The sequence below is a fragment of the Ascaphus truei genome, chromosome 19 (assembly GCF_040206685.1).
Source record: "Ascaphus truei isolate aAscTru1 chromosome 19, aAscTru1.hap1, whole genome shotgun sequence".
Lineage (NCBI taxonomy): Eukaryota > Metazoa > Chordata > Amphibia > Anura > Ascaphidae > Ascaphus > Ascaphus truei.
In genome coordinates, this window is record NC_134501.1 from 23018182 (window position 1) to 23089545 (window position 71364).

General features: G+C 51.3%; 2 protein-coding genes across 4 annotated transcripts; one reads left to right on the forward strand and one right to left on the reverse strand.

Moving 5' to 3' along the window:
* Positions 1 to 13395: 13395 nt before the first annotated feature.
* On the reverse strand, positions 13396 to 32958 carry PLA2G15 (phospholipase A2 group XV). 3 transcript variants are annotated; one of them, XM_075576935.1, is made up of 7 exons: positions 32287 to 32958; positions 26676 to 26832; positions 25199 to 25317; positions 24989 to 25045; positions 18775 to 18873; positions 16507 to 16731; positions 13396 to 15604 (listed from the first exon to the last, which is right to left on the reverse strand). In XM_075576935.1, the coding sequence occupies exons 1-7, from the start codon at positions 32432 to 32434 to the stop codon at positions 15093 to 15095; spliced, it is 1317 nt and encodes a 438-aa protein (XP_075433050.1). In that variant the 5' UTR covers positions 32435 to 32958; the 3' UTR covers positions 13396 to 15092. The 3 variants fall into 3 exon arrangements, with proteins under 3 accessions (XP_075433050.1, XP_075433051.1, XP_075433052.1); XM_075576936.1 differs by lacking the exon at positions 24989 to 25045 and having other exon boundaries at positions 32287 to 32953; XM_075576937.1 differs by lacking the exons at positions 18775 to 18873; positions 24989 to 25045 and having other exon boundaries at positions 32287 to 32957.
* Positions 32959 to 48266: 15308 nt separating this feature from the next.
* On the forward strand, positions 48267 to 67957 carry LOC142470052 (leukotriene B4 receptor 1-like). Its single transcript, XM_075576938.1, is given in 3 exon segments — positions 48267 to 49191; positions 65779 to 66188; positions 66190 to 67957. Coding segments are annotated over 2 exon segments (1044 nt in total). The 5' UTR covers positions 48267 to 49191; positions 65779 to 65823; the 3' UTR covers positions 66869 to 67957.
* Positions 67958 to 71364: the final 3407 nt, after the last annotated feature.

The following is a 71364-nucleotide window of genomic DNA, read 5'->3' on the forward strand; positions in this document are numbered from 1 at the left end:
CCTTGTGCCATATTGTCACCCCAGCGTCTGCCCTGTGCCATATTGTCTGCCCTGTGCCATATTGTCTGCCCTGTGCCATATTGTCACCCCAGCGTCTGCCCTGTGCCATATTGTCACCCCAGCGTCTGCCCTGTGCCATATTGTCATCCCAGGGTCTGCCCTGTGCCATATTGTCACCCCAGTAACTGCCCTGTGCCATATTGTCACCCCAGTAACTGCCCTGTGCCATATTGTCACCCCAGTAACTGCCCTGTGCCATATGGTATGTTTTAGGCTTCCCTCGTATGAGGTAAAACATAAAAAATAAAACAGAATATTTACATCAATGAAATAAGAAAAGATAGAGAGGTTACAAAAACACGGCTTTATTAAAGAAAAATAAATGGTTTATCTGTGTGTAATGAACAGTAAGTTATAATGCTGCACACCAAAATAAAGTAAAGCTTTAAGCAATACAGGTGTAAGGAAGCACACAAATAAACACCCTATCCCTTTGTAAGGGCGAACTCGCTCTCCCGGTCCCTATCTGCAGGGCTGGGAGCATAGGCCTCTTTCCAACATATGACCGCAAAGAGGTACCTGTAAGCAGGGGGCCCGTTATGTCAGTCTCGGTTGTGTCCGTTGGGAGCCACCCTTTGGCGGTTTCCAAGGTTCGCTGTGATATATTATTTTATATATAAATATATATATATATATATATATATATATATATATATATATATATAAAGTAGGATAGCAATATATATATTCAGCACTCAATAGGGTAAGATGTTTTAAGTTGCTTTTCTCATGGAGGATCTTAGGGGCGACTTGAAACTAAGTTAAAGGATGTATTTGTTAGCGATAAGACTTGCTTTACCCAGTTTCAAACTCTCTTTCCCACACATTGTATTCTGCTGATACTATGCTCTAACTCAGGGGAGCGCAATATTTTTTCCCTGCGCCCCCTGCCGTCTGTCCCCCTCTCCTCACGCCCCCCCCTGCTTACCTTGCTTCAGACGTCATCTGACGCCGCGTTGCCATGGCGATGCGTGACCAGGAGCGTCTGAAACAAGGTAAGTAGAAGTTTACAGAGGCCCTGCAGCCCCCTCCCCCCCCAGCATTAATTTAAATGTATTCGGGACGCGCACGGGGGCCTCTGTAAACCTCGCGCCCCCCGCAGCGAGTCTAGCGCATCCCCCATTTTGCACATCGCTGCTCTAACTCATATTCCTAACAGGCATGACCTGTTCTCAGGATATATCTCTCTCTCATTCTGTTTTACATCCTCTGATATGTCTTTCTTCCTAGCTCTTTTTCTTAGTTCCTTATCTTACTGAGGAATCAGTATGTTTAGTTAACAAAAAGCAAGTTAGCTAAAACAAGTGATTTATATCTCTTTCTCCTGAGAGTAGAAAGAATCACTTTGAACATAGCATAATCACTACCTTCAGATTCTTGAAACTGAATAGAAGTATCTAGTATGCTGTGTCTTTGCTGAAGCTGATTGAATAAATAATAAAAGACTGCTGATTTGAACTGGAAACCTGATTCCTGAGTATTACATCGCAAAGATTTTTCTAACACGCTGAGCCCTGGATGTAGAGGGTCTGGTTTCCGGGTGTCTTGCTGGTATCACAGGCCTTCTGTGCTCAAGAGATCCTCTGCAGTGTAAGCAGGAGGCTTTTCTACTTGTCTGATGAGCCGGGTGGAGACTGGCTAATTGTCTGTAGCTGCAATTAACCAGCTCCCTGCTGGATTCCTCAGACCAATACAGGCTTTCTATTGAAGCCATTTTAGGCTGGGGTTCTGCCCTGTCACAGTGTTTTAAACCGAGGGGTCTCTCAGAGCTCATCTCTACCCCTCCAACGTCTGAGCCTACCCCCTCCCCAGTTCCCAAGATATTTGTAGGGGTTTTCTGTTCCATTTTTGACACAAGAAAACTACTAACCAGGCCTACAAATATGGCCGCCAGACGTACAAACATGGCCGCCAGGCTTAGGAACATGTCCGCCAGACGTACAAACATGGCTGCTAGGTCTGCAAACATGGCCGCAGTGTCACCAACAGGAAACGGTCAACATCTCGCAATGATATCATGTTGGCGTGGCCATTTTGCGTGTACACTGTGCTGGAGACACGAACTACCTATCTGCATCCTGCGACAAATTAATATCTTCCTTTGCTGCAGGAACACAGAATCCAAACAAAGCTAATTCTAGTGTATCTGCTGGACGAATAACAGGCTCATAATTACTTTATAAAAAATGGACGAAAAAAGAACAATTCACCTTTAGTTTTGAGAACTGATAGTTTTATCACCAAAAGACATCAGATCAGATTTTTTTTTACCATGGAAAGGGTAAGGGTATTTAAAGTTATTTATCCGTCTCATTATTTATTCCAGTGCATCGCTGGCGTCGATCAATTGTCCACATTTAATCTGGTAAAAGTGCCACGAGCTCACTTTGGCCTTAAGAGGGACTGACCCTTTAAAACATTGACCCCAGATGGACACTCCAGGTTTATGAAAGAAGAATATGAGCTGATATGGCCCTTCCCAATCTGTCAGGAGGGACGCTGCATATATTGGGAGTTATTTAAAGCTGCAGCCCAAGCAATATCCTACATGTGTTTTTTTATTAAATAAATCAGTTCTGTACTATGAGAACATACTTGTAGCATTTTTTTAAACAACTCCAAATGACATTTTTAATGTATTATAATGTAACGTGCATTTTTTGTTTCTATAGCAGCCATTTACAAAGTCACATCCCCTTCCTCTTCTGAAACAGGCTCTGGCACACCCCTTTTTGAGCCCTGCCCTCTCTCTAGCAGTGCACCAATTGTATCTAGTGACTGCCTGGTCACATGATCTTCCCCACAGAACTTTGCATCTTTGGTCCTCTTCTGCTGCACTGACAGCCATTTAGTGAACCCCTGAGCCGCATCTTCGCCGATCGATCACAGGACAACAGATTGATCGGCAATTTAGCTAATTACTTATCATTGTGTAGATTGTATTGGTGCACATATATTAAAGGGAGAAAAAATACAATGTTAAAAATAAAACGCCAGCTTGGACTGCTGCTTTAACAGCTATAGTGACGCAGAAACCTGCAGGAATGAGGCCATGGCCAGTCCTGAAATGGTTAAGAATAGTGTCGCATGGGGAATGAACCTGAGCGTGATTTGTATGTCAGCATCAAAGTGCAAGAGACCGTGACGTTCCCGGATTACTGCGGTCAAAAGGGAGTCACACTGTTGTTCTATTGTTGCATGGAAATATTTTACTGACATGAGGCCCCCAGGCTGATGGGAAGAGCATTGATCATCTCACAGTGACGTGTTAATACCCACGCCATGTGTGTGTGTATATATATAACCTTCAGCCCGTGTCTGCCCACTGCTGGGTGAAGCCTCCCCAATGATCTCGCAGGTACTGCGACTACAGCTGTATCTGTATACTGTATATACTGTAGGGTTGAAGGACTATCTCAAAAGTAAGTGCACAGCCTTTGAGGTAGGTCCCACATAAGATAGTAGAATGTCACTGCCTTCGAATTTACAGATAGTTACATAGTTACATGGTTACATATAGATACATAGAGGCATAGTTACATAGTTACATATATGTAGCGCTGCTTCCCCCACGCTCTGGGAGATGAGACTGCTACTGAGTGTAATGTGGTGCAGTTCACCTGTAGGCTCACAGGAGGCCTGAACCTCCGCTGCTGGGAGTCTGGGGTGTACCTGGTTGGTTCCGGTGACAGCGCCTCCACCTGCGAAGGATCCGGTCAGTGCCAGATATCCCCTCACAGGACCCAATACAATAAATACACACGCAGTATATAGTGACAGGTTTACTGAACATGCAACTTATAACCAGGGCGAGTATTACAGCTACTCCATACATATGTGTACACAGATAGGTAGTAACTCCCCAATACTCTGGTGCAGGGGGCACCCGTGTCCCAGTGTCCAGCCCCAATTGTTTCTCCCACCCCAAGTGTGTGTGACAGCGCTGCCCCCAGTAAGAGAGTATAGTTGGTGCACTTGTTGACTGTACGATACCTGCCAGATGCTCCAGCTGCAAGGTCCGTGGCTATGTCCCTCCCACCGGACATGTCACATGCGCGTGCACAAGCGCCGTACAGGTAGGGAGATTCCGGCTCCCCTGCCATCAGGCGTCACCGCGACGAGCAACTTCGTCGGCGACGGGCCCGCCTTACGCCGTGCCGCTCGGACACGCGCACGCTGTGCACCTCATGCGAGCGCACGCCGAACAATGCTGGGATCAACCTCAGCTGTGCTACACCTGATCTGTATCCTGCCTCAGCCTATCGGCGCTCTACCTATGTCTGACATCACTGCCCCTGCTGCGTCTCCATTGGCTCTTGCTCCTTTTTATGCTCAGTCAGCCCTCTGCTGATTGCTGAGCATAATCCTTGGTTTATTCGCTGTGCTTGCTGCACTGATCATTGCCTGTTACTGTGCCTTCGTTGTTCTTGTTGTGCCCCCTTCCTGTACCTGGACTTCTCTCTTCTGTATCCCTGGACTTCGGCTCTCTCCTCGACCTCGGCTACGGACCACGGCCATTCTTCCCTCTCCTTGACCTCAGCTACGGACCACGACCACTCTTCGGTCTCCAATCCCGGACCTCGGCTACGGACCACGACCATTCTCCCCTCTCCTCGACCTCAGCTATGGACAATGACCACACTTCGCTCTCCAATCCCAAGTATCACAACCTAGCTACACTCTCCTATCCTGACCTGGCTACACGACCCTGACTCTGCACTCTGGACCTGTCCCCGCGGTTGTAGGACGGTGGTTTATATACGTCCCCACCTCAGCCTCGCGGTCTAGTCCAGTTTGTGGTGACCACACATGACACCAGCACCGGGTACCACCAACTGAGGAAATTGATCTGTCCGGTCCCACGCCATTGCCGTCAGCAATGGCGTCCACCTCTACGTGGGGTGGACTCCGGCCGGAAGGTCCCACCTTGATGAGAGTCTCTTTGGCTTGCGGTGGTGGTCTGGTCCCAGACCACAGGCCGCAAGTACTGCGCGGCGTCTTGCTGTGTCCCTGATATGATTCACACTACAGGGGCAATATCCCTATCTGATGGGCCTGTCCCAGTTGCAACAACAAGCTTATGGGAGAGTCGGAACCTAGCTGGGGCCTATTAGGGGTCCTCTGGCCTAGCTCAGGGGCCTGCGGAGTACATGCTGTAATGGCCACCGCTATCTGGTGCCCTGCGCATGCGTGAGGTGTACCAATATGGCCACCACAACTCTCGGGTGCCCCTGCGCATGCACGGGTTGCCTGTGCACCTGCGCGGCCTTCCATGATGGCATAGCTACAGATAGTAACAGTTACATATAGATCCATGGGGCATAGTTACATATAGATACATAGGTGAATAGTTACAGATAGTTACATATAGTCAGTTACATATAGATACATAGATGCATAGTTACATATAGATACATAGATGCATAATTACATAGTAGATGAGGTTGAAAAAAGACATACGTCCATCAATTTCAACCTGTGTTAAAATTTACCTGCCAGATACTTTATGTTTTATCCGTACTTACAGTATATTGATCCAGAACAGGTCCGTTAAACTCACAATAGCTTCTGGGACGATTGTTAAGTCCGACTGCAAGACTCGGGCTGCACCAGGATTTTGTTTTATAAACAGTCACTATAACCCGCGCGTACACTTTCTTCTTGCCTTTTCCTTATTAAAAATATGTAAATGTTGGTGGTATCTCCCATCCCCTCTCTCTCTTCTCCCCCATCCCCTCTCTCTCTCTCTTCCCCCCATCCCCTCTCTCCCCGACAGCCCCTCTCTCTCCCCCACCCCCCTATCTCATCTCTCCCCCATCCCCTCTCTCCTCTCCCTTTTCTCTCTCTCCCCATCCCTCATCTCTCCCCCGATCTCCTCTCTCCCTCCTATCTCCTCTCCCCCTTTTCCCTTTCTCCCTATCCCTTATCTCTCTCTCCCATCCTTTCTCTATCTCTCTCCCTTCCATCCTTCTCTCTCCCCCCATCTTATCTTTCTCCCTCTCCCATCCCCTCTCTACTCCCCATCTCTTCTCTGTCCCCCATCCCGTCTCTCTCTCCCCCATCCCTTCTCTCTCCCCCCCCATCCCTTCTTTCTCCCCAACCCTTCTCTCTCCCCCATTCCCTCTCTCTCCTTCCTGACTCCAAATATTGGCAATCAGAATTCTCACTGGATCAACATCCTTCCCATGTTTACTTATTTGGTATATCTGTGTATACCTTTCCTTTCTAAAGAGATGTCCAACCTTTTTTTTTTTGAAGATACAGTATCTGTTGTATCTGTCACTGGGGGGAGAGCCGGAACAAGTGTCCCAGGCCTTGTGGCTGTGGGGGGTCTGACTTGTGCTGGAAGTTCTTGTTTCCCAAATGCATAACCTTACATTTATCTGTATTAAACCTCATCTGCCATTTACCTGCCCACGTTTCCAGTCTCTCCAAGTTCTTCTGAAGAGAAATTACATCCTGCTCTGATTCTATTACCTTACACAGTTATAGTGTCATCAGCAAAGATGGAGACTTTGCTCTCGATCCCAACCTCAAGGTCATTAATGAACAAGTTAAAAAGCAGGGGTCCCAGTACCGATCCCTGAGGTACTCCACTCACGACTTTAGCCCAACCTGAAAAAGTTCCATTTATGACAACCCTCTGTTGTCTGTCCTTTAACCAGTTTTCAATCCAGGTGCATATATTATCAATGAGTCCAATTTTCTTTATTTTGTACACCAGCCTCTTGTGTGAAACCGTATCAAAAGCCTTTGCAAAATCTAAGTAAACCACATCAACTGCATTACCATCGGGTGAAACTGCCTTAACTTCCTGTGTCGGCTCCTTGTCACCTTGTAAACGTCACCTTATTTATCTGTGCTGGGGGTGGCAAAATTAGATTGTAAGTTCTTCAGGGCAGACTCATACCTGCTAACGTTTATGTACAGCGCTGCATTCACTGTGAGCGATATATAGGAAAACAATATTATTTAAATACAGAACATGGCATTTAGATGTTTTCTTTTCCACTTAAACACTCGATCTTTTCCCAGCAGAGATAACAGGACAGGGTTATCTCTATCGCTCTGCGCTGCTGGCCTGCCTGGCATTCTAGGGGGTTGGGGGATCAGTGTCTGGAGCGTCACAGACAAAGTCAGGCGGGGGTGGGAGTCATTCTATAAAAGGGGAATTTGCAGCAGGAAGTCGGGTTATATTAAGGAGCGAGAGGCGAAAGTGAGGCAGGCTGGCAGAATCACTCATTAACCCCGTCAGTGCCAGAGAGGCCAGCAATGCTTACAGCATCATTATACAGTGCAGTGTGTTTATTATCAGTGTATAGATACTCAGCATCATTATACAGTGCGGAGTGTTCATTTTCAGTGTATAGATACTCAGCATCATTATACAGCGCAGCGTGTTCATTATCAGTGTATAGACATATTCAGCATCATTATACAGCGTAGCGTGTTCATTATCAGTGTATAGATACTCGTCATCATTATACAGTGCGGCATGTTCATTATCAGTGTATAGATACTCAGTATTATTATACAGAGCAGCGTGTTCATTATCAGTGTATAGATACTCAGTATTATTATACAGAGCAGCGTGTTCATTATCAGTGTATAGACATACTCAGCATCATTATGCAATGTGTTCATTATCAGTGTATAGATAGTCAGTTTATTATACAGCGCAGCGTGTTCATTATCAGTGTATAGATACTCGTCATCATTATACAGCGCAGTGTGATCATTATCAGTGTATAGATACTCTGTATCTCCCTCCCCCCCAGTAATATGAATACCCTCCCCCTCTCTCTCCCCCCCCCCACTAATATGAACTCTCTCTCTCCCCACCACCCCACCAGTCATATGAACACCCTCTCTCTCTCCCTGTCCCTCCCTCCCTCCCTCCTAGTAATATGAACTCTCTCTCTCTCTCTCTCTATGAGCCCCCACCCCCCGTAACATGTTTTAAACAGTTTCCATTTTTAAAGACTCTGTCACATTTACTTTTTTGCATCTCGGGAGAAATTAGCGTTTTCCCTTTTCGCGGTCGCCACTCTGCTTGTGAGGGCTGACAAACAGTTTGATCACCAAAAGACAGCACATAAATATTGTACAAACTCTCCAGATATTTCGTTCACCAGGAAATGTGACGAGTTTTTTTTTTTTTAGAGGAAATGCGTTACATTTCCACAAGTCGGTGAAACCACCAGAAAGTCCATGTCCTGTTGATGACAAGTTTATTTTTAGACAGTTAAAAACGTCCCCTCCGAAACGAGAAGTTTTTTCTTTCTTTCTCCCGCGGTTCCTGTTTCTCTGCTCTCAGTCGCGGCCTCTCCCAGGGGGGTCAGCGCCTTGCGGCAGCTTCTGTTGAGAAACCCCCCTTTCCTACCGTATAAAATCATTGTTTTCCTAAACGTCCGTGCGCTGCTGATTTTCGGACAGCAAAAATTCCGAGCGACATTTTTCTTTGAAACCGATTATTAGTTAATTATTCCCGGGCTAAAAAATAATATATTTCGGATTAGCTTTCTTCATAGAAAAAAAGGGGGGGTTATTTTTGGGGTGCCTCAGACAGGGAGAGGCGTGGGTTCGGGGGTCAATGTTCAGGTGGCCATTCTGGACGAGGGGCGAGTTAGAGATAGGACAGATGTATAAATCAATGTGAGGAACTCACTACATTGTTTAAAGGGTTATCTTCCTCCAGGATCTTCTTGGGAATTTTGGACAAGGAGCCCTGTCTGTTATCCGGTCAGAGGATAGAAGGACGGACGACCCAGGTATTGGGGAAAGGCTGGACAGGTCAGAGGATGAGAGGAGCCAGGTATTGGTAGAGACTAGAATGCAACGCACCACCAGTCAAAGAATCGAGACAGGGTGACACGAAAATGGAAAAAAACGTATTTGATCATGTAAAACAAAGGCAGAACACGAACTAACATGTTTCGCGTTAGGCGCTTTATCAAGGTCCCTTTTAAGCAAACCTCAAACTTGGGTATTTAAATGTCCCGCGAACTTGATGTGACCTCACTTTATACAATTATTGACCATGCCCAGGGGGATGGCAGCTGTCCGCTATTTTTTGGAACGGTACAATCTTTCACTTTCACAGAGCACGTTGATTTTGGATTCAATTCCCTTTTTACTTACATACAAGTATTTTCTCTTTGATGGTGTTTTCTATCTCCAAACAAGTGGAACAGCGATGGGCACTAGCTTTGGCCCCTCTTTCGCCAACCTCTTCATGGGTTGGTGGGAGCTGTTCCACGTGTTTGGAGATGGGAACCCTTTCAGGCACAATATCATCTTTTATAGACGGTTCATTGATGATCTGATTTTGGTGTGGGACGGGGATATCACTTCCTTAATTGGGCTGGACGGGTCTAAGGATGGGAGGATGGAGGAGCCAGGTATTGGGGAGACTGGACGGGTCTGAGGATGGGAGGATGGCCCTCTCCTTGATAAAGGCAGTTCCTTGCCGAAACGTTGGACCTTTTGGGGGCACATTAAATATTCTTTGCATAAGACCGTGTGCCTGCTTCCATTCTCTACACTGTTCTCCATAGGGATGTCTGGACCTCCCTGGATCCTGTGCACCGGCAGATAAGTACCCCCCCCCAGCACCACATTGCAGCGTGCATGTACTTTCCTTTATGGGAGGATGGAGGAGCCAGGTATTTTGGGGACTGGACGGTTCTGAGGATGGAGGAGCCAGGTATTGGGGAGACTCGGTGGTTCTGAGGATGGAGGAGCCAGGTATTGGGGAGACTGGATGGGTCTGGAGGATGGGAGGACAGAGGAGCCAGGTATTGGGAGAGGCTGTTGAATGCACTCACAGTATTGTATAAGGAATTGGATACAATAAAACCTTTTAATAGGAATAGTTAACTATTCCTATTAAAAGGTTTTATTGTATCCAATTCCTTATACAATACTGTGCGTGCATCCAAAAGGGACTATTTTCTTCTTTTGTTATATGCCTACTATCCCTATTGCATCTCAGTTTACATTCATACTTGTTAGGCTGGCCTGAGAGTACCTTTCTTTCCTAACCCCCCCCCCCCCCTTTCCCATAGTACTAATTGGGAGAAGCTGGACAGGTCGGAGGATGGGAGGATGGAGGAGCCAGGTATTGGGGAGAGGCTGGACGGGTCTGAGGATGGGAGGAGGGAGGAGCCAGGTATTGGGGAGAGGCTGGACAGGTCCAAGGATCCCATGCTGGAGTTATGGGAAGTTGGGTACTGGGCGGTCGTCCTAATACCGGTTCTTTAATCGATATTGAGCTAGGCCCTCGTAGATCCCAATGCCCCACCAAAGGTATCTCTGGGGTTTGGGGTAACGTACTATGCATGTTGAAAATGTTCTGTATTTCTTAATAGGGACATGTAAAAGTGCAGTAAGGTAAAATAGTGTTATCTTATCTTAAGGGAATACATGGGGGCATGGATTCTCCGGGGCAGACTATAGAATGCTAAAGGAGCCCTCAGGGAGATCTAAATTAAAGCCGTTAGAGACAGGGAGGGATGGAGAAGAGTCGGGACAGGGCAGAGCAGGAAACAGTTACAAGGATTACATAAGTAGAATAAAAAATAAATGCTCTAATCAGTTAAGTAGGAAACGGTATAGTTAGAATAAGGACATAAAAAGCTGAGCGTGGAGTCATACAGAGATTCGCACCGCGAGAGAGAAAGGGGAGAAAGTGAGACACTATATACAGACAGACACCCAGTTATTGCATGTGCACACGCATTATCCATGTCACGCATGACAAGAGACAGACAAGTGATACAGATGGCAGGTCACAGAGTGGTACGGAACATAGACGGAAGCGACGGGGACAGCGACTGCGCTAAGCTGACTGGGCTCCCCGGACACCCCAAGGTTTAATCATCGCTTTGTCTCTTCAGCTCGAGAGCCGGGGAATAGCCACCAAGATTCATCAGACAGGGTCTCCTCAGCAGAACCGCCAACAGAAATCATGGGGCCCAGGACAAATGAAAGGAGCAGCCCCCCCGCACCCATAGCGCACCTAACACGGGAAAAAATTATTTAGCGCACAACTTTTACTTAACTGTTTTCTTTATTGTAATACAGAAAAAAAACATTACAATGCAACCTGTTTATTTTAATATTTTCAACAAAAGACAAAGATACCCAATGCTACATCCAATGTGCCAAAAGGCCTGGGGAGAGGAGAGGAGGTTAATTATTAGCCTGAGGGGGGGGGGGTTTATGGATGGGTGGGTGGGGGTGTGACCGACTGCCTGCCTGGGTGGGGGACTGACCTTGACCGGGTGGGTGCCGCTTCCTGCCCACCAGACGCTACATCCATTTTTTTGCTTCGCTTCCCCCCCTGCCTACGATTCCCGCAGCTGCTGCCTGGGGCGGCAGGTAGGCTGATAGAGGGGGGTGCGTGAGACAATTCCTGTGGGAGCATTCCCCCCCTCACCCCCATGGCCGGAGGCCGGGTTGGCGGGCTCACCACGGTGCATTCCCTCCATCCCACGTTGGGATTGGGGGGGAGTGGGCCTACAGGCAGCAGTCTAGACACGCTGCATTCCCTGCGCATGCGCACCAAGACCTCGGCTCTGCGCATTTGGATTGCCAGCACTTTTTTTCCTGACTTTTTTCTGAAATGGGCACGGATGGGCCCCTGTGACTCACCGGGCCCGGAACGCCAACCCCTGCAGACCCCCTGGTGGCAGGCCTGCTCCTCAGGTCAGCATCAATACTCAATTATTACCAACATACCCCCACCACCCTGTATACCAGCAGTGCAAGCCCACGGGTCACATTATGTAACCCTCCTTACCTAGCTCTAAATTAGGTCACATCAGACTAACTATATACGTACAATGACCAGTCTCTCTGGCCGGTGCAGTATGGGTGCAGGTGTAACTATGTACATACAATGGCAGGGCTCAGTATCTCAGGCCTGTTTAGGGTGCTGGAAGCAGGAACTTTTATAAACACACGAGCTTTGACGCCGTCATTAACATTACACGGACACACTGGTTACTGGACAGGACCTCGTAAAAATAATATTCTGGGCTTCATCCCCTGGTACCTCTCTCCCCCCCCCCCTACGTACTTAGACTTGTTATTGAACGTAAGTGATACATTGGCAGTCTCTTGCATGGATTTATTAATGCTCCGCCACTCGTCGGCTGGTTCCTTATGGCTTACATGTTGGGCTCCTGGGTTAGCAACCTGCTATTATGTACTGCATACTTCCTCCATACCCATGTGATCAGGAATGAGCGGGGAACCTTCTAGTTGGGCCGAACCCAACCTGCTGAATCCTTATCCATAAGGAGAACAATTGGGGCCTTTACTACTGGCGCTTACTTACTGGGCAGGTGACAGGACCCACCTTAATACACAAAGTGGCAGATTAAAGACCCTCTGGGGCCCCTGGACACCAAGATCTTGGTGGCCTTTCCTCGAGGTGGCCACTTTTCTCCTGCAGCGTGGCAACACCATGTGATGTCAGGTCACCATGACGATACTGCAAGAGGAGAGCCGCTCCGGGAAAAAGTAAGACACACCACCCATGTAAGTTAGAAGGCGCAAGGCAGACAGTGACCACCGGGCTGCTACAGCGCCCCCCAACCTACAGGGACCCTTAGGTACATGCTCAGTGGGTAATCCAGCCCTGCACAGAGCTACTTACAGGACTCACAGTGAGGACCCCAGTCAGAACTTCCCCAGTTATACATTACTACTCCCACCAGACCGTATTACACCATGTGCCATTTTTCTGAACGTGGACCTGCACTCCAGGACATAAGGTGGAGCTAAACACACCTTCTATACATGGGGTCCAGCATTTCTCTCCCCCTCTCCCCTGCCGCGTCATATTCACGTGCATTTTTCATGGGGCGATCACATAGCACAGAAGGATTCCTTCCATCAGTGACGGCGCAATCAGGTGACAGTGACACACAGGTGCGCAGTAAAGGGTTTAAAGATAAATTGAATGTAAGGGGGGGTTGGGGGTGTTAGAATAAAGTCCAACACCTCTCCCTCATCGCGGGGACTAAAGCACTGCAGGGGTTATTCATTCAACTGCGCAAACTACAGTATTGGTCAGTTAAATGAGTAACCACGTGCGTTGGTACTGGGGCGAGTAATTGTCCTAATTAACTTTTTTAGATTCACACTATTTATAGATCGCCTTTCTTTTCTAAAGAAATATTGGTTTGAGCAAATGTGCGTAGCATAAAAAAAACAAAAAAACTTTCAAAGAGCGTTTTGTGCGCCAATGATTCCAGCCATTTATTATTTTTTATGTCACAGTATCACTACTTTTTCTAACCGCCAAATCAGCACAGGAAGACATGAGAGCATCAAGAGGTTTATTACAATATTGGAGGCACAAATACGTGAAAAATAACCCAAAATATCCTTCAATTGTTACAAACATAACGAAAAGTTAGAGATTTCAGAAAAACAGAACCGCGTAGAAACAAACCCGATCCAAAAGGGCGCGATGTGGCAGTGTGATCGCTGGAGAAAACCTGAATTCCACACCAATAGGATTGGTTCCTTCCTCCCACAGATCAATAACTTGCTACTATGATCCCACCCCAGAGTTGGCTGCATCACGCTCACCATCAACACCCCTCCCCCCTCCCCCGCCTACAAAACGGGTGCATGAAAATCTGACCACAAGATAAGCGGTCCTTTGGAAATGGCACCAGAGGGGTGTTCAGATACATAACCCCCGCGCCCATTAATGTGAGGCGGCAGGGGAAATCACAGCTTTAACTAAACATACAGTACATCAAAAAGGCAACATTACAAATAATCAAAGAGGAAATGAAGACATAGGTGGGAATATCATCCAAAACGAAGGATTCTTCTCAGAAATAAACTACAATTAGACATGGAGTTAAAAAAAAAAAAAAATAGAAAATCTACAAAATAGTGTAAACATTAAACAAAACACACACAAACCCGGCTATTCCTAGAAACGAGATCCGGCGAGAAAAAAAAAAAAAAAAAAGACAATGAATCACAGTACTGGAAGAACTGGAGTTTGTGCTGTGGGGGTCTCCGTGGTGTGTGGGGGGGGGGGGAGGGTCTCTGTGCATTGAACTCACTAGACATCAACTATTTTATTTTAAAGTGAAATATGGAATTCTGCTACAGAACAGTTTCAGGATTGCCAAGTTTATTGGAAAAGGCGAGTTAGTGAAATGTTAAAGACCTCGTTTAAAAGCCCTCGCTGCCAGGGTCTCCGTTCCTCTGTAATGGAAAGCACAGACAGGGCAGCGGCACCCTGCCCCCATGCGAGTTTGGCGTGATCGGAGTACACAGAGGAGGGTGCCGGGTGTTTAACTAGAAGCCACAGACGAGAGATACACTTCTAATGGAGCTGCCCCAAGGTCTCTGCAGAACTTATCGAAAGGCGACCCAGGTCCTTTAAATACAGGGCAGCTGCCAGACATGGATCTCTGGGGAGGAGAGCGTGTCATAGACCCAAAGTAGAGTTAACAGCACCTCACAGGTTGGGTCATCTCAACCCTCATTTCCTCAGACTCCTAAATAGATCCAACTGTGGAAATATTTCATAATAAAATATGCAATCAGGGTCAAAAACATAGATATTTCTATATAATCTTGCACACACAGTATGTGCGGTGTATATAAAATATACGACAAACAGAAGACGCCCACCGCACTGATGGAGGACAGACACACATTTACTGTATTACGGCAGATATAGATGCACTGAAGGACAAACTTTTCGGGCCACAACAGCCCTTACTCAAGCCCCAATGTCAGCATCTGCAACAGCCGCCATCTCCCGTCGGTACCTCCGCAATAAAAATGGGAGTCTCTTGTATTAGGGTGAACGTTTTTCCGTGCGTGGGCGCAGATCGAGGCATGATGCAGTTTCATCGTAACAATAAATGAATACATACGTCTATGTGAGGAAATATTCCAGCAGTTGCCTACGTTGCCAGTGAAGGTTAACTGGCTCATCCATTGAGTAAGACAGAGGCAACCCCCTCCTATATCCCTGGGGTAAGAGGCTACACCCGGAGTAGCACCTGCTTGACGTAAGAGATGGTGGTGAGGTTTGACAGCATACCAATATGTTCGTTCCCCGGCAGCTCCACCATGGAGACCTCCTGCCTCTGCCGGCCGATCCACTTCCGGCACTGGAGGGAGCTCTCCAGGTTCACCGTCCCGTCCCCAGGCCCATACGTGATGCTGGGGTCCTTGTCCGGGAAGGAATCGTAGAAGAAGGAGTCGGGGGTGTCCACGCCGGTGCCGTAAAGGCAGTGCACGCGCACCCCGGGGGGAGACAGGGGGTACAAGAGCCCCTCCGTCTCGCTCCTCATCAGCCAGCCGTCCTGGAAGCCGATGTCCTGGTAGAACTTCTGGAAGTCCCGCAGGGTGTAGTTGGTTTTGGGGGTGCTCACGAAGACCTTGTCTGGGGGCCACGTGTAGTTAAACGGGAGCAGCCAGTTGGTGGAAACGGCAGAGCGCTGCTGGTCACGGATCCGCAGGGAGCTGATCACCGGAATGCGATTGTTATCACCTGAAACACAGGGTTGGTTAGGTCATAAACATATAACCCTGGTGGGACGTGGGACTTAGGGAATAAATACCCAATGATTTATACAAGGATACAGTATGTGGTGTTAATCAGGGGGGAAGTAATGAGGCGACACGCACACAATATTTAGCCACAACAATTTAATAATAACTAAGAAATAGGGAAGTAAAAAAATATTTTAAAAAAAGGGGAAGTTCGAATAACAAATACTGAGAAAATGTGGAAGAGTACAGAGAGAAAACGAAAACAAACAACGCCAGCGAATGATTATATAGTCACAATGTAGCTGGATCTGATATTGAGGTTATTACGCTGTGTGGAGGGAATTATTTGAGGTTCGGTTTCCAATTTATTCTCTTAAGTAGATTTGGAAAGAAAAGCCCCTTCTGCTGGCAGAGAGAACAGGAGGTTCCTGTTCTTTGCATCCTTCTGCATAGGAACGCGATGCAGAGCAAGGTGTTCCTATGCAGAAGGATGGAGAGTTAAGGAGGAGGCCAGCCCAACTAATCTCCACTATTAGTATTTATTTTACACAGGGGTGGAAGTTCGGGATGTCCTCCAGAAGCACACGGTTTCCCACTTGTATTCCCAAGATACTGAAAGTTACTTTCTGGTTTTTAAAGGGGATTTAAATGGACGCCCAATAGGAACCCACCGCAGATGGTGTTGCAGTCTGCGACTGGCCAGAGATTTGGCAGCCATATTATTTCCCCCCTGAGGGAGAATTAAACCTGGTAACTTCAGCGCTATGCATTTTAGGGATTGGGGGGTGGGGAGGTGGAAGGCTGTTGGAACGGTGGACCCTGAATGATTGGGCATGGTGGATTCCCCGGGTCCATGATCGTTGCATTCTTCCACTTGAAAAGGGCAGTTCTGCGACTCACCTGATGCCAGGACACGCAGGGTCTTGGCCACGCCGCCCCAGGGTGCTCCGAGAGCCACGTAGGATGCGATGTACTGGTCTTTCCAGCCCTGGGTCTGGTGGTTGAGGAAGTAGAGCGTGTACAGATTCCCCATGCTGTGTGCAACCAGCACCACGGGGCCCCCATACTCCTCATACATGGTCTCCACCAACTTCCGGAGAGCAACAAAGTACTCCCCGTTCTCATCTAGGAGAGAAACAGAGTGCGCTCAGACCCCCAGCCTACAGAGAGTGTGCACTCAGACCCCCAGCCTACACACACACACACACACACACACACACACACACAGAGAGACAGAGAGACAGAGAGACAGAGAGACAGAGAGACAGAGAGACAGAGAGACAGAGAGACAGAGAGACAGAGAGACAGACAGACAGACAGACAGACAGACAGACAGACAGAGAGACAGACAGACAGAGAGACAGAGAGACAGAGAGACAGACAGAGAGACAGAGAGACAGAGAGACAGAGAGACAGAGAGACAGAGAGACAGTGCTCAGATCCCCCCCATGGCCTACAGAGAGAGTGTGCGCTCAGACCCCTGCCTACAGAGAGTGAGCTCAGACCCCTGCCTACAGAGAGAGTGAGTGTGTGCTCAGACCCCCCCCCCCCCAGCATAGGCGTAACTACACAGGTTTCATTTCCGCTACGTCAGCGCGTTACCGAGCGTTCCACCTACACGGAAGGGGGACGCAGTAACGAAACCGACAAGTATCTCAGGAACCCGGAGCTAAAAACAGCACCCCATAACCAAGGCAGCGGGACTGCAGCTTTAATGCACCACAGCACCATGAAGAGGAGTATTTGGAATTAAAAAAATCGGTAAACTGCAAAATGTATATTTCATAACAGCACCAAAGATTGGCCGTATAACTGCGGGTGTTATCCCCCGTGTTCCCTTAAAAATCAGCAACCCTTCATTTCCTTCCAATCAGAACTGGGAGGCGAGGGCTCTGGGGCTCAACCCCACCAATCAGCTCTGGGGCTCATCCCCACCAATCAGCTCTGGGGCTCAACCCCACCAATCAGCTCTGGGGCTCAACCCCACCAATCAGCTCTGGGGCCCAACCCCACCAATCAGCTCTGGGGCCCAACCCCACCAATCAGCTCTGGGGCTCATCCCCACCAATCAACTCTGGGGCTCAACCCCACCAATCAGCTCTGCGGCTCAACCCCACCAATCAGCTCTGGGGCCCAACCCCACCAATCAGCTCTGGGGCCCAACCCCACCAATCAGCTCTGGGGCCCAACCCCACCAATCAGCTCTGGGGCCCAACCCCACCAATCAGCTCTGGGGCTCAACCCCACCAATCAGCTCTGGGGCTCAACCCCACCAATCAGCTCTGCGGCTCAACCCCACCAATCAGCTCTGGGGCTCAACCCCACCAATCAGCTCTGGGGCTCAACCCCACCAATCAGCTCTGGGGCTCAGCCCCACCAATCAGCTCTGGGCTCAACCCCACCAATCAGCTCTGGGGCTCAACCCCACCAATCAACTCTGGGGCTCAACCCCACCAATCAGCTCTGCGGCTCAACCCCACCAATCAGCTCTGGGGCTCAACCCCACCAATCAGCTCTGGGGCTCAACCCCACCAATCAGCTCTGGGGCTCATCCCCACCAATCAGCTCTGGGGCTCATCCCCACCAATCAGCTCTGGGGCCCAACCCCACCAATCAGCTCTGGGGCCCAACCCCACCAATCAGCTCTGGGGCTCATCCCCACCAATCAGCTCTAGGGCTCATCCCCACCAATCAGCTCTAGGGCTCATCCCCACCAATCAGCTCTGGGGCTCATCCCCACCAATCAGCTCTGGGCTTCTCCCAGCACCTGCTCATATACCCTTTTTGCCCCAGCTATATAGAAATTAAACGTGGCGGCGAGGTTAGCCTCGCTCACGCCGGTCGATAGGAAGCGGCAGCTTTCCAACGGGTCAGCCTGGTGACCATCACATCTGTGAATTTTCTGATACTGGGGGGTGGGGTCCCCGAAGTTGAGAAAAACGCGGTTTAGCGGCATTACAATATTAACTTGCCAAGCCAGTGTATTTTTTTTTTATGAACGTCAGAACGCGCCACACCAAGCAGAGATACTAAAATAAATACTAACTGCACAAATGAGATATTGGGGAGGGGGGGGGGGCTTTTTTCCCCCCCCCCCTGGTTTTAGGGCTGAAAACAGGAAAATGGATAAAGTACAAACAATATGAACAAGGAGTAACTGGGCCTTACTGGGAGCCTTGCGCCAGTCGTAGGGAGCCCCCCTCACGTCTTTGTCACGCGTGTACCCCCAATCCACCATGTTCTGCACCAAGGTGTAAAAATATATACCTGCGGGGGAACAGCGAGAACACGGGGCGTTAAACACGTCACTTTAAACACACGCAGAGATCGCAGCGGCGTGCGTCTCCGGGCATTCTCACAGGGTAACACCTTCCCTCCTGGAGGGTGCCACCAGCCTGATAAGAGGCGAGGTCAGGCCCGAAACTTCACCCAGAGATTTTATCTATTGTATCCAGATGGACTACAGACTTGGTGTTTTACCATCCCTGGAGGGGCAGCCAATAAAGCATCTACCTATAAGCCAAGTCATTTGTTCAAAACTACAATTTCCTGCGAGTGGATTGACAAGGGCTGAGAACATAGAATATTGTAATATTGGGGAGGAGGAGCGGCTCAGTGAGTAAAGACACTGACTGGCACGGAGTTTGAAGCAGGGGAAACTGGTTCAGTTCCCGGTGTCGGCTCTTTGTGACCTTGGGCAAGTCACTTTATCTCCCTCAGGCACCAAAAACATAGATTGTAAGCTCCACGGGGCAGGGACATGTGCCTGCAAAATGTCTCTGTAAAGCGCTACGTATAACTAGCAGCGCTATACAAGAACATTATTATTATTATTATTATATATATTACTAGCTGAGAGCCCCGGCGTTGCCCGGGATGTTTGTGGTGTGGGTGTGGCATTTGGGTGGGGAGTGGTCCACGCGGCCCATGGCAGTGTGCGGTGGTACTGCTGCTGTGGCTGTACTGATGGTGATTGTATCGGTGTGCTGATTTGGGAGGGTTTGGTGCTGATGTAGGGGTGCGGATGTGGGTGTGCCGATGGGGAGGTGCGAAGGTGCCAATGTGTGGGTGCTGATGGTGTTGATGGGGGCTGGGAATGGTGGGGAGCCGAGAATGCCAGTGTGCTGGGGGGGGCATGGGATACCGGTGTGCTGATGTGGTGGTGCTGGGGATAGTGTATGTGTGTGTATACGTGTGTGTGTGTGTGTGTGTATATATACACACATGTGTGTATACATGTTTGTGTGTGTGTGTATATATACATGTTTGTTTGTATACATTGTGTATGTGTACGTGTGTGTGTATACATGTGTGTGTGTATACATGTGTGTGTGTATACACGTGTGTGTGTACACGTGTGTGTGTGTGTGTGTACACGTGTGTGTGTGTGTGTGTGTGTACACGTGTGTGTGTGTGTGTGTACACGTGTGTGTGTGTGTACACGTGTGTGTGTACACGTGTGTGTGTGTGTGTGTGTGTGTACACGTGTGTGTGTGTGTGTACACGTGTGTGTGTGTGTACACGTGTGTGTGTGTGTACACGTGTGTGTGTGTGTGTGTGTGTGTGTACACGTGTGTGTGTGTACACGTGTGTGTGTGTGTGTGTACACGTGTGTGTGTGTGTGTGTACACGTGTGTGTGTGTGTGTGTACACGTGTGTGTGTGTGTGTGTGTGTGTGTGTACACGTGTGTGTGTGTGTGTGTGTGTACACGTGTGTGTGTGTGTGTGTGTACACGTGTGTGTGTGTGTGTGTACACGTGTGTGTGTGTGTGTGTACACGTGTGTGTGTGTGTGTGTACACGTGTGTGTGTGTGTGTGTACACGTGTGTGTGTGTGTGTGTACACGTGCGTGTGTGTCTACGTATACGTGTGCCTGCGTGCCTACGTGTGCCTGCGTGTCTACGTGTGCCTGCGTGTCTACGTGTGCCTGCGTGTCTACGTGTGCCTGCGTGTCTACGTGTGCCTGCGTGTCTACGTGTGCCTGCGTGTCTACGTGTGCCTGCGTGTCTGCGTGTGCCTGCGTGTCTGCGTGTGCCTGCGTGTCTGCGTGTGCCTGCGTGTCTACGTGTGCCTGCGTGTCTACGTGTGCCTGCGTGTGTATGTGTACGTGTGTGTGTCTACGCGTGTGTGTCTACATGTGCCTACGTGTGTGTGTATATACGTGTGTGTGTACGTGTGTATACGTGTGTGTACGTGTGTGTACGTGTGTAGGGCAGGGAGGGTGGGGGCGAAGGGCAGGGAGGGTGGGGGCGAAGGGCAGGGAGGGTGGGGGCGAAGGGCAGGGAGGGTGGGGGCGAAGGGCAGGGAGCGAAGGGCAGGGAGGGTGGGAGCGAAGGGCAGGGAGGGTGGGGGCGAAGGGCAGGGAGGGTGGGGGCGAAGGGCGGGAGCGAAGGGCAGGGACGGGGGGGGGGGTGAAGGGCAGGGCCGGGGGGGGGGGGGGCGAAGGGCAGGGCCGGGGGCGAAGGGCAGGGCCGGGGGCGAAGGGCAGGGCCGGGGGGGGGGGCAGGGCCGGGGGCGAAGGGCAGGGCCGGGGGGGGGGGGTGAAGGGCAGGGCCGGGGGGGGGGGGTGAAGGGCAGGGCCGGAGGGGGGGGGTGAAGGGCAGGGCCGGAGGGGGGGGGGTGGGTGAAGGGCAGGGCCGGAGGGGGGGGGGGTGAAGGGCAGGGCCGGAGGGGGGGGGGTGAAGGGCAGGGCCGGAGGGGGGGGGGGGTGAAGGGCAGGGCCGGAGGGGGGGGGTGAAGGGCAGGGGACGGGGGGGGGGGGTTGAAGGGCAGGGCCGGAGGGGGGGGGTTGAAGGGCAGGGCCGGAGGGGGGGGGGGGTGAAGGGCAGGGCCGGAGGGGGGGGGGGTGAAGGGCAGGGCCGGAGGGGGGGGGGGTGAAGGGCAGGGCCGGAGGGGGGGGGGGTGAAGGGCAGGGCCGGAGGGGGGGGGTGAAGGGCAGGCCGGAGGGGGGGGGGGTGAAGGGCAGGGCCGGAGGGGGGGGGGTGAAGGGCAGGGCCGGAGGGGGGGGGGTGAAGGGCAGGGCCGGAGGGGGGGGGGGTGAAGGGCAGGGCCGGGGGGGGGGGGTGAAGGGGCCGGGGGGGGGGGGGGGTGAAGGGCAGGGGGGGGGTGAAGGACAGGGCCGGGGGGGGGGAGGGGTGAAGGGCAGGGCCGGGGGGGGAGGGGGGTGAAGGGCCGGGGGGGGGGGGGGGTGAAGGGCAGGGGCCGGGGGGGGGGGGTGAAGGGCAGGGCCGGGGGGGGGGTGAAGGGCAGGGCCGTGGGGGGGGGAGGGTGAAGGGCAGGGCCGTGGGGGGGGAGGGTGAAGGGCAGGGCCGGGGGGGGGAGGGGGGTGAAAGGCAGGGCCGGGGGGGGGGGGTGAAGGGCAGGGCCGGGGGGGGTGTGAAGGGCAGGGCCGGGGGGGGGGGGGGGGTGAAGGGCCGGGGGGGGGGGGGGTGAAGGGCAGGGGGGGGGTGAAGGGCAGGGCCGGTGAAGGGCCAGGGCGGGTGAAGGGCCAGGGGGGGGGGGGGTGAAGGGCCAGGGCGGGGGGGGGTGAAGGGCCAGGGCGGGGGGGGGGGGGGTGAAGGGCCAGGGCGGGGGGGGGGGGTGAAGCGCCGGCCCGGGTGAAGCGCCGGGCCGGGTGGGGTGAAGCGCCGGGTGGGGTGAAGGGCCGGGCCGGGGGTGAAAGATCTCTTCCCGTGCGGTTACTTACCTCGCACCGGGCCGCGCTCCTCCTCGGGTTCCTCGGCGGTTCCCCCCGGCGATGCGGAGCTGAGACGCTCAGGTGAGGGGGTGTGTGGGCCGCGGCCCGTGCAGCTCCCGACAGAGACAGCTAGGCCTGAGAGCCGGAGCAGCGCGCGCGGGGATGGGGAGCTGGGGGCGCGGCCTCTAGGCCTGAAGGTGAGAGCGGCGACAGCGTGCTCTGGGGGGGGGGGGGAGCACCGGGAGAGCGGGTGAGCACCGGGAGAGAGGGTGCTCTGGGGGGGGGGGGAGGGGGGGAGCACCGGGGGAGCACCGGGAGAGAGGGTGCTCTGGGGGGGGGGGGAGGGGGGGGAGCACCGGGGAGAGGGTGCTCCGGGAGAGCGGGTGATGTTGAGGTCCCGCGGAGTGGTGATAGGGGGTAGTTCCGTTGTTGCGGGCCAGCGGCCAGGAAAGGGGGGGGGGGGCGGACAGAGGGTGAGGAGGGGGTGAGGGGCTCGGAGCAGCATCGTGCGGTGGATGTTCGGGTGAGTGGGGGGGGGGGGGGGGGTGAGGGGCTCCGGAGCAGCATCGTGCGGTGGATGGTGGGGGGGGGGGGGGGGGGTGAGGGGCTCCGGAGGAGCATCGTAGCGGTGGATGTATGGGTGAGGGGGGTGGGGTAGTTTTGGGTGTGCTCCGGGGATGTTCGGGTGAGGGGTGTGATGGAGCACTCGTGCGTTGTATGTTCAGCAGCGTGCGTTTGCTGTTGGTGTGAGGGGGGGGGGTGATGGAGCATCGTGCGTTGTATGTTTGGGTGAGGGGGGTGGTGATGGGCTGCAGTAGCGGGAGAGCTGTGGCGTGCCTTTGTAGTGTGCATGAGGTTGGGGGGGGGGGGTGATTGGTGGAGGGGGGGTGCATGAGGTTGAGGGGGGTGGTGGTGGAGGGGGGGTGCATGAGGTTGGGGGGGTGGTGGTGGAGGGGGGTGTTTGTAAGAGGCAGTGCGGTGAGTGTTAGGTGCTTAGAAGCACTCCCAAAGGTCACTGAGGGGTGGCAGTGGTGTTGGCCAAAGGCCAATGAGAGTCAGTGAGGGGTGGGACAGTGGGGTGAGGGGTGGGACAGTGTGGCAGTGGTGTTGGCCAAAGGCAATGAGAGTCAGTGAGGGGTGGGACAGTGGGGTGAGGGGTGGGACAGTGTGGCAGTGGTGTTGGCCAAAGGCCAATGAGAGTCAGTGAGGGGTGGGACAGTGTGGTGAGGGGTGGGACAGTTGTTGAGGTGGAGTGACAGGCCAAAGGTGCAATGCGATTGGGCCCCCCCCTACCCCTCCCCTCCCTCCTTATAGTAGATATACACACCACACATACATATATACACACCACACATACACACACATATATACATATATACACACACACACACACACACCACACATATATACACACACACACACACACACACACACACACACAGCCCGTTTTTCACACACACACACACACACACACACACACACACACACACACACACACACCTGCAGCCCGTTTTTCACACACACACAGACACACACACACACACACACACACACACACACACACACCCTGCAGCCCGTTTTTCACACACACCCTGCAGCCCGTTTTTCACACACACCCTGCAGCCCGTTTTACACACACACACACACACACACACACACACACACACACTGCAGCCCGTTTTTCACACACACACACACACACACACACACTGCAGCCCGTTTTTCACACACACACACACACACACACACACTGCAGCCCGTTTTTCACACACACACACACACACACCCTGCAGCCCGTTTTTCTCACACACACACACACACACACACCCTGCAGCCCGTTTTTCACACACACACACACACACACACCCTGCAGCCCGTTTTTCACACACACACACACACACACACACACACACACACACACACACACACACACACACACACACACACACACACACACACACACACACACACACACACACACACACACACACACACACACACCTTGGTGCTGTCTGGTGGCTCTGCAGTTGCAATGCCGGGCAGGCTGCAGCCCCATTGGATGGGAGCGGTCACATGACCGCTCCTCTGCTTCCCCTCAGAGGTTTTTTTTTTTTTTTTAAATGAGCTAGCAGCCCTTGTTTCCCGCTGCTGGCGGCCCTGATCGCGGCGCCCCTCTAGCCAAGCCGCGCACAGTTTGGTAAACACTGCTGTACCTAATTCGGCAGTCTGTGGTAGCAGACGTGAAGGTTTTGATAGCTGTGAAGCGTGGCCCCAGAGCAGGTTGAGGATTAGAGGATTAGGTGTTGCAAAAGCAAAGCGTGAGGGGTGGGACAGTGTGGAAGTATTAGGGCATTGGTGTTGGACGCAGGCCAATGAGAGGTGTGCGGGGGCGGGCATTGGACGCAGGCCAATGAGAGTCAGTGAGGGGTGGGACGCAGGCCAATGATAGGTGTGCGGGGGCGGGCATTGGACGCAGGCCAATGAGAGTCAGTGAGGGGTGGGACAGTGTGGCATTGGTGTTGGACGTAGGCCAATGAGAGGTGTGCGGGGGCGGGCATGGCCTGAGCAGGAGTGACAGGCCCAAGGTCCAATGCGATTGACCCTTGGGACGCAGACATACAGTGATTTCACAAATATATAGTAGATTCTAGATTATGTAATACACATTGGTAACCCCGGAGGGAGAGGGACTAGGGGGTATGATACCTTTTATTGGACCAACAAGTAGTTGATCTGTTACAAGCTTTCCAACCTCTCCGGGTCCTTCATCAGGTATGGCAGAAATACAGAGACAATATTATACACAGTGTGTGTGGGTAGGAGGGATATACAGGTTTTAGAAAATGCAAAACCCCCACAATTTCCCTTAAGATATATCTGTGCCCCGATAGGATAGAGATCTCCCGTGTTCCTCACCCACGCTCCGTTTGCTGGGGTCCAGGAACTCCAGGGGATACGTGAACCCGAAGCCGGGGACACGGACATCCACCCCATCCGGGGAAGCTGTGGTTCTGCTCGTCCGGTTGTAAACCAACCTGGGGGGCGGGACAGGGGAGCAAAGAGTATTACTACAGAGAGGAGCCGGGGGTCTCAGCAACACCCGCAGAGCCCTAAATAAACACACGTTCCTGTGTACCTCCATAAACAGACCCGGCTCCGAGCCTCATACTACATGTAGATTGCAAGCTCCTAGGGACAGTTATTTACTGCACTAGTTTAAAGGGTCAGTCCACCACAAAGAAAATAAATAAATAAAAAATAATGCTGATAAAAAAAAATATATAACTATATTTATTAACTGGTTTTGAGACTTTATTCCCACTGAGAAAACTCCCCCGGGCTTAAATAAAGTGCGATAATCCCAGGCCGGTTCTGCGCGTGGAGGTGATTGAAATCCACGCGAGTTTGCACGCGGGAACGGCCCAATCGCCATTATTAAATAAGCTCTTGGAATCTGCAGGTTCTTTTATATTCTCTTATCTTTGTATTACACATTTTGTCTGCAAATTACTATACAGAGTTCCCGCCAGCAATAGGAATACACACATTTTTCAGAGGATCAAATTCAACGTTTATGATGAAATGTCTGTAAGGAATCGGATAACATTGATGAGAAAGGAAAGAAATGACAGGTTTGCCTCCACGTGGGATTCCTCAGGAAGGAAAGTACCGAGGTTAAAGTCTCCAAAGAACAAGATATTTTATAGGAGAATATTTCCTGGTCCCACCAAGAGGGGATTCTCCGGCAGTGCAGGGTGCGCTGAGGAAATAGTCACACACACAATCCCACCTGGCGCCACACACACACACACACACACACACACAATCCCAACTGGCGCCACACACACAATCCCAACATCCACACACTATCCCAACATTGTCACTGGACACACACCCTATCCCAACATCGCCAGCACACACACACACACACACACACACACACACACACACACACACAATCCCAACATCACAACAGGCCACAAACACTATCGCAACATCGCCACCGGCCATACACACACACACAAACTTTCAATATCACCAGCCACCCAGAGACAGAGCCACCCAATACAATCCTGATATACGGAGGGAGGGGGGGTTGGGTTGCCGAATATTGGGGGGCAAAAAAAAAAAAAAAGGGGGCTCCTTTCTGCAGTTTTATTGGAAATGGAGGATTGTGCGCAGGATGGTACAGCGAAAATTACAAATAATAAAAAAGCTAATTAAATAGAATGCCGCTATACAGGACTGGAGCCTCACAGGAGTATAATAATAATAATAATAATAATAATAATAATAATAATATAGCACTCCGATAAGGTTTCTTTAGATGTCAGATCTGCTACACAGCTGCAGGTGGGCACACATACTCCATATTACTTTATATTGCCCTCACCTGATGTTATCGATCCAGCAGTCTATAACAAGTGGCAGCAGCAGCTCCAGGTTCAGCCAGAGCGTGAAGTAATAATCCGTCTTCTTGGAGCAAACGTAATGTACGACCGATTGCTTATCCAGCTTTGCCTCCAGCTGGTTACCCAGATCCCCGGGCACTGCGGGCACAGGAGAGAGGGGCATTAACAGCAAGCCGGGCACAGGAGAGAGGGGCATTAACAGCATGCCGGGCACAGGAGAGAGGGGCATTAACAGCAAGCCGGGCACAGGAGAGAGGGGCATTAACAGCAAGCCGGGCACAGGAGATAATGGGGTAAATACGACAGAGGACATATACAGTGGTGAGAAAAAAAGTTTGTGAACCGCAATGATAATGACAGAAATGCCATTGTTTTCCCATGATAACCTTCCGGAATCAAAACCAGTCTTTTCTTAAATATCCCATAGGGTTAATATTAACAAATTCAATGCCTTGAAACAAAAATGATGTATGAATTAGACAAACAATGAGTAATTAAGAGTCAGGGTATGTGAAAAAGTGAAACCATCGTTTTATCAGCTAAACTAAAAAAAGGGGATAATTACAGTAAAAGGTGCATCAAATAATTAGGAGATCTTCAGGTGAAGGTGCGGGATGCCCCATGCTATATAAAAAAGGTCTTCACCAAACAGGTGTCTGGAACACACATTATGACACAATCAAAAGATAGTCTGAGGACCTCAGAAAAGCAGTAATTGATGCTCAGTCTAGAAAGGGTCACAAACCCCATTTCTAAGGATTTGATGCTCCAACAATCCGCTGTCAGAAAAAGGGAGAGAGTTCAAGAATATAGTCCCTCTACCCAGGAGCGGTTGTCCTGGCAAAATGTCTCCAAGAACAAACCGACAAAATCATCCAGGAAGTCACAAAAACCCCAGAGTAACATCCAAAGATCTGCAGGCCACTCTCGCTTTGGCTAATGAGAGAGTGTTCATGACTCAACTATCAGAAAAATACTAAAACAAAACTGGTGTTCATGGAAGGATTATTTATTTATTTATAAAATATTTTTACCAGGAAGTAATACATTGAGAGTTACCTCTCGTTTTCAAGTATGTCCTGGGCACAGAGTAAAACAAATAATACATAGTTACAAGTACAGTTACATAAATGAACAGGGTATACATTATATACAAGACATTGCATGCACAGTTGAAGAAAATATATATTATGAGCGTATGAAACAGTTACAGACCAGGTTAAAATGTGAGACAGCCTTAGACTTGAAAGAACTGAAACTGGTGGTGGATGTGAGAGTCTCTGGAAGGTTGTTCCAGTTTTGGGGTGCACGGAAGGAGAAGGAGGAACGTCCGGATACTGTGTTGAGCCTTGGGACCATGAACAGTCTTTTGGAGTCTGATCTCAGGTGATAGGTGCTGCATGGGGTGGGGGTGAGGACAGAAAAGGTAAGACAGGATAGCCAGGAGGAAACCACTGCTCTCTAAAAAGAACATTGATTCCCGTCTGAAGTCCACCAAAGAGCACATAGATGATCCACAAGAGTTCTGGGACAATGTTCTCTGGACAGACGAGTAAAAGGTAGAACTTTTTGGCATCAACGTTATGTTTGGTGAAAACTAAAACTGCGTTAGAACAGAAGAACCTCATCCCAACCATCACACATGGTGGTGGGAGTGTGATGCTCTGGGGCCGTTTTACTGCCTCAGGACCTGGACGGCTTGCCATCATGGACAGAACCATGAATTCTGTATTGTGTATCAGAAGATTCTAGAGGAAAATGTCAGGTCATCTGTCTGTGAGCTGAGGCTGAAGTGAAAGTGGGCAATGCAGCAAAACCATGATCCTAAACATACAAGCAGATCTAGAAAAGAATGGCTGCAGAAGAAATTGCACATTTTGGAATGGCCTAGTCAAAGTCCGGACCTAAACTCCATCGAACTGTTGTGGCAGGACCTGACGCGACCTGCCCAAGCAAGGAAGCCCTCACATGTCAGAGTTGAAGCAGTTCGGTAAGGAGGAATGGACCAAAATGCCTCAAACCCGATGTGAGAGATCGACCGGCAGTTACAGGAAACGCGCAGTTGAAGTTATTGCTGCTGAAGGGGGCGCCACCTGGTACTGAATATAAAAGAACAAAAAATAAACTGCGCACAAAATGTTGTGTAAAGTGTAAAAATCAGGGCCACCGACAGGGGGATAACGACAGGTGTCCCGGGCCGGGCGGCAGGAGGCCCCCTGGCACAAGTTGGGCCCGACCAGTGGCCACGCCCGGCTGCTGGTCCACTTGCGGCAGGGCCCCAGCTCACCCAGAGATGCAGGCCTCTAATACTGTCCCACGTAGATGGGCCTCTGACGTCAGCGCGCTGGATGTAGGCTTGGCCCAGCTTCCGGTGCGCAACGGTATGGAGGGAGGCCCGGCGTGCGCCAGCTCAGCGTGGGACAGAGACCTGCAGCGAGGGGGTCCGGACACAAGAGGACCGGCAGCCGGGCCAGAGATCAGGCCCAATTTGCAGTGCCGGCCGGGCAGACCCTCCTCAAGGTAAGTCTGTCTTTGTAAACATATTGGGGGAGTGGGGGTCCGTGCAAAACGTATTGGGGGATGGAGGTCTTTTTAATATGTAGTGGGGGAGTCTCTTTAATACAGTATGTATTGGAGATGGGGTTATATGTATTTAGGGGGTGGGGTTTTCTGGTATGTATTTTGTGGAGGGGGAGAGATTGAGCAAGAGTAGGGTAATTGACGGAAGGTGGGGGCGAGTGAGGAGAGCTGGGGGAGGGAGTGAGGAAAAGAGGGAGTTAGGTCTGTATTATAATAAGCGTATGCGCGCTCGCATCAATGAGAAATACCGGTCTCTCTATGAGTGTGGGGTGTGACTGCGGTGCTCCCTCTAGAGATATCGGTCAAATTATTATAATAACAATTGGTTGAAATTGTTATAACCAAAAATTATATAGAGAATACCAGATAACAGTAATATACCGGCCCCTTGTGTGAACTGCTGCTCCACCTGCAGAGGTTCCTCGTAAGACAGTAGCAGTGAAGATGTGGTGAGCTCAAAGTTTATATAAAACAAAAACACTTGATTAGTGATGGTATTCAAAATGCAATTAAAAAAAAAAAAAACATTACGTCAGTGAAATTAAATTCTAATAGAGATGATGATAAACAGGTATGTATAATAACAGCTATACTCACACGACACTTTAAAACGAGAGCTAACGCAATGTATTACTTCCTGGTAAAACATTTTATAAATAAATAAAATGATCTCACATGGGGAAAAATAAATATTATTTCCGATTCCAAATGTTGGCAATCAGGCGACTCCCTGGATCAACATCCTTCCAATGTTTACTTATTAGGTATACAGGGATATACGTTTCTAAAAAAGAAGATGTCCAACTTTTTTTTGAACAAATTTATTGTATCTGCCATCACAGTCTCCATGGGTAATGAATTCCACACTGTAACTGCCCTTACTATAAAAAAAACCCTTTCCTATTGATACTGGTGAAATCTCCTTTCCGACAACCTTAAGGGATGCCCCAAGTCATTTGTACTGCCCTTGGGATGAATAGTTCTTTTGAAAGCTCCTTGTACTATCCCACAATATATTTGTATATCGTTGTCATATCCACTCTAATACTCCTTTTTTGTAATATACAAGAATCTAATTTAGCTGGCCTCACATAAATCAGATTATCCACCCCTTTATTAATTTAGATTAAGATCGAACAACATTTTAGGTTGGAAATGTGTATTCCACTGTATATCTTCTAGGACTTGCACCCTCGGGGCAGGAAACCGCCGTCTCCAAGACAAAGGTACATACATACATACATACATACATATACATATACACACACACACACGTTAAGACAATGTCGTGATGGTCGTCCCTCCCACATTGGACTGCACTACTGAATATGTTGGCACCATACAAATAAAATATACATACAGAAGGGGGGTTAGTGAATAAACTGATGGTTAGTGTGTGCCCTGATCGGCACTATCGCCGTTTAATAAAAGAAAATCCTATTGATTTCATGAATAAAAGTCCAACATCTTGGGTGGAAATGTGATCTTTGAATGGTGCGGGCCCCCAGATTTTCTCCGTATTTAACCATTCCTGCTTTTGAGACCTGAACCCAAAACCTTGACGCCACCCCCCCCCCCCCCACCACCACCACCACCACCACAAACCCCCTGGACTGAAGCAGAACATAAACTGCAGACACTGCTCAAACCAACCCACAGAAAAACAGGCACAAATCGCAAATTACCAACTCCTGTAAGATGTATATTAACGCAGGCGCATTTCAGTCCCAGGGAGGGACTGTACGTTTAACAGGTTAGATTATCTGGCAGCAAAAAGGTTATGGGAGCAGCAGCTGTTTTTTCCTACATGATAAAGGGCGCATGTAGAAACAGGCCAATCACATTGCAGGGGCTTTAATTACATGGCAGCAATTTCCCGGTCACGTCACATGACCCAGTCTTTCCAAATTCACAGAAAACAGGGTGGACCTTTAACCCCTGCATTGCTGCCCATGACTAAACCTGTAAGGTGTGAGGAAGTGCACAGTGGGTGGATACGTGGTTTAGACTGTAGCTCAGATAAAAGGATTATGCACCATGGAAACCAAACCATACAGTGATCACGCTGTGACCGGTCCCCGAATCTGTCTTGTGACTCAGAAAGTCACATGATATGATCACATTTCATTCATAGAAAGCCACAGGGATGTGTCCTTAATACTCTGCAATCAGGAGGTCACCCTGCATTACATTTAAACCCAGCACTTTGTGAAGGTTGCTCCGTGTCTAATCATATCCTGGCTGTGTGGTGTTGTGTATCTGAATGGGTATAACATGTTGTTACAGAATGAAGTGTCCTGTAGAGAAGATTAACAAGGACACTTTATTTCGCAACAGGTCACAAGACTGCAAAGTTAATGATTCCCCACGAGCCTTGAACTCTCCATCCCTTGTCCATACAAGAAAAAAATATATATATATATCACAAACAAATCTTAACACAGACCTCCAACTGCAGGGGAATTTATCAGCAGCTCACAACAAAGTCCATTAATCTCCCTGTAATGGTCACCTCAAAGGGTCCGTGCAAGTGTGTGCGTGTGATAGATATATAAATATATAATACAAATAAATCAAATTATAGAGGAAGGCAATGTGGCCGTATGACAGTGTGTTGCTGGCCTCTCTGGCAGCAGGGAAGGGGTTAATCCATCTGTTATCTCAACAGAACAGACTCATCCCCTGACAGATTTCTTATCAGTCAGGAGAGTAACCGGTTCGCTGCCAGAAGCTATGGATTGCAAGCTCTTCACCCCAGTAATCCACTGTACCTGCAGATTAGACTGCACAGGGACCATGTAATACTATATATCACTCATAACATACAGAGCTACAGAATCTGTTGCCACCCTGGAAACAATATTTAGAGTGTAAGCTCTTTAGACCAGGAATACATCCCACATGCATAGATTGCAAGCTACGTGGACCAGAGCTGCTCTCCCACTTGTAGAGTGGATACCTCTGTATTCCCTCCCCGCTAGTCCTGCAGACACACACACACAGAGGACTCACCTAGCACCACAGGGGGACCAGGGGAGCATCCTCGCACCCCACATGTGGGGCCTCTGGAGGGGAGCAGGGAGCAACCGCTTGGGCAGAGCAAGAGGAGGAGGAGGGAGAGGAGCTGGGGGCAACTCAGGGACCTGACTCCAGGGGACATGTTTGCGCAAGCATAACTCCAGAGAGGGGGCAGGGGCAAGAAGGAGCAGCAGTAAGGGGGGGGGGGGGGGGGTCGCGGACGGGTGGCAGCAAGGAGTGTAAGAAGTTCCCCAAAAGTTAGAGGGAGTGGCAAATGACTTGTGAGGGTGAACTAGAGAGGTAAGTGGGGAGTAAGCAAAGAGGCATTAAGCAGATAAATACAGGGGGTAATAGTGAGGGGGTCAGGAAGTATTAGGCAATGTGACAGGGTATTGGGGGGCAGACACAGGGTATTGGGCAATGTGACGGGGTATTAGGGGGCAGACAGTGGGCATTGGGCGATTTGACGGGGTACTAGGTTGAACGGTATCCGCTTTCCTTGTTGCCTCTCCCTGGAACCGTCTTCCCGCGCGCTCTTCTCACTCTTCTGTCCTTCGCTTCGCCCCGTAGCCGCTGCTGACATTTAACCGCCCGACCAATCAGCGGCCACAGAGGAAATTCCAGATCCCGGCAGCCGAGCGCCGAGCGCATCCAGCCGCAAACTACCTACTGTCCCGCGGTGGGCGTGCGACTAGTAATGCCTGGGCGTTGGAAATAGGGCGAAGCCAAAGGATAGAAAGTCCCCGCCCAAATCTGCTGTAGCCACGCCCGCTGTGGTAGGGCTGCTGAGATAGCTCTGCTACCATCCAAGTGCAGAGACTAGAGGGAGATGGGAGAGTGGTCACGTGATCACCTCTATATTTTATGTATGTCTTTATATAGTGCGATTTTTATACATAACGCCTCACAGTAGTAATACACAACAATCATATGCATCAGGGGAGCGCAAACTTTTGGAGCTGCGCTCCCCTGCTTGCTCCTCCTCGCCCTTGCGCCTCCCTCACCTCGCTCGGCGGCGACAAATGATGCCAGGGGGTCACGTGACTTTACGTGACCCTGTTACCATGGAGACCGCCGGGTGACGTCACTCCGCATGGCATCGCCTTGCCATGGCGACGCGTCACACCAACACGTCTAAACCCCGGTAAGTGAGTTGCAGCGGCCTCACGCGACCCCCCGGCATTTTATTTTAATGCCTCGGGGAAGAGTGCTGGGCCTCTTCAACCGCCTGTGCCCCCCCAAAAAAAATCCCCCACTTTGCACACCGCTGAATACATTACAAATAACAGATCGTGGGATTAAGTGCTTCAGACGTAAAAATTTACATTTAGCAAGAGAAGTCCCTGCTCCGAAGAGCTTACAATCGAATTGGTAGAGTCAGATAGCGTGCCCCCGCTTCAGCTTAATGTAGGTTGGGGCGGTGGTCTTGGATAGGTAGTGGATCATGAGACGAGGTAGAGAAAAGAAACCCAATGAGGAGCACTCAAGCCCCTAGTCTGAATGATTTATGTGGAAGTTAAAATGTATTTTAATAGATCACAATAAACTAAAATATAGGGTATTAAATTGACATATAAGACGCACAGAGGAACCTATGTCAAGTGTAGTAATAAAGCACTCTATGAATATAGGGAAATTAAGAATGTAATATTCTACAAATCTAATTGGTACAGAGACAGTAGGAGGGCATTCTGGTAAGTGTGTCTGCAGGGGGCCAAGCTTTATGTATCATGTGTATAGTATTAGCCACGGTGCTACTCATATGCTTCTTTAAGCAAGTGTGTTTTAAGGTGGGCCTAAAAGGTGGATAGAGGGTGCTAGTTGGGTATTGAGGGGAAGGGCATTCCAGAGGTGTGGGGCAGTCAGTGAAAGGTTTAAGGCGGGAGAGGGCTTTAGATACAAAGGGGGTAGAGAGAAGACATTCTTGAGCGGAACACAAGAGTCGGGATGGTGCATAGCGAGAAATTAGGGCTGAGATGTAAGGAGGGGCAGAAGAGTGTAAAGCTTTAAAAGTGAGGAGGAGAATTGAGTGTGAGATGCGGGATTTGATCGGAAGCCAGGAGAGTGATTACAGCAGGGGAGACGCTGAGACAGATCTAGGAAAGTGTAGAGTGATTCTGGCAGCAGCGTTTAGGATAGATTGTAGGGGAGACAGATGAGAGGCAGGAAGGCCGGACAGCAGGAGGTTACAGTAATCGACACGGGAGAGAATGAGCTCCTGACGAAGCTTTACCAGCGAAACGCGAAGAGTCTATGGTTTGCTGAGGCGCATTAGAGGACTCCAATTCAGCCCCCAGTGAAGGAAGCCTACCGCTGTGATCCTCCTTCAATCGGGATTCCCCGCGATCCGGTTGGTGACGCACCTTGGAAGTGACGTATCGGGTCTGAGAGGTCTGACACTGAGGAAAAGGAGGCAGCAGCGAACGGAGTGGAGCGCACACCAAACCATTTTATGTGCCTGAATTTTTAGGACACAATGTAAGTGTTCATTTTTAATGTCTATAAAGATTGTTCTATCATTACAATATTACAATATTGTTGGCTTTCTCTGCTTACATCTTGCCACGAATGACACCATCTGAGTGAAGTGACTGCACCCAAAGCAGTTTTTGAAATGCATCTTTATTACTAGAACCCCGTGAGTCTCCATTCGCGAGAAACCTCTGCATTTATTGTTGAACAATTGGTTTAAAGACTTTATTTGCACTATATTATGTTTTATTTTTTTTCACATATATTATTCTGAGATCTGTGCTCCCGTACTTCCGTTAACGAATTCTGCTGAGTGGACCATCCATCAAAGGGTTGATTGAGCTGCATTTTTCTATATATTTCTTTCTGCACATCGTATAATTCACAAGATATAGCATATTTTATAGTACTATATCATTTAATTGCACGTGTGTTTTGGATTGTCACTATTATTTTATGGTCACATATTCAATGACACTGGTTAGCACTAATTAGTGCACCTTATATTTCGGGCGCCCACCCCATTTGTTTTTTTCACTGATCTTTGTGGGAGAGAATGAGGGCCTGTGTCGGAGTTTTAGCAGTTGAGCAACAGAGGAAAGGGCGTATATTTGTAATATTGCGGAGGAAAAAGCGACAGGTTTTACATACGTTTTTAATGTGAGGAGTCGAGTGTGACCCCTAAGCAGCGTGCTTGCGCTACTGGGTGTATGACAGAACTTCCAACAGTAATGTGGAAGGAGGAAGTGGGTCCCGGTTTGGGATGAAATATGCTAATAAGCTCTGTTTTTACCATGTTGAGTTTAAGTTGGCGGAGGGGCATCCAGGATGATATCGCAGAGAGACATTCAGAAACTTTGATCTGTACAGCAGGTGTAAGGTCAGGGGTAGAAAAGTTAATTTGTGTGTCGTCAGCATAGAGGTGATATTTTAACCCAAAAGCTGTGATTAGGTCACAGTAACAGGGGAGTAATCCCTGTTCAAGTAATGTGCCTTTAATCTAGCAGTGTGGTGGTTAACTGCTGGTAGTCAATTAATAAACACCACCTGCCTGATTGCTTACAAAAGCCTGTCTGTTGAGACAGGAAGTGACTCCTTAGCTCTGAATGAGAGCTGACCTTTGGAGACAGAGGAGTGTTCTTGAGCCTCCCAGGAGAGACTGACCAAGAGAACACACATCTCTGGAGCTGACCGGTCTTGAGCTCTGCCCAGCATAGCTGATTGCAAGACACCAAATAAGACTTCTAAACCTGGATGCTGATATTTTCTGTGCACGCACGGGTGCGGTTCCAGGAGAGCAGAGAAGCTTACCCTACAGCAAGAAACAGATAAGACTTTCATTATTAAGAGACTGCTTATATCTGCTTATTTCATGCTATATGTTTTGGGGCTGCGAGACATGCTTTACTAAGGGAGATGTGAATTAATTGCATAGGATTTCACTAGAACTACTCCCAAGTGAATAGAAGCTTTGTTCCCCCCCCTGTGTTTGGATGGTTTTTTGATGAAAATGAAAAGGCACAATAAAGCCTATTATAATTTCACCTTATAAAGTCTCCAATTGTGTACCTCTGTGAACGTCCGTCTACAGTCACCTAGAGAGAGTGTGTACAGAGAAAAGAGGAGAGGTCCCAGGACAGGGCCCTGGGGTACCCCCACAGAGAGATCGATAGAGGAGAAGGAGGTGTTAGCAGAAGAGACACTGAAAGTACGATGGGAGAGGTAAGAGGAGATCCAGGATAGAGCTTTGTTACGAATGCCAAGAGTATGGAGAATGTGAAGGAGAAGAGTCATAATCTAAACGATCCCATTCAAACTTCTGTTGTTTTTTTGTCATAATCGTTTTCTCCATAATATCAATATTTTTAAGTAGTATACGGTCAGTCAGCAAAATGTTCAATTTTGTCACGTTCCTTAAATTTAATTTGTACGGTCTTAATCTCTTTTTCCAAAAGTAGTTTCTTTTTAATCTTACATTGTATAATCAGTTCGATAAGCTTAATTGAACAGTCGCCCAAAACTGTACTCCACTTAAGCCCATCATTATCACTTTAGTATAATGTCACATGCAAGGTCTTTACCTTGCTCAATTTATGACACCTTTTGTAAACCACCATGTGTATTTACTTATTCTCATTAATCTCCATTTTTAATGATATTTGGGCGTAACAAGGATTTATCACTGTTAACAAACTTCCCTCTAATCCAGCAGTGTGCTGGTTAATTGCATACCAGCAAATCACCAACTCCACCTGGCTGATTAGAGCTCTCTCAGAAATAGCCTGTTCTGAGACAGGGAAGAAGGAAAACTACACTGCACTGAAGAAAGCCACAATGCCACAGTTGGACTGGGGGGACTGCGACAGACGGTGACTCACAAAAGGGACTGATGCTGTGACCAGATTCTACCCCACCACTGGTGGAAAAAAAAAAAAACCTGGGAATTTAAAATGGCCGCCCAGCTGAAGTCAAATACAGACTCTGCAAGAATGGGGAAGACAATGTGTTCCTGGAGTAAAGAGCCCAGCCACACGGTGCAGTGTCCCTTCAGGCCTTATTCAGACGGTGAGGATGGCCCCTACGTGGCCCCAGAAAAAGGGCAGCAGCCAGAGGACTATTTTTTTCATTGAGCCAAGGAACTGCAGCAGCAAGCAGTGCGCTGGGGTCACAAGGAACTGCAGCAGCAAGCAGTGTGCTGGGGTCACAAGGAAGGTACAGAAGTTTTACTTAGCAAGTGCACATCCAGTATTACTGATGAGAAAGAATGCGTGCCCAGTACTGCTGATGTTGTAAAACATACCAAAGTAAAGAAGAAGAAAAAGTCTACAGAGACACCTGTGAGAGCTACGAACTCTACAAGCAAAGTCTGCCCACCTGTAGGCCTACCACAATTTGGGGTTCTAGCAAATACAGAGAAAACAGCTGCAATTGCACCGCCAAAGGTCAGGAAGGAAAATACACCTGATACCACCAAAATGGAGGACAAGATGTGGCGTTCCTGTAATGAACCCCCTACCCCATGGAAGAGTGGCCCTTCCGGTCCGATAAGGAGGAAGACATCTCTTATGGGGAACCCGAACTGAGTCACACCCACAAAACACCCCAAGAATGGTGGGGTGCCTGTACTCGGTACGAACCGAAAAGACCGCTCTCTATGAATGAATGAATGTCTTTATTTATGTAGCGCCATTAATGTACATAGCGCTTCACAGCAGCAGTCTATGATGACGAATGTGATCAGCAGGAGCAACAGCGGGAGCAGCAAATCACTGAATATTTACGCCACCTAACGCAACTGCAAGGAAAACATGGCGGATACAGTGAAGCTGCTGAAGTTTCAAATGAAGACGGAGACCCCAGTATCCCTGATGGGACGGAGTCGTCCAAAACAAAAAGGCAGAAAAAGAAAAAAGGGTCTTCACTTACCGTGGAAGGAACAGACATGTCTGCAGATCCCGCAGAGAAAAAGGGAGTCCAACATGCCCTGCAGCCTAGAGAAAATGGAGAATTCGTCCCGCGGTTGACCGAATATCCAGAGGGCCCAAGGCAGAAGTCATGTACCCCAAAGAAGTGTCTGTCTGGTGATATTAGTGAGAAACCCTGACCAACCCAGGGAAGCGGAGCCGGAACCAATGAGTGACAATCCCTTGACCAGCCCTGAAGATGCCTTGAAAATTGCCAGGCGTGACTGTGATCTGCTCCGGGAACAATTGAAACTGGAGAGGGAAGATAATGCTGAGCTACAGAAAACTGTTCTCGCAATGTACTCTGAATCCGGAACCGAATTGGAGGATCTAAGGACAGATCTAGATACAGCAAATGCTACTATTACCGCCATGGATGGAAAGCAGAGTCAATCTGATAGAATGATTGCTATTCTGAAGCAGAAGTATGAAGAGGCACTGAAGGTGATTACAGTCTTCCAGCAAGAGGTTCGCAAGTGCCAAAGAGAGGTGGAAGTCCCTCAGAATGAGGTTCACACTCCCCGCATAGAACTGAATGCCTCACACCAGGAGGTCAACAGTGTCCGGACAGAGGTGGACATATCCCAGAAGGAGGTTCATACTCTCCGCATAGCACTGGATGCCTCACACCAAGTGATTAGCAGTTGTCGCACAGAACTAGAAGTCTCTAAAAATGAACTTCACAGTCTCGCTGAGGAGCTGGACATCTCTCAAAAAACTATCCTCAGTCTTAATATGGATCTCAGAGTCTCTCAGAAGGAGCTTCAGAACCTCAACCTAGAGATGGAAGTCTCACGCCAGGAGATACGGAGTCTCAAAGCAGAAGTGCGTAAATGGAAGGAGGACTACAAGGAGGCCCTCAATATTAGAGAGACTAAAATTAAAGAAAGAAAATTTAAGACTGAAAGAAGAAAATTCTGATTTGGCAGACCTCGTCAATGAAAAGAAATTCACAGTGCTTCACAATATAATGAAGGAGACGTGGAAGCAAGCTCAGAGAAAGCACAATGTGGAGATAAATACCCTGAGAGGAGAATTGCAGGATGCACTCAAGAAACAGGGATCTCTCGCGGATGACATTACAGTACTACAAGAAAAGGTATTGACCCATCCCAAGCGTCAGTATCCCACAGCAACTAAAACCCATGAAGACAAGGGTACAGTGAGAGCTGGGAACACCGCTCATCTGAAAAACAAGGTTGCAAAGTTTGAACCACCTAAACAAGCACTAGCTAAACCTTCAGCCACCCAACAGGCAACAAAAAAAGGTATACGTGCAGAATCAAACCAGAAGAATCCTTAGCTGATGAAGCTGAAAAGATGGAACATTCTCTGGAAGTGGATGTGGAATTGCAACTCAATCCCAAAGAAGCTGAACTGGCAACTCCATTGAGTGGAAAAAGTGCAGAAAGACAGCTTCAAGAGCGGAAAACTCAAAGGGCTATTCTTAAACGCTCTGCAACTGTTGCTATACAGTCTGCCTACAAAAAGAGGAGCGCCCGACGCAAGGGAAATCTCATGACCACGCACTCAGTAAAAAGACTATTCTTGGAAAAAGTCCTCCTTGAGCGACTGAGGAGTGCTGATCTCAAGCACATTCGGGAGGAGACACGAATAAACTGGAGAAAGGGCTCCAATCCCAGCGTGACTGCGGGTTCTCTTCCTCCATCCACTCTCATTCGAGTCACAGAGATATCTCGAATAAGACTGGAAGGATGGGCTTCGGCCATGGTAAACCCAAGCTTCCCACAAACAGGGGAGGTATGTAACAGGGACTTATCCCTGTTAACAAACTTTCCTCTAATCCAGCAGTGTGCTGGTTAATTGCATACCAGCAATTAACCAACTCCACCTGGCTGATTAGAGCTCTCTCAGAAATAGCCTATTCTGAGACAGGAAAGTAGGATTCCTTAGTCTCACAATTGGGGGCTGAAACAAGGAAGGACAGACAGATTTTTCCTTAGTCCACACTGGACTGACCAGAGGAACAGATGTCTTGAGCTGCAGAAGAACTGGACTGTATGCTGATAGCAAGACAGGGGACCAGACCTGTATACCTGGACAGACATTGCCGTAGCACACAAGGGTGCTGACCCAGGAGGGCAGAGAGGCATCCCCTACAGCTACAAGAAACAGATAAGACTTTCTTATGGGACTATTGTATATCTGTATAAATGTATACAGTATATATTTTGGGCTGGTAATTAGTTTAGCTAACCACCCAGTTAGCGAGAGCTGGACTACATGTGTAGCTATTCTCTAAAGTGGAGTAGGTTTTCTTTTGCTGTGTTAACGGGACAGGCGCAATAAAGCCTAATTTTAGTTTTACTTTAAACGGTCTCCATTGCGTACCTCTGAACACGTCTCTTACATTGGGGTTAAATGTTTCATGTATGTACAGTTAGGTCCGGAAATAATTGGACACTGATACAAGTTTTGTTATATCGGCTGTGTACCAAAATACATTCAAGTTACAATGTTTTAAGGATATGATCCCAGTAATCAGGGCTCAGCCGCAAAATGGAACATGTGTATAGTCCATGAAGCAATAAAATTAGGCAAAGATGACAGAGCTGTAATAATAAGCGCTATGTGAGACTCAATAAACCTGTATAGATGTGGTATAAAAGTTAATACTATAGAGGTGATAGCAGATCTAAATATATACCATAAAGATCATGCTAAAACTCCCAGTAAAACAAACTGTACATACCATAATAAGTCTTGAAGTAAACAGGTGAGAACTCACTTGTGTAGCAGCTCAATCCATGCCTGCTGCGTGCATCACGCCGAGGTGTATGAAGATAAGGTAGTCCCGTGGGGTCCGATGGCGGAGCACAGCTACGGAAGAATGGGGGCTACAAACCAGTAAAAACTATTTAAAAAACTTTATTGAGTGGTCCATGAGGAGTACAGGGTTACTCTGACGTGTTTCGGGAACAAGTCCCTTTGTCAAAGAGTAAATTTGCGTCTGTATAGCCTCCCCTTTACATACACAAGCCCCCGCCCCCAACGATGACGTCAGGGAAATCAAATCTCGCGCGAGTATCTCAGACGGCAGAACCCATTGGTGGAAGAAGATCACCAATGGAGTGCCTAGCTGAGGACTCGCCTCCCCTGTGGGTTTCGGCTGCGGGGCAATTAATGTCGGGGATACAGAAGAATACAAAACACAACGTGAAACAATTACAAACATAGCAAAATACTAATGGTATTAAAAACACGAATATTAAACCATTTTGATGTAATGGAGAAACCATTGATGAATGATGAATTATATAATGTATATCTAAGAGCTTAATTCTTTAGATAGATCTAAACATATCAAACAGACAAGCAGACAAGCAGACAGGGCAATATGACACAGATCAAGGAGTATATATATATTAAATCTAGAAATAAAATTTTTCTTTGATGAAACAAATCATGCATGTTTTTTTAAAAGATATAATGGAACGTATAAAACAAATCATTCAATTTGATTCAGCAATAGAGCAATGTCATTTGAACAAGAGATAACTGTGGAATTCAATCAATAGAGGATTCAATTTTTTACCCATGTACAAGAATGACAAATCTAATAGATTATCTTCAATTCTAATGGATAATCTCATGTGGACTACACAAAAAAATCAATTAGTATATAAAGCGTAAGATATCAAATGTAATCATAGATGGGGAGAAACATAATTAAAGAAAATGTTTTAACTCCCATTCTAGATTCATGCCCCTGGGTGCTAATGTCCCAAGGGCATAAATCCAGTACATCTCTCACCGATTTAAGAAAGACTCTCTATCTCCTCCTCTGACATGCAATTGTATATTTTCAATTGCACTAAATGTGAAATTCTGTAAGGAACCGGATTGACATTTCAAAAAAATGACGTGCTACTGGGAATCGTTCGTCTTTATTTTGAATACTTCTAATATGTTCATTAACTCTCTCTCTAAGGCCCGGGCCATAGAGGTGTGGGGAGAGCGGAGGCGCGCTGACGCTGAGGCTCGCCTGCTTCAGTCAGCGCGGTTGCACGGACTTGCAGGCGAGCCAGCGTGCGCGGGGGGAGCCGGGGGGAGGTGGTTGGAGGCGGGGCAGTGACGTCGCTGGGCCAATCGCCCGCGACGCACTGACGTCAATGTCACGGCGCCGTGACGTTGACGCTGCTGTGCAGTGATTGGAGGTTTTCAGCCAACAGCGCGCTGAAAAACAGCTTGGCGCTCGGCTGAAACCTCCAACGCCTCAGCACGCCTGCGGACGCTCGCGTGAGCCCCCTCTCAAGGCCTCCTCATTGAAGATGCAGGGGCTCAGCGCGGAGCGTCCGCACGCCTCAGCACGGCTGGTCCATCTATGGACGCAGCCTAAGTGTGCGAATAGTCCTACCCACGTAAGAACTACCGCATGAACATCTGAGCACATAAACGACATGTTTAGTATTACATGTCATGAAAGAACATAACCTGTAGTTCTGTTTAGTGTGTATATTTTTAACATATTTTATGAGGGACGCATATCTGCATATTCTGCAATTGCCGCAACTAAAGAAACCTTTGATTCTCAGATTTTTTGCATTTTTATTCGGATCAAACAAACTGGGAGAGATTTTATTACCAATTGTTTTTGCTCTCCTAAAAACCATTCTTGGTTGATCTTTTATATATTTGTCCAAATCCTTATCTAGTTTCAATATACCCCAATGTTTCATCAAGATAGTTCTGATTTGTTTTGTTTGCCTAGAGAAGGTGGTAATAAATAACGGTAAGTCATCCGTCGGTTTTGCGTGATGTAATTTGGTCTTATGAAATGGCTCTCTTTTAGACTTACTTTTATTCAAGAGTACAGACCTATCTGTATGTAATGCACACTCAAATGCACTTTTGATGTCTTCATCCCTATAACCCCTGTGTTTGAACCTGATAGATAAGTGTTCTGCTTGGGTTAGAAATGCTTGATCTGTTGAACAGATTCTCCGTAGTCTCAGAAATTGTCCTTTCGGAATACCTCTGATTAAAGGTCGGGGATGCGCACTGTTGACTCTGAGCAAGGAATTTCTGGAGTTCTCTTTCCTAAACATGTTAGTTTGAATTCTGAGATCCGCATCTATATGTAGATGCAAATCCAAAAAATCCATTTCAGTTTCATGTACTTTGTGAGTAAATTTGAGACGACACAACAGGTGAAGGATCGGATCAGACAGCACAAGGCTGCCATCCGAAGGGGTGATCCAGAAGCGCCTGTCGCCCACCATTTAACACAGGCTGGGCATAATGCCAGCCAGTTGAGATACCAGGTCATCGATGGTGTGGGGAGGAAACGACGCGGGGGAGATTTACAGAGGGCCCTATCGCAAAATGAGACACAGTGGATCAGACGTCTTGATACGGTAAGTCCAAGAGGCATTAACAAGGAAATGGACTTTGTTTTTTTTAAAATGTAATCTGTCAGATAATGTCTCTGCAGAATCCTTTGGGGTTTCTCCTCCTAGTATATACATGGCTGCTAGATACCTCCTCACCAGACCTGGTTCACTGGCTCATCTGTGGCATGAGGTGCCCTGTGACCTTGAACCGTGTGGCTGGCCCAGACGTAGGTCATCAGTGGTGTCTTTGTGTCCGTGATCCATCCTTCGGATGGGGTCGTCCTCCCCCACCTCTATCCCATGACTCTACTCTGATTAGGTCTGTATTTAATCCGGTTTTATTTGGGTCTTATTTTGGTTTTTAATGTGGTCTGCATTTAATTTATTTGATTTTATTCTTTATGTTTCACTGATGGGATGGATGTCATGCATAATGATATAGATTACTAGCTGATATACCTGGCGTTGCCCGGGATTTAATTTTCCTGCTCCCCCTCGCTTTCCGCTCGCCCCCCTTCACTGCTCCGGTTCCCCCCCCCTTCACAGCTGCGTCCTCCCCCCCCCCACGTTCACATGTCCGATTTCCCCCCCTTTCACATCTCTAATTCCCCCGCCTTCATAGCTCGGCGGCGGCGGGTCACTGAGGGGGCGGCCGGGAGGGCTGGGATTCCCCCCCCCTTGACAGCTAGCCGGCGGCTCCCTGGGTGAGTAGGAGGGTTGTAATTCTTCCCCCCTTCCCCCCCCATTCCGAGCTTAGCGGCAGTGGCTCACCTTTGGTTAGGAATTTCCTCCCCCCCTCCACTTCAGAGCTCGGCAGCAGCAGCTCACTGGGGGGTGGGCGGGAGGGTTGTGTGATTCCCCCCCCCACCCTTCAGAGCTGTACAGTGGCGGATCACTGGGGGGGGGCAGGCGGGAGGGTTGTGTGGCGGCGGACCACTGCGGGTATCTCTGCGGCGGCTGACTTTGGGTGCGGTGTGTGACGGGGGGGGGGGGGAGTGCAGCTGTCTTACTGTGGGGCGGGGTTTTCGCTGCGGTGGCGGGCGGGAGCAAGGTCATCAACAGAAAGCATGGGGCCCAGGACAAATGAAAGGAGCAGGGCGGCCGCCCCCCCCCCCCCCAACCCATAGCGCACCCACCAGGGTAAAATATGTTTAGCGCACAACTTTAACGTAACTGTTTTCTTATTGTCATACAGAAAAAAAGATTACAATGCAACATGTTTATTTTTATATTTACCACAAAAGACAGGTGACTGAGTGGGTGGGTGACAGTGAGTGAGTGGGTGGGTGACAGTGAGTGAGTGAGTGGGTGGGTGACAGTGAGTGAGTGGGTGGGTGACAGTGAGTGGGTGGGTGAGCTGAAAGGCAGGAGGGGGGTGTGAAAGGCAGGAGGGGGGGGTGTGAAAGGCAGGAGGGGGGGGTGTGAAAGGCAGGAGGGGGGGGGTGTGAAAGGCAGGAGGGGGGGTAAAAGGCAGGAGGGGGGGTGAAAGGCAGGAGGGGGGTGAAAGGCAGGAGGGGGGGGTGAAAGGCAGGAGGGGGGGGTGAAAGGCAGGAGGGGGGGGGGTGAAAGGCAGGAGGGGGGGGGGTGAAAGGCAGGAGGGGGGGGGTGAAAGGCAGGAGGGGGGGGGTGAAAGGCAGGAGGGGGGGGGGTGAAAGGCAGGAGGGGGGGGGGTGAAAGGCAGGAGGGGGGGGGGTGAAAGGCAGGAGGGGGGGGGGTGAAAGGCAGGAGGGGGTGAAAGGCAGGAGGGGGGGTGAAAGGCAGGAGGGGGGGTGAAAGGCAGGAGGGGGGGTGAAAGGCAGGAGGGGGGGTGAAAGGCAGGAGGGGGGGTGAAAGGCAGGAGGGGGGGGTGAAAGGCAGGAGGGGGGTGAAAGGCAGGAGGGGGGGTGAAAGGCAGGAGGGGGGGTGAAAGGCAGGAGGGGGGGTGAAAGGCAGGAGAGGGGGGTGAAAGGCAGGAGGGGGGGAAGGGGGTGAAAGGCAGGAGGGGGGGAAGGGGGTGAAAGGCAGGAGGGGGGGAAGGGGGTGAAAGGCAGGAAGGGGGGAAGGGGGTGAAAGGCAGGAGGGGGGGGAAGGGGGTGAAAGGCAGGAGGGGGGGGAAGGGGGTGAAAGGCAGGAGGGGGGGAAGGGGGTGAAAGGCAGGAGGGGGGGAAGGGGGTGAAAGGCAGGAGAAGGGGGTGAAAGGCAGGAGAAGGGGGTGAAAGGCAGGAGGGGGCGGGGTGAAAGGCAGGAGGGGGGGGAGGGGGTGAAGGGTAGGGCCCGGGGAGGGGGTGAAGGGTACGGCCCGGGGGGGGAGATCCCTCCCCCTGCGGTTCCTCACCTCGCACACGGCCGCGCTTCTCCTCGGGCTGCCCCTGGGGCTCTCCTCCCTCCTGGCCTCTCCCGGCTACCGGTCTGACGCAAAGGAGCTAGGCCGCGACCCCACCGCCTCCCGGGCAGGCCTCTTCCTCCTCCTCCGGGTTGTAAGAGGCAGGGACGAAGCTGCCCCGGCAGCCCCACGAGCACTCGTGGGCCACGTTGAAAGCAAAGTCCTCGGGCAGCTTGGGCGGCCGGTGCTCGCGGCGGAAGTGCACGCATGTCACTCCTCGGCCACGCATCACCCTCCCCTCTGTCTGCAGGAGGGAGCCGGTGAAGGGAGAGACGGAGAGAGCCGGAGGAGCGCTCTCGGGGATGGGGAGCCGGAGGAGCGCTCTCGGGGATGGGGAGCCGGAGGAGCGCTCTCGGGGATGGGGAGCCGGAGGAGCGCTCTCGGGGATGGGGAGCCGGAGGAGCGCTCTCGGGGATGGGGAGCCGGAGGAGCGCTCTCGGGGATGGGGAGCGGCCTGGGTGGGGGGGAGAGAGTGGGGAAGCGCGGGGGGAGAGAGTGGGGAAGCGCGGGGGGAGAGAGTGGGAAAGCGCGGGGGGAGAGAGTGGGAAAGCGCGGGGGGAGAGAGTGGGGAAGCGCCGGGGAAGGGAGAGCGTGACGGAGAGAGCCGGAGGAGCGCTCTCGGGGATGGGGAGCGGCCCGGGGGGGGGGGTTGGTTAGGGGGGGGGGGGGAGCCGGAGAGAGCTTGCTCTGGGGGTGGAGGGGGAATTGGGAGAGCGGGCTTAAAGGCGAGCAGTGTGTGTGAGGCTGCGGGGAGATGAGCATTGTGTGATGGTATCCAGCGGGCCAGGCCGCGGGGTGAGTGGCCTGGTGGTTGTGCGTGTGTCTTCCCCCCCTCCAGGTGTGGGCGGATGAGTGTGGCAGTTGAGCCAATGAGAGGCATGCGGGGGCGGGTCCGGGCCACGGACCAATCTGATTGGCCAGATGGTGAGTGGCAGACCAACTGACCAATCAGATTGGCCTTTGGGACAGGACATACAACGGTTTAAAAAATATATAGATAGATTTTCATAAACTAATGATGTTGTCTCTGTTCTCATTTTATATATCTTCTGTGTACCCCTGTGGAGATGCTGCTTATGAAGAGTCTTCTTGGGCTGGCTTTACATCTCTATACCGGGGCGTATCCATGGCAATGGCTATCATGAGACTTCTAGCTACTGCACCGGAGAGCCTCTACTATCAGCAACTGAGGAAAGGCACTAGACAGCAGGGCGCATGCGCCAGAATGATCTTCGCGAGTAGTTACTGTTGAATGGACAGGGCAGACCGGGACGCATGCACAGAGACTAAGCTATCTTGGAACTGTGCCACGTCCACAGCCACATGCACGCGCGTCGGAGAGAGACGCGCTGATTGGACGTAATCTCACTAGACACTCTCTCAGCTGTTCTCAGTACGGAGGCGCGCAGTATGCTTTAAAAACCCTGGCAGTAGTTGCAGTCCCCACTGGCGCTTTTCACAACAGGAGTACAGAAGAGGCTGGATGCAGATAAGGACGGTTTGCCTTTTGCTTTGCTCTTTATTGCTTTCGTTTTGGAACTCCTGCAGCTTTAGGATTACAGTTAGCTTCGGCTTTAATTTTTGTTGATGTAAACACAGCTGATTGTATTGTAGGACAGGGCTGGACTTTGTGTTGGGGAAACAGGAATTAGGGAAGTACCTCTTGGTCCCTTTGGTCCAGAGGGAACGGGCCTGAAGAAGAGGTTCCCATCTCGAAACGTTGCCCCCCTAACATACCCTCCTCCCCTTATTGTGTTTTTTCCCTCTTTGTGTACTGTAACTTCATTTCCCTGTGTCCTTTCCCCCCACTCCCCATCCCAGAGACTTTCCTTCCATTGTGGTACATAACTCCAAGTTATTTTTCTCATGTGTTTACATTAAATTAATTCTCAATTTGGATATTATCCTCTAGTTGAGCACTATTTTTTTCGATTCAGACAGTGAGTGCTGGGACATTTGTGTGTGACGGTTATTCATTACACACAAAAAGTCCTGTTAGTGGGTGTTTCTGTCCGATGAAACCTCAAAGTTTAACGAATCTCCCCCAAATGTCTGTCACCCTGACGTTTAATAGCAGACGATTCCTCAAGGGAAAAACAGAGCACAGCAGTGAAGGAAGGGGGCTAGACACCGATGAATAAAAGTCCTTTAATCCATGGTAGACATCATGGCATGGGATAAGTAAAAACTCTTACGCGTTTCGGGCCGTCGCCCTTTTTCATTCTCTTTGAAAAAGGGCGACGGCCCGAAACGCGTAAGAGTTTTTACTTATCCCATGCCATGATGTCTACCATGGATTAAAGGACTTTTATTCATCGGTGTCTAGCCCCCTTCCTTCACTGCTATGCTCCGTTTTTCCCTTGAGGAATCGTCTGCTGCATTACTATTTACGTGACGCACGCGTCAGGAATCGCCTTACAGAACTCTCAATCGTGAGTACCCCAGTCCGTCCACTACGGGCTGGGTGTCATACATTATTAGCGTCTTTCTCCAGGGGGACGTGTCATACTGTGTTACTGGGAGGTCAGAGATGTATTACTGACCTTCACCTAGCTACACAGGTTCCCCACATGTTAGGAGACAAGTACTGAGACACGGATTATATATGTTAAGAGAGTGGTGTTTACTTTTTTCTGTGGTTATATATCAGACTACAATATACTCATATAGAGACACCCCACAGCTGAGCACGGAATTTAGAAACCCTGTTTCCTAGTACTTGCTGACGTTTAATAGGGTCATCCCGTGCAAGCTGCAGTGTCTGTGACAGGGGTAAGGTATAGGCTATCATTAACCCCTTCCATGCTGGCGTTGGGAGCAGCCGTGGGTTGACTGTGGCTGGACTGTGGTTTGAAGTTACTAAGTAATCCTCAGTTTCCTCTTTTCCTTTCCTCTGGCCGGCGTCCTCCTCTCTCACATCTCCTCCCTTGGTCAGAGATGTCCTGGCTGCAGACGGCATGCACATTCTCTCGGGATGGGGGACAGTTATTTTATTGTCTAATATAGCACCGACAGTTTAGCATCGCTGTATATAGATTTTTTGCTAGCGCAATGAGTCACTGCCCCGCAGAGCTGACAATCTAATTCTAGTCCACGGTCGCCAGGATTTGAACCAGACTTCTTGGCCTCAAAGTTGGAGTCCTTTGAAACATTGGAGTCAGCGCCTTTTCTCACGCTACCACGCCAACACGCTGCACTGCATAGTGATAAAGAGTATTTCTAGGCACTTCCAACCCTTCATGAGAAAGTAAGTTGAAGCATCTTTTATGCACAGAATGGAGACCTTGCCTCCCAACTGCTCTGTCATTCTCTCTCCCCCTCCTCTTTAACTCTCCCCTCCTCCCTATCTCTCTCGCCTCTCATTCTCCCCCCTCCTCTCTAACTCTCTCACTTTTTCCACTTCTAACTCTCTCCCCTTCCTCTCTAACTCTCTCTCTCCCCTCCTCTCTAACCCTTTCCTCGTGTACTCAATTACCCCTTCCACTCACACTCAACCCCCTTCTCTTTCACTCAATCCCTCCCCCTTACCCTCCCCTTTGGGCAATCTAGGATGGGGTGAGGCCTCGGGTCCCGCGTCGGTGGGAAGCTGGGGCCATGTTGGTGGGTGCAGAAGTTGGGCCCAATTTCTAGGCGGGCCCATCTTCTGGTGCCCCTTTATACCTGCGTCCAGCACCCCTTTGTACCCGCGCCCATCACCCCTTTGTACCCATGTCCAGCACCTCTTGTACCCATGCCCAGCGCTCCTTTGTACCCATGCCCAGCGCTCCTTTGTACCCATGCCCAGCGCTCCTTTGTTCCCACATCCAGTGCCACTTTATAACCACGCCCAGCGCTCCTTTGCACCCGCACCCAGTGCCCCTTTATACCTGCACTCAGCGCTTCTTTCTACCCATACCCAGCGCACCTTTGTACCCACATCCAGTGCCACTTTGTACCCATGCCCAGTGCTCCTTTGTACCCATTCCCAGTGCCCCTTTGTACCCATTCCCAGTGCCCCTTTGTACCCACGCCCAGTGCCCCTTTGTACCCATTCCCAGTGTCCCTTTGTACCCATTCCCAGTGCCCCTTTGTACCCACGCCCAGTGCCCCTTTGTACCCACGCCCAGTGCCCCTTTGTACCCATTCCCAGTGCCCCTTTGTACCCATTCCCAGTGCCCCTTTGTACCCACGCCCAGTGCTCCTTTGTACCCATTCCCAGTGCCCCTTTGTACCCACGCCCAGTGCTCCTTTGTACCCATTCCCAGTGCCCCTTTGTACCCATTCCCAGTGCCCCTTTGTACCCATTCCCAGTGCCCCTTTGTACCCATTCCCAGTGCCCCTTTGTACCCACGCCCAGTGCTCCTTTGTACCCATTCCCAGTGCCCCTTTGTACCCATTCCCAGTGCCCCTTTGTACCCATTCCCAGTGCCCCTTTGTACCCACGCCCAGTGCCCCTTTGTACCCATTCCCAGTGCCCCTTTGTACCCATTCCCAGTGCCCCTTTGTACCCACGCCCAGTGCCCCTTTGTACCCATTCCCAGTGCCCCTTTGTACCCACGCCCAGTGCCCCTTTGTACCCATTCCCAGTGCCCCTTTGTACCCATTCCCAGTGCCCCTTTGTACCCATTCCCAGTGTCCCTTTGTACCCATTCCCAGTGCCCCTTTGTACCCATTCCCAGTGCCCCTTTGTACCCATTCCCAGTGCCCCTTTGTACCCATTCCCAGTGCTCCTTTGTACCCATTCCCAGTGCCCCTTTGTACCCATTCCCAGTGCCCCTTTGTACCCATTCCCAGTGCCCCTTTGTACCCATTCCCAGTGTCCCTTTGTACCCACGCCCAGTGCCCCTTTGTACCCATTCCCAGTGCCCCTTTGTACCCATTCCCAGTGCCCCTTTGTACCCATTCCCAGTGCCCCTTTGTACCCATTCCCAGTGCCCCTTTGTACCCATTCCCAGTGCCCCTTTGTACCCATTCCCAGTGCCCCTTTGTACCCATTCCCAGTGCCCCTTTGTACCCATTCCCAGTGTCCCTTTGTACCCATTCCCAGTGCCCCTTTGTACCCATTCCCAGTGCCCCTTTGTACCCATTCCCAGTGCCCCTTTGTACCCATTCCCAGTGTCCCTTTGTACCCATTCCCAGTGCCCCTTTGTACCCACGCCCAGTGCCCCTTTGTACCCATTCCCAGTGCCCCTTTGTACCCATTCCCAGTGCCCCTTTGTACCCATTCCCAGTGCTCCTTTGTACCCATTCCCAGTGCCCCTTTGTACCCATTCCCAGTGCCCCTTTGTACCCATTCCCAGTGTCCCTTTGTACCCATTCCCAGTGCCCCTTTGTACCCACGCCCAGTGCCCCTTTGTACCCATTCCCAGTGCCCCTTTGTACCCATTCCCAGTGCCCCTTTGTACCCATTCCCAGTGCCCCTTTGTACCCATTCCCAGTGCCCCTTTGTACCCATTCCCAGTGCCCCTTTGTACCCATTCCCAGTGCCCCTTTGTACCCATTCCCAGTGCCCCTTTGTACCCATTCCCAGTGCCCCTTTGTACCCACGCCCAGTGTCCCTTTGTACCCATTCCCAGTGCCCCTTTGTACCCATTCCCAGTGCCCCTTTGTACCCATTCCCAGTGCCCCTTTGTACCCATTCCCAGTGCCCCTTTGTACCCATTCCCAGTGCCCCTTTGTACCCATTCCCAGTGTCCCTTTGTACCCATTCCCAGTGCTCCTTTGTACCCATTCCCAGTGCTCCTTTGTACCCATTCCCAGTGCCCCTTTGTACCCACGCCCAGTGCCCCTTTGTACCCATTCCCAGTGCCCCTTTGTACCCATTCCCAGTGTCCCTTTGTACCCATTCCCAGTGCCCCTTTGTACCCACGCCCAGTGTCCCTTTGTACCCATTCCCAGTGCCCCTTTGTACCCATTCCCAGTGCCCCTTTGTACCCATTCCCAGTGCCCCTTTGTACCCATTCCCAGTGCCCCTTTGTACCCATTCCCAGTGCCCCTTTGTACCCATTCCCAGTGCCCCTTTGTACCCATTCCCAGTGCCCCTTTGTACCCATTCCCAGTGCCCCTTTGTACCCATTCCCAGTGTCCCTTTGTACCCATTCCCAGTGTCCCTTTGTACCCATTCCCAGTGCCCCTTTGTACCCATTCCCAGTGCCCCTTTGTACCCATTCCCAGTGCCCCTTTGTACCCATTCCCAGTGCCCCTTTGTACCCATTCCCAGTGCCCCTTTGTACCCATTCCCAGTGTCCCTTTGTACCCATTCCCAGTGCCCCTTTGTACCCATTCCCAGTGCCCCTTTGTACCCATTCCCAGTGTCCCTTTGTACCCACGCCCAGTGCTCCTTTGTACCCATTCCCAGTGCCCCTTTGTACCCATTCCCAGTGCCCCTTTGTACCCATTCCCAGTGCCCCTTTGTACCCATTCCCAGTGCTCCTTTGTACCCATTCCCAGTGCCCCTTTGTACCCACGCCCAGTGCCCCTTTGTACCCATTCCCAGTGCCCCTTTGTACCCATTCCCAGTGCCCCTTTGTACCCACGCCCAGTGCCCCTTTGTACCCATTCCCAGTGCCCCTTTGTACCCACGCCCAGTGCCCCTTTGTACCCATTCCCAGTGCCCCTTTGTACCCATTCCCAGTGCCCCTTTGTACCCATTCCCAGTGTCCCTTTGTACCCATTCCCAGTGCCCCTTTGTACCCATTCCCAGTGCCCCTTTGTACCCATTCCCAGTGCCCCTTTGTACCCATTCCCAGTGCTCCTTTGTACCCATTCCCAGTGCCCCTTTGTACCCATTCCCAGTGCCCCTTTGTACCCATTCCCAGTGCCCCTTTGTACCCATTCCCAGTGTCCCTTTGTACCCACGCCCAGTGCCCCTTTGTACCCATTCCCAGTGCCCCTTTGTACCCATTCCCAGTGCCCCTTTGTACCCATTCCCAGTGCCCCTTTGTACCCATTCCCAGTGCCCCTTTGTACCCATTCCCAGTGCCCCTTTGTACCCATTCCCAGTGCCCCTTTGTACCCATTCCCAGTGCCCCTTTGTACCCATTCCCAGTGTCCCTTTGTACCCATTCCCAGTGCCCCTTTGTACCCATTCCCAGTGCCCCTTTGTACCCATTCCCAGTGCCCCTTTGTACCCATTCCCAGTGTCCCTTTGTACCCATTCCCAGTGCCCCTTTGTACCCACGCCCAGTGCCCCTTTGTACCCATTCCCAGTGCCCCTTTGTACCCATTCCCAGTGCCCCTTTGTACCCATTCCCAGTGCTCCTTTGTACCCATTCCCAGTGCCCCTTTGTACCCATTCCCAGTGCCCCTTTGTACCCATTCCCAGTGTCCCTTTGTACCCATTCCCAGTGCCCCTTTGTACCCACGCCCAGTGCCCCTTTGTACCCATTCCCAGTGCCCCTTTGTACCCATTCCCAGTGCCCCTTTGTACCCATTCCCAGTGCCCCTTTGTACCCATTCCCAGTGCCCCTTTGTACCCATTCCCAGTGCCCCTTTGTACCCATTCCCAGTGCCCCTTTGTACCCATTCCCAGTGCCCCTTTGTACCCATTCCCAGTGCCCCTTTGTACCCATTCCCAGTGCCCCTTTGTACCCACGCCCAGTGTCCCTTTGTACCCATTCCCAGTGCCCCTTTGTACCCATTCCCAGTGCCCCTTTGTACCCATTCCCAGTGCCCCTTTGTACCCATTCCCAGTGCCCCTTTGTACCCATTCCCAGTGCCCCTTTGTACCCATTCCCAGTGTCCCTTTGTACCCATTCCCAGTGCTCCTTTGTACCCATTCCCAGTGCTCCTTTGTACCCATTCCCAGTGCCCCTTTGTACCCACGCCCAGTGCCCCTTTGTACCCATTCCCAGTGCCCCTTTGTACCCATTCCCAGTGTCCCTTTGTACCCATTCCCAGTGCCCCTTTGTACCCACGCCCAGTGCCCCTTTGTACCCATTCCCAGTGCCCCTTTGTACCCATTCCCAGTGCCCCTTTGTACCCATTCCCAGTGTCCCTTTGTACCCATTCCCAGTGCCCCTTTGTACCCATTCCCAGTGCCCCTTTGTACCCATTCCCAGTGTCCCTTTGTACCCATTCCCAGTGCCCCTTTGTACCCATTCCCAGTGCCCCTTTGTACCCATTCCCAGTGCCCCTTTGTACCCATTCCCAGTGCCCCTTTGTACCCATTCCCAGTGCCCCTTTGTACCCATTCCCAGTGTCCCTTTGTACCCATTCCCAGTGTCCCTTTGTACCCATTCCCAGTGCCCCTTTGTACCCATTCCCAGTGCCCCTTTGTACCCATTCCCAGTGCCCCTTTGTACCCATTCCCAGTGCCCCTTTGTACCCATTCCCAGTGCCCCTTTGTACCCATTCCCAGTGTCCCTTTGTACCCATTCCCAGTGCCCCTTTGTACCCATTCCCAGTGCCCCTTTGTACCCATTCCCAGTGTCCCTTTGTACCCACGCCCAGTGCTCCTTTGTACCCATTCCCAGTGCCCCTTTGTACCCATTCCCAGTGCCCCTTTGTACCCATTCCCAGTGCCCCTTTGTACCCATTCCCAGTGCTCCTTTGTACCCATTCCCAGTGCCCCTTTGTACCCACGCCCAGTGCCCCTTTGTACCCATTCCCAGTGCCCCTTTGTACCCATTCCCAGTGCCCCTTTGTACCCATTCCCAGTGCCCCTTTGTACCCATTCCCAGTGCCCCTTTGTACCCATTCCCAGTGTCCCTTTGTACCCATTCCCAGTGCCCCTTTGTACCCATTCCCAGTGCCCCTTTGTACCCATTCCCAGTGCCCCTTTGTACCCATTCCCAGTGTCCCTTTGTACCCATTCCCAGTGCCCCTTTGTACCCATTCCCAGTGCCCCTTTGTACCCATTCCCAGTGTCCCTTTGTACCCATTCCCAGTGCCCCTTTGTACCCATTCCCAGTGCCCCTTTGTACCCATTCCCAGTGTCCCTTTGTACCCATTCCCAGTGCCCCTTTGTACCCATTCCCAGTGTCCCTTTGTACCCATTCCCAGTGCCCCTTTGTACCCATTCCCAGTGTCCCTTTGTACCCACGCCCAGTGTCCCTTTGTACCCATTCCCAGTGCCCCTTTGTACCCATTCCCAGTGTCCCTTTGTACCCATTCCCAGTGCCCCTTTGTACCCATTCCCAGTGCCCCTTTGTACCCATTCCCAGTGCCCCTTTGTACCCATTCCCAGTGCCCCTTTGTACCCATTCCCAGTGCCCCTTTGTACCCATTCCCAGTGTCCCTTTGTACCCATTCCCAGTGCCCCTTTGTACCCATTCCCAGTGCCCCTTTGTACCCATTCCCAGTGTCCCTTTGTACCCACGCCCAGTGCTCCTTTGTACCCATTCCCAGTGCCCCTTTGTACCCATTCCCAGTGCCCCTTTGTACCCATTCCCAGTGCCCCTTTGTACCCATTCCCAGTGCCCCTTTGTACCCATTCCCAGTGTCCCTTTGTACCCATTCCCAGTGTCCCTTTGTACCCACGCCCAGTGCTCCTTTGTACCCATTCCCAGTGTCCCTTTGTACCCATTCCCAGTGCCCCTTTGTACCCATTCCCAGTGCCCCTTTGTACCCATTCCCAGTGTCCCTTTGTACCCACGCCCAGTGCTCCTTTGTACCCACGCCCAGTGTCCCTTTGTACCCATTCCCAGTGTCCCTTTGTACCCACGCCCAGTGCCCCTTTGTACCCACTCCCAGTGCCCCTTTGTACCCACGCCCAGTGCTCCTTTGTACCCATTCCCAGTGCCCCTTTGTACCCATTCCCAGTGCCCCTTTGTACCCATTCCCAGTGCCCCTTTGTACCCATTCCCAGTGCCCCTTTGTACCCATTCCCAGTGTCCCTTTGTACCCATTCCCAGTGTCCCTTTGTACCCATTCCCAGTGCCCCTTTGTACCCATTCCCAGTGCCCCTTTGTACCCATTCCCAGTGCCCCTTTGTACCCATTCCCAGTGCTCCTTTGTACCCACGCCCAGTGCCCCTTTGTACCCATTCCCAGTGCCCCTTTGTACCCATTCCCAGTGCCCCTTTGTACCCATTCCCAGTGCCCCTTTGTACCCATTCCCAGTGCCCCTTTGTACCCATTCCCAGTGCCCCTTTGTACCCATTCCCAGTGCCCCTTTGTACCCACGCCCAGTGTCCCTTTGTACCCATTCCCAGTGCCCCTTTGTACCCATTCCCAGTGTCCCTTTGTACCCATTCCCAGTGCCCCTTTGTACCCATTCCCAGTGTCCCTTTGTACCCATTCCCAGTGCCCCTTTGTACCCACGCCCAGTGCCCCTTTGTACCCATTCCCAGTGCCCCTTTGTACCCATTCCCAGTGCTCCTTTGTACCCACGCCCAGTGCCCCTTTGTACCCATTCCCAGTGCCCCTTTGTACCCATTCCCAGTGCCCCTTTGTACCCACGCCCAGTGTCCCTTTGTACCCATTCCCAGTGCCCCTTTGTACCCATTCCCAGTGCCCCTTTGTACCCATTCCCAGTGTCCCTTTGTACCCATTCCCAGTGCCCCTTTGTACCCATTCCCAGTGTCCCTTTGTACCCATTCCCAGTGCCCCTTTGTACCCATTCCCAGTGCCCCTTTGTACCCACGCCCAGTGTCCCTTTGTACCCATTCCCAGTGCCCCTTTGTACCCATTCCCAGTGTCCCTTTGTACCCATTCCCAGTGCCCCTTTGTACCCATTCCCAGTGCCCCTTTGTACCCACGCCCAGTGTCCCTTTGTACCCATTCCCAGTGCCCCTTTGTACCCATTCCCAGTGCCCCTTTGTACCCATTCCCAGTGTCCCTTTGTACCCATTCCCAGTGCCCCTTTGTACCCATTCCCAGTGCTCCTTTGTACCCATTCCCAGTGCCCCTTTGTACCCATTCCCAGTGCCCCTTTGTACCCATTCCCAGTGTCCCTTTGTACCCATTCCCAGTGCCCCTTTGTACCCATTCCCAGTGCCCCTTTGTACCCATTCCCAGTGCTCCTTTGTACCCATTCCCAGTGTCCCTTTGTACCCATTCCCAGTGCCCCTTTGTACCCATTCCCAGTGTCCCTTTGTACCCATTCCCAGTGCCCCTTTGTACCCATTCCCAGTGCTCCTTTGTACCCATTCCCAGTGCCCCTTTGTACCCACTCCCAGTGTCCCTTTGTACCCACGCCCAGTGCCCCTTTGTACCCATTCCCAGTGCCCCTTTGTACCCATTCCCAGTGCCCCTTTGTACCCATTCCCAGTGTCCCTTTGTACCCATTCCCAGTGCCCCTTTGTACCCATTCCCAGTGCCCCTTTGTACCCATTCCCAGTGCCCCTTTGTACCCACTCCCAGTGCCCCTTTGTACCCATTCCCAGTGTCCCTTTGTACCCACGCCCAGTGTCCCTTTGTACCCACTCCCAGTGCCCCTTTGTACCCACGCCCAGTGCCCCTTTGTACCCATTCCCAGTGCCCCTTTGTACCCATTCCCAGTGCCCCTTTGTACCCACTCCCAGTGCCCCTTTGTACCCATTCCCAGTGCCCCTTTGTACCCACGCCCAGTGTCCCTTTGTACCCATTCCCAGTGCCCCTTTGTACCCACGCCCAGTGTCCCTTTGTACCCATTCCCAGTGCCCCTTTGTACCCATTCCCAGTGCTCCTTTGTACCCATTCCCAGTGCCCCTTTGTACCCACGCCCAGTGCCCCTTTGTACCCATTCCCAGTGCTCCTTTGTACCCATTCCCAGTGCCCCTTTGTACCCATTCCCAGTGCCCCTTTGTACCCATTCCCAGTGCTCCTTTGTACCCATTCCCAGTGCCCCTTTGTACCCACGCCCAGTGTCCCTTTGTACCCATTCCCAGTGCCCCTTTGTACCCATTCCCAGTGTCCCTTTGTACCCATTCCCAGTGCCCCTTTGTACCCACGCCCAGTGTCCCTTTGTACCCATTCCCAGTGCCCCTTTGTACCCATTCCCAGTGCCCCTTTGTACCCATTCCCAGTGCCCCTTTGTACCCATTCCCAGTGCTCCTTTGTACCCATTCCCAGTGCCCCTTTGTACCCATTCCCAGTGCCCCTTTGTACCCATTCCCAGTGCCCCTTTGTACCCATTCCCAGTGCCCCTTTGTACCCATTCCCAGTGTCCCTTTGTACCCATTCCCAGTGCTCCTTTGTACCCATTCCCAGTGCCCCTTTGTACCCATTCCCAGTGCCCCTTTGTACCCACGCCCAGTGCCCCTTTGTACCCACGCCCAGTGCTCCTTTGTACCCATTCCCAGTGCCCCTTTGTACCCACGCCCAGTGCCCCTTTGTACCCACGCCCAGTGCCCCTTTGTACCCATTCCCAGTGCCCCTTTGTACCCATTCCCAGTGCCCCTTTGTACCCATTCCCAGTGCCCCTTTGTACCCATTCCCAGTGCCCCTTTGTACCCATTCCCAGTGTCCCTTTGTACCCATTCCCAGTGCCCCTTTGTACCCACGCCCAGTGCCCCTTTGTACCCATTCCCAGTGTCCCTTTGTACCCACGCCCAGTGCCCCTTTGTACCCATTCCCAGTGCCCCTTTGTACCCATTCCCAGTGCCCCTTTGTACCCATTCCCAGTGCCCCTTTGTACCCATTCCCAGTGCCCCTTTGTACCCATTCCCAGTGCCCCTTTGTACCCATTCCCAGTGTCCCTTTGTACCCATTCCCAGTGCTCCTTTGTACCCATTCCCAGTGTCCCTTTGTACCCATTCCCAGTGCCCCTTTGTACCCACTCCCAGTGTCCCTTTGTACCCACGCCCAGTGCCCCTTTGTACCCACGCCCAGTGCCCCTTTGTACCCATTCCCAGTGCCCCTTTGTACCCATTCCCAGTGCCCCTTTGTACCCATTCCCAGTGCCCCTTTGTACCCATTCCCAGTGCCCCTTTGTACCCATTCCCAGTGCCCCTTTGTACCCATTCCCAGTGCCCCTTTGTACCCATTCCCAGTGCCCCTTTGTACCCATTCCCAGTGTCCCTTTGTACCCATTCCCAGTGCCCCTTTGTACCCATTCCCAGTGCCCCTTTGTACCCACGCCCAGTGCCCCTTTGTACCCATTCCCAGTGCCCCTTTGTACCCACGCCCAGTGTCCCTTTGTACCCACGCCCAGTGCCCCTTTGTACCCATTCCCAGTGTCCCTTTGTACCCATTCCCAGTGTCCCTTTGTACCCATTCCCAGTGCCCCTTTGTACCCATTCCCAGTGCCCCTTTGTACCCATTCCCAGTGCCCCTTTGTACCCATTCCCAGTGCCCCTTTGTACCCATTCCCAGTGCCCCTTTGTACCCATTCCCAGTGCCCCTTTGTACCCATTCCCAGTGCTCCTTTGTACCCATTCCCAGTGTCCCTTTGTACCCATTCCCAGTGCCCCTTTGTACCCATTCCCAGTGCCCCTTTGTACCCATTCCCAGTGCCCCTTTGTACCCATTCCCAGTGCCCCTTTGTACCCATTCCCAGTGCCCCTTTGTACCCATTCCCAGTGCCCCTTTGTACCCATTCCCAGTGTCCCTTTGTACCCATTCCCAGTGCCCCTTTGTACCCATTCCCAGTGCCCCTTTGTACCCACTCCCAGTGTCCCTTTGTACCCACGCCCAGTGCCCCTTTGTACCCACTCCCAGTGCCCCTTTGTACCCACGCCCAGTGCCCCTTTGTACCCACTCCCAGTGTCCCTTTGTACCCACGCCCAGTGCCCCTTTGTACCCATTCCCAGTGTCCCTTTGTACCCATTCCCAGTGTCCCTTTGTACCCATTCCCAGTGCCCCTTTGTACCCATTCCCAGTGTCCCTTTGTACCCACGCCCAGTGCCCCTTTGTACCCACTCCCAGTGCCCCTTTGTACCCACGCCCAGTGCCCCTTTGTACCCACTCCCAGTGTCCCTTTGTACCCACGCCCAGTGCCCCTTTGTACCCATTCCCAGTGTCCCTTTGTACCCATTCCCAGTGTCCCTTTGTACCCATTCCCAGTGCCCCTTTGTACCCATTCCCAGTGCCCCTTTGTACCCATTCCCAGTGCCCCTTTGTACCCATTCCCAGTGTCCCTTTGTACCCATTCCCAGTGCCCCTTTGTACCCATTCCCAGTGCCCCTTTGTACCCATTCCCAGTGCCCCTTTGTACCCATTCCCAGTGTCCCTTTGTACCCATTCCCAGTGCCCCTTTGTACCCATTCCCAGTGCCCCTTTGTACCCACTCCCAGTGCCCCTTTGTACCCACGCCCAGTGTCCCTTTGTACCCATTCCCAGTGCCCCTTTGTACCCATTCCCAGTGCCCCTTTGTACCCATTCCCAGTGCCCCTTTGTACCCATTCCCAGTGCCCCTTTGTACCCATTCCCAGTGCCCCTTTGTACCCATTCCCAGTGCCCCTTTGTACCCATTCCCAGTGCCCCTTTGTACCCATTCCCAGTGCCCCTTTGTACCCATTCCCAGTGCCCCTTTGTACCCATTCCCAGTGTCCCTTTGTACCCATTCCCAGTGTCCCTTTGTACCCACGCCCAGTGTCCCTTTGTACCCATTCCCAGTGCCCCTTTGTACCCATTCCCAGTGCCCCTTTGTACCCACTCCCAGTGCCCCTTTGTACCCACGCCCAGTGCCCCTTTGTACCCATTCCCAGTGCCCCTTTGTACCCATTCCCAGTGCCCCTTTGTACCCACGCCCAGTGCTCCTTTGTACCCATTCCCAGTGCCCCTTTGTACCCATTCCCAGTGCCCCTTTGTACCCACGCCCAGTGCCCCTTTGTACCCATTCCCAGTGCCCCTTTGTACCCATTCCCAGTGCCCCTTTGTACCCACGCCCAGTGCTCCTTTGTACCCATTCCCAGTGCCCCTTTGTACCCATTCCCAGTGCCCCTTTGTACCCATTCCCAGTGCCCCTTTGTACCCATTCCCAGTGCCCCTTTGTACCCATTCCCAGTGCCCCTTTGTACCCATTCCCAGTGTCCCTTTGTACCCATTCCCAGTGCCCCTTTGTACCCATTCCCAGTGCCCCTTTGTACCCATTCCCAGTGTCCCTTTGTACCCACGCCCAGTGCCCCTTTGTACCCACTCCCAGTGCCCCTTTGTACCCACGCCCAGTGCCCCTTTGTACCCACTCCCAGTGTCCCTTTGTACCCACGCCCAGTGCCCCTTTGTACCCATTCCCAGTGTCCCTTTGTACCCATTCCCAGTGTCCCTTTGTACCCATTCCCAGTGCCCCTTTGTACCCATTCCCAGTGCCCCTTTGTACCCATTCCCAGTGCCCCTTTGTACCCATTCCCAGTGTCCCTTTGTACCCATTCCCAGTGCCCCTTTGTACCCATTCCCAGTGCCCCTTTGTACCCATTCCCAGTGTCCCTTTGTACCCATTCCCAGTGCCCCTTTGTACCCATTCCCAGTGCCCCTTTGTACCCATTCCCAGTGCCCCTTTGTACCCATTCCCAGTGTCCCTTTGTACCCATTCCCAGTGCCCCTTTGTACCCATTCCCAGTGCCCCTTTGTACCCATTCCCAGTGCCCCTTTGTACCCACGCCCAGTGTCCCTTTGTACCCATTCCCAGTGCCCCTTTGTACCCATTCCCAGTGCCCCTTTGTACCCATTCCCAGTGTCCCTTTGTACCCATTCCCAGTGCCCCTTTGTACCCATTCCCAGTGCCCCTTTGTACCCATTCCCAGTGCCCCTTTGTACCCATTCCCAGTGTCCCTTTGTACCCATTCCCAGTGCCCCTTTGTACCCATTCCCAGTGCCCCTTTGTACCCACGCCCAGTGTCCCTTTGTACCCATTCCCAGTGCCCCTTTGTACCCACGCCCAGTGCCCCTTTGTACCCACGCCCAGTGTCCCTTTGTACCCATTCCCAGTGCCCCTTTGTACCCACGCCCAGTGTCCCTTTGTACCCATTCCCAGTGCCCCTTTGTACCCACGCCCAGTGCCCCTTTGTACCCACGCCCAGTGTCCCTTTGTACCCATTCCCAGTGCCCCTTTGTACCCACGCCCAGTGTCCCTTTGTACCCACGCCCAGTGTCCCTTTGTACCCACGCCCAGTGTCCCTTTGTACCCACGCCCAGTGCCCCTTTGTACCCATTCCCAGTGTCCCTTTGTACCCACGCCCAGTGCCCCTTTGTACCCACGCCCAGTGTCCCTTTGTACCCACGCCCAGTGCCCCTTTGTACCCATTCCCAGTGCCCCTTTGTACCCACGCCCAGTGTCCCTTTGTACCCACTCCCAGTGCCCCTTTGTACCCACGCCCAGTGCCCCTTTGTACCCATTCCCAGTGCCCCTTTGTACCCATTCCCAGTGCCCCTTTGTACCCACGCCCAGTGCCCCTTTGTACCCATTCCCAGTGTCCCTTTGTACCCATTCCCAGTGTCCCTTTGTACCCATTCCCAGTGCCCCTTTGTACCCATTCCCAGTGCTCCTTTGTACCCATTCCCAGTGCCCCTTTGTACCCATTCCCAGTGCTCCTTTGTACCCATTCCCAGTGCCCCTTTGTACCCACGCCCAGTGCCCCTTTGTACCCATTCCCAGTGCCCCTTTGTACCCACGCCCAGTGTCCCTTTGTACCCACGCCCAGTGCTCCTTTGTACCCATTCCCAGTGCCCCTTTGTACCCATTCCCAGTGCCCCTTTGTACCCATTCCCAGTGCCCCTTTGTACCCATTCCCAGTGTCCCTTTGTACCCACGCCCAGTGCCCCTTTGTACCCATTCCCAGTGTCCCTTTGTACCCATTCCCAGTGCCCCTTTGTACCCATTCCCAGTGCCCCTTTGTACCCATTCCCAGTGCCCCTTTGTACCCATTCCCAGTGCCCCTTTGTACCCATTCCCAGTGCCCCTTTGTACCCATTCCCAGTGTCCCTTTGTACCCATTCCCAGTGCTCCTTTGTACCCATTCCCAGTGTCCCTTTGTACCCACGCCCAGTGTCCCTTTGTACCCATTCCCAGTGCCCCTTTGTACCCATTCCCAGTGCCCCTTTGTACCCACTCCCAGTGCCCCTTTGTACCCACGCCCAGTGCCCCTTTGTACCCATTCCCAGTGCCCCTTTGTACCCATTCCCAGTGCCCCTTTGTACCCACGCCCAGTGCTCCTTTGTACCCATTCCCAGTGTCCCTTTGTACCCATTCCCAGTGCCCCTTTGTACCCATTCCCAGTGCCCCTTTGTACCCATTCCCAGTGCCCCTTTGTACCCATTCCCAGTGCCCCTTTGTACCCATTCCCAGTGTCCCTTTGTACCCACGCCCAGTGCCCCTTTGTACCCATTCCCAGTGCCCCTTTGTACCCATTCCCAGTGCCCCTTTGTACCCACGCCCAGTGCTCCTTTGTACCCATTCCCAGTGCCCCTTTGTACCCATTCCCAGTGCCCCTTTGTACCCATTCCCAGTGCCCCTTTGTACCCATTCCCAGTGCCCCTTTGTACCCATTCCCAGTGCCCCTTTGTACCCATTCCCAGTGCCCCTTTGTACCCATTCCCAGTGTCCCTTTGTACCCATTCCCAGTGCCCCTTTGTACCCATTCCCAGTGCCCCTTTGTACCCATTCCCAGTGTCCCTTTGTACCCATTCCCAGTGCCCCTTTGTACCCATTCCCAGTGCCCCTTTGTACCCATTCCCAGTGTCCCTTTGTACCCATTCCCAGTGCCCCTTTGTACCCATTCCCAGTGTCCCTTTGTACCCATTCCCAGTGCCCCTTTGTACCCATTCCCAGTGCCCCTTTGTACCCATTCCCAGTGTCCCTTTGTACCCATTCCCAGTGCTCCTTTGTACCCATTCCCAGTGTCCCTTTGTACCCATGCCCAGTGCCCCTTTGTACCCACGCCCAGTGCCCCTTTGTACCCATTCCCAGTGCCCCTTTGTACCCATTCCCAGTGCCCCTTTGTACCCATTCCCAGTGCCCCTTTGTACCCACGCCCAGTGCCCCTTTGTACCCATTCCCAGTGCCCCTTTGTACCCACGCCCAGTGCCCCTTTGTACCCATTCCCAGTGCCCCTTTGTACCCACGCCCAGTGCTCCTTTGTACCCATTCCCAGTGCTCCTTTGTACCCATTCCCAGTGCCCCTTTGTACCCACGCCCAGTGCTCCTTTGTACCCATTCCCAGTGTCCCTTTGTACCCATTCCCAGTGCCCCTTTGTACCCATGCCCAGTGCCCCTTTGTACCCATTCCCAGTGCCCCTTTGTACCCACGCCCAGTGCCCCTTTGTACCCATTCCCAGTGCCCCTTTGTACCCATTCCCAGTGCCCCTTTGTACCCATGCCCAGTGCCCCTTTGTACCCATTCCCAGTGCCCCTTTGTACCCATTCCCAGTGCCCCTTTGTACCCATTCCCAGTGTCCCTTTGTACCCACGCCCAGTGCCCCTTTGTACCCATTCCCAGTGCCCCTTTGTACCCATTCCCAGTGCCCCTTTGTACCCACGCCCAGTGCTCCTTTGTACCCATTCCCAGTGCCCCTTTGTACCCATTCCCAGTGCCCCTTTGTACCCATTCCCAGTGCCCCTTTGTACCCATTCCCAGTGCCCCTTTGTACCCATTCCCAGTGCCCCTTTGTACCCATTCCCAGTGCCCCTTTGTACCCATTCCCAGTGCCCCTTTGTACCCATTCCCAGTGTCCCTTTGTACCCACGCCCAGTGCCCCTTTGTACCCATTCCCAGTGCCCCTTTGTACCCATTCCCAGTGCCCCTTTGTACCCACGCCCAGTGCTCCTTTGTACCCATTCCCAGTGTCCCTTTGTACCCATTCCCAGTGTCCCTTTGTACCCATTCCCAGTGCCCCTTTGTACCCATGCCCAGTGCCCCTTTGTACCCATTCCCAGTGCCCCTTTGTACCCACGCCCAGTGCCCCTTTGTACCCATTCCCAGTGCCCCTTTGTACCCATTCCCAGTGCCCCTTTGTACCCATGCCCAGTGCCCCTTTGTACCCATTCCCAGTGCCCCTTTGTACCCATTCCCAGTGCCCCTTTGTACCCATTCCCAGTGTCCCTTTGTACCCACGCCCAGTGCCCCTTTGTACCCATTCCCAGTGCCCCTTTGTACCCATTCCCAGTGCCCCTTTGTACCCACGCCCAGTGCTCCTTTGTACCCATTCCCAGTGCCCCTTTGTACCCATTCCCAGTGCCCCTTTGTACCCATTCCCAGTGCCCCTTTGTACCCATTCCCAGTGCCCCTTTGTACCCATTCCCAGTGCCCCTTTGTACCCATTCCCAGTGCCCCTTTGTACCCATTCCCAGTGCCCCTTTGTACCCATTCCCAGTGCCCCTTTGTACCCATTCCCAGTGCCCCTTTGTACCCATTCCCAGTGCCCCTTTGTACCCACGCCCAGTGCTCCTTTGTACCCACGCCCAGTGCCCCTTTGTACCCATTCCCAGTGCCCCTTTGTACCCACGCCCAGTGCTCCTTTGTACCCATTCCCAGTGTCCCTTTGTACCCATGCCTGGCACCATTTGTACCTGCGCCCAGCACCCCTTTTGTACCCGCACCCAGCGCCCTTTTGTACCTGCACCCAGCGCCCTCTTGTACCCGCGCCCGGTGCCCCTGTCTCAGACTTCCGAAGTAAACATTAGAGCAATTACATTCAGTGTCACCATGTTCTTCGGGATGGGTTCTTCTTCTTGTTAAGAGCTGGAAGATTCTCAGGAAGTTTAGCAATTCTGAATGTTATGAGAAATATTTAGCAGTACTTCCTGCCGCCTCTACCTCTGTATTGTGTCCTTTCTACTGAAAGGTTTCTCTGTTCCTAGTTCTGTATAAGATCATTTACTTGGGAATAAGACTGCAATAGATTTTACTTTAATGGGAAACCTATAAACTTCTTGAAACCCCAGAGGGGCACTGACCACCTCGGTGTTACAATGGGATATATCCTGCCATATACACACAGAATGTCAACATGTAGTATCTCAACGCTGTTTGACTTTAATCTGACTTTCATCAAAACAGGACAGGCTCAGCAGCATCTGAAAAAGGATCAGTCGTTTGACCAGAATGAGACCCGGGAACCAGACCTCAGAGGTTGGAGGTCACGATTCTCCACCGCTGCAGGCAGAGAACGTGGCCGTGAGTGTGGTGCTGGCGCTGGCCTTCATTATCGGCATGCCGGGTAACCTGGTGGTAATTTGGAGCATCGGCAGTCAGCTGAAGAGCCGCTCTTCAACAGCCACTCTGATCCTCAACCTGGCTGTGGCTGACCTCCTGGTCCTGATGACTCTTCCTGTCTGGATTTATTCCTTCGCTGACCGCTGGGTGTTTGGGGTGCCATTCTGCAAGGTATTGGTGTACATAATCTACTCTAGCATATACGCCAGTATCTTCCTCATCACTGCGCTGAGCGTAGAGCGCTTCCTGGCTGTCTTTCGCCCTGCAGAGGTGGAGCCGACAGCAGATCTTCCTGAGGGTCATCTTAATCATCTGGGCACTGGCCATGCTGCTGGGCATCCAGGTCCTCCCCTTTCAGAACACAGAGGAGGTGGAAGGACGTACTCAGTGCATGTCCCGTATCTACGCCACTGACGGTCAGAAGTTAGCCTGCCTTGTGCTGGAGACGCTGCTCGGATTTGTCATCCCATTCAGCATCATCATCACCTGCTACATTTACCTAAGAATGAAGCTCCGAGACCTGAGTTATGTATCCAAGCGCAAGTCGGAAACGCTAATCACCAGCGTGGTCGTAGCTTTCATCCTCTGCTGGATCCCCCATCATGTTTTAAACCTCCTGCAAATCTCTTCGGTTCTGCTGAAGCTTTCGCACCCGGATCTCTCTGATACTCTGGACAAGGTCACGGAGGTTGTGAAAAACATCACGGGGGCCTTGGTGTTCCTCAGCAGCTGCGTCAACCCCATATTGTACACCTTTGCCGCGCGCAAGTTCCGTAGCCACATCAGGCTCACCAAACTGGTCAAGCTGTTTGAGACCGTGGGGCACGTGGTATCAGAGCAGAACTTGAAGGGGACACCGCAAAACGTGTCAACCGAGAACCACAGCGCCAACACGCAGGTCTTTGTGGTGGACAGCTCACCCCAAAAAGTGTGATACCCCATTTAACAGATTACCCAACCTTATTTGCAGTTTTTTTTCTCCACCTTTTTTTTATACTCATTTAGATTTGTATTTAAAGTAGAGTAGAAAGTCCACATGGAAACCTCTACTGCTTCTTCTCACTCGCTCTGTCCCACCATGCAGAATCTGAGAGAATCGGTCTTATCTGGAGCCTCTTACATAGGATTCTTTGAAGTCCATGTTACTTTCAGTATTGGGCACATTTAGTAGGAATAAAATGCACAGTTGGAAAATCGGTGAGCGATGACAGAGAGAGAGTTGGAAGCAGGCGCCTTATTCAGTGTCAATGTGGATTTTCGGCCGAAAATGGCACAAACGGACGCTTTGGCGTTTAAAGAATAGCCCATAAATGTACTTCACAAAGGTCCATATCTGTGTAATGGTGCAGGATTTCCTCTGTCACTGACCCCTAAATACAGCTTCTTTTTATTGATTTATAATAATGCATAAACATGAGCCTATAAGTCCTTTATAAGGACTTTGGACAAACTTTGTGTAACCCCATCTTACCCGGCTCCAAAGCAGTGCTACATAGTGTAGTGCAGTGCTGGGCAACTCCAGTCCTCAAGGGCCACCAATAGGTCAAGGTTTTAGGGATATCCCTGCTTCAGAACCTGCGCTCCAGGGCCGCCAACAGGGTGGGAGAGCTGGGACAGCTGTCCCGGGCCCGGTGACTGCACGGGGCTCAGCTGCCGGCCCTCTTGTTGCCGCCGGGCTCCGGCTCTCTCCCAGCTGCGGGCCTCCCTCATTGACTGTCACTCATCGAACTTCTAATGTCAGCGCGCGCCGGACCTCTCCGACATCAGCACACGCCGGAAGCAAGCTGGGCTCAGTTTCCGGGCATGAGAGAGAGGCCCGACGCACGCTGACATCAGAAGCTCGGCTTGGGACAGTCAGTGAGGGACGTCTGCAGCTGGGACAGAGCCCGGGCCCGGCGGCACAAAGAGGACCGGCAGCCGGGTCACCCGCAGCCACTAGGCCCAGCCAGATGCCTGAGACCATCCCCAGGAAGTCTGTATTTTATATGTATTTGGGGGGTGGTGGTTTTTTTAAATATGTATTTGGGAGGTGTTTTTTTTTATATGTATTTGGAGGTGGGGGGTATATGTATTTATGGAATGTGTTTTTTTGGGGGGGGGCTACATTAAAAATATATATATATATATATATCATCACATTTTACGCTATGGTGGGTGAAAAAGGCAAGAAGAAACCTCCACTGTATTGCATATAGCAAATAAAAAGATCACTTGTGAGCACATTCACATGTCTTAAGACAGGTCTGCAACCCTGCCTTTCACCATTATCCCCAGCATACAGTGCTTCCACTGCAGCAAGGGATTCTGGGAAATTACATGCAAATTTGCGCACCATGTAATCTTTTGCCTGAAATCAATTTTTACATGGAACCCTTATAAGCTAATGCTCTCTGTTAACACAGCTTTTAAGTACAGCATGGGAATCAGATGCAAAGCCAGAGAAACCACTCACAGACATGTTTTGACCTTTATTTTTTTGCTGAAATTCTGGGAGCATGCGACTCTTCTTCAATATTTCATTTTCTTTCCTGGAGTGCTGATCCTATTTTGTATTGTATTGTATGTCTTTATTTATATAGCGCCATAAACGTACATAGCGCTTCACAGTAGTGATACATGTTGTAATCATATAAATAACAAATAATATAAATAACAGGTCATGGGAATAAGTGCTTCAGACATAAAAGTAACATTAAGGAAGAGGAGTCCCTGCTCCAAGGAGCTTACAATCTAATTGGTAGGTAGGGGAACATACAGAGACAACAGGAGGGAGTTCTGGTAAGTGCGTCTGCAGGGGGCCAAGCTTTATGTAACGTGTGTCCAGGATTATCCACAGTGCTATTCATATGCTTCTTTAAGCAAGTGTGTCTTAAGGTGGGTCTTAAAGGTGGATAGAGAGGGTGCTAGTCGGGTATTGAGGGGAAGGGCATTCCAGAGGTGTGGGGCAGTCAATCAGAAAGGTTTAAGGCGGGAGAGGGCTTTAGATACAAAGGGGGTAGAGAGAAGACATCCTTGAGCAGAACGCAAGAGTCGGGATGGTGTATAGCGAGAAATTAGGGCTGAGATGTAAGGAGGGGCAGAAGAGTGTAAAGATTTAAAAGTGAGGAGAAGAATGGAGTGTGAGATGCGGGATTTGATCGGAAGCCAGGAGAGGGATTTTTGCAATATATTGTGTGTGCCCGGGTGGTGTGGCGCCCCTTGCCTGCGGGACACAGTATAACATTACTGAGGTCTGGGTGGGTGCAAGTTCCATTAGCTTTTTCCAACACAGGTAGTCCTCGTTATCCAATGTTTCACTTTACAATGAATGGCATATCCAAAGCTTTTCGATGCCTGAACGCGTTATCCAACGTTCACCGCCACTGATTAACATGGGACTCACTTTACAATGGTTTCACTATCCAACGCTACACTGGCGACACACTTTATTCGAGCTCGGCTAGTCCCACGAATTCGGGTATACCCGGGTGTATTGAGGTTTGTGACTGTTTTCTGCCCGAGTGCATTGAGGTATTTTCCAAGCAGGGATTGAAGCATTTTATTCCTGCTGGCTGCAATACTGCACAGTATATATATATATATATATATATATATACTGCATTATAATTCATGAATTTATGCCATCTGGTAGACACGCGAAGCATTGCAGCCTATTAAATCCTAATCATTATCATTTAACAGATCAGCCGCCCGTCAGCCAGGCATGAACCCAGGCTGGGAAGGCAAACGCAACGGGGCTTGTCAGAGGTGAGGAGCGGCGCATTCCAGGTATCTGCCAGGTACATACTGGGTATTTGCTCGAATAAAGTGTGTCGGTGCAGTACTTCCAGAACGGATTCCGTTGGATAACCGAGGACTGCCTGTAGAGTTAATGTAACCTCCCCTTCTGTGTGATAGCAGTAAACGCTGAGCCCTTCTGTGTGATAGCAGTAACGCTGAGCCCTTCTGTGTGATAGCAGTAAGGCTGAGCCCTTCTGTGTGATAGCAGTAAGGCTGAGCCCTTCTGTGTGATAGCAGTAACGCTGAGCCCTTCTGTGTGATAGCAGTAACGCTGAGCCCTTCTGTGTGGATAGCAGTAACGCTGAGCCCTTCTGTGTGATAGCAGTAACGCTGAGCCCTTCTGTGTGATAACAGTAACGCTGAGCCCTTCTGTGTGATAGCAGTAACGCTGAGCCCTTCTGTGTGATAGCAGTAACGCTGAGCCTTCTGTGTGATAGCAGTAACGCTGAGCCCTTCTGTGTGATAGCAGTAACGCTGAGCCCTTCTGTGCGATAGCAGTAACGCTGAGCCCTTCGGTGCGATAGCAGTAACGCTGAGCCCTTCTGTGCGATAGCAGTAACGCTGAGCCCTTCTGTGCGATAGCAGTAACGCTGAGCCCTTCTGTGCGATAGCAGTAACGCTGAGCCCTTCTGTGCGATAGCAGTAAGGCTGAGCCCCTCTGTGTGATAGCAGTAAGGCTGAGCCCCTCTGTGTGATAGCAGTAACGCTGAGCCCTTCTGTGCAATAGCAGTAACGCTGAGCCCTTCTGTGTGATAGCAGTAACGCTGAGCCCTTCTGTGTGATAGCAGTAACGCTGAGCCCTTCTGTGTGATAGCAGTAACGCTGAGCCCTTCTGTGTGATAGCAGTAACGCTGAGCCCTTCTGTGCGATAGCAGTAACGCTGAGCCCTTCTGTGCGATAGCAGTAACGCTGAGCCCTTCTGTGTGATAGCACTAACGCTGAGCCCTTCTGTGTGATAGCAGTAACGCTGAGCCCTTATGTGTGATAGCAGTAAGGCTGAGCCCTTCTGTGTGATAGCAGTAACGCTGAGCCCTTCTGTGCGATAGCAGTAACGCTGAGCCCTTCTGTGCGATAGCAGTAACGCTGAGCCCTTCTGTGCGATAGCAGTAACGCTGAGCCCTTCTGTGCGATAGCAGTAACGCTGAGCCCTTCTGTGTGATAGCAGTAACGCTGAGCCCTTCTGTGTGATAGCAGTAACGCTGAGCCCTTCTGTGAGCCCTTCTGTGTGATAGCAGTAACGCTGAGCCCTTCTGTGTGATAGCAGTAACGCTGAGCCCTTCTGTGTGATAGCAGTAACGCTGAGCCCCTTCTGTGAGCCCTTCTGTGTGATAGCAGTAACGCTGAGCCCTTCTGTGCGATAGCAGTAACGCTGAGCCCTTCTGTGTGATGGCAGTAACGCTGAGCCCTTCTGTGTGATGGCAGTAACGCTGAGCCCTTTCTGTGCGATAGCAGTAACGCTGAGCCCTTCTGTGCGATAGCAGTAACGCTGAGCCCCTCTGTGTGATAGCAGTAACGCTGAGCCCTTCTGTGTGATAGCAGTAAGGCTGAGCCCTTCTGTGCGATAGCAGTAACGCTGAGCCCTTCTGTGCGATAGCAGTAACGCTGAGCCCCTCTGTGTGATAGCAGTAACGCTGAGCCCTTCTGTGTGAT

Coding starts and splice junctions, on each gene's coding strand:
- PLA2G15 (XM_075576935.1), bottom strand. CDS start 32,434: ATGTCCCCTGGAGTCAGGTCCCTGAGTTGCCCCCAGCTCCTCTCCCTC. Junction 26,833..32,286: donor TGGTCCCCCTGTGGTGCTAG/GTGAGTCCTCTG, acceptor CTGTGCCCGCAG/TGCCCGGGGATCTGGGTAAC. Junction 25,046..25,198: donor CCCCAGCAAACGGAGCGTGG/GTGAGGAACACG, acceptor TACCTGATGAAG/GACCCGGAGAGGTTGGAAAG.